This window comes from Adelges cooleyi, unplaced genomic scaffold (genome assembly GCF_023614345.1).
Source record: "Adelges cooleyi isolate 19-005CV unplaced genomic scaffold, UGA_ACOO_1.1 ACOO_flye_CR_arks_rails_tigmint_CR_PRNA_528, whole genome shotgun sequence".
Classification (NCBI taxonomy): Eukaryota; Metazoa; Arthropoda; class Insecta; order Hemiptera; family Adelgidae; genus Adelges; species Adelges cooleyi.
This window is the reverse complement of record NW_026096217.1, coordinates 7,142-79,230: the sequence shown is the minus strand read 5'-3', so window position 1 is coordinate 79,230 and position 72,089 is coordinate 7,142. Positions and strand designations below refer to the sequence as shown.

General features: G+C 30.1%; 5 protein-coding genes across 8 annotated transcripts in view; 2 read left to right on the top strand and 3 right to left on the bottom strand.

Moving 5' to 3' along the window:
• Window positions 1-16,647: 16,647 nt before the first annotated feature.
• Window positions 16,648-28,638, top strand: LOC126842495 (uncharacterized). The gene is made up of 10 exons (XM_050579509.1): window positions 16,648-16,704; window positions 16,768-17,160; window positions 17,227-17,616; window positions 25,278-25,670; window positions 25,729-26,118; window positions 26,182-26,463; window positions 27,184-27,321; window positions 27,384-27,776; window positions 27,832-28,224; window positions 28,285-28,638. Exons 1-10 carry the CDS (start codon window positions 16,648-16,650, stop codon window positions 28,636-28,638), a joined length of 3,183 nt encoding a protein of 1,060 aa, XP_050435466.1.
• A 7,978-nt stretch (window positions 28,639-36,616) lies between these two features.
• On the top strand, window positions 36,617-42,919 carry LOC126842493 (E3 ubiquitin-protein ligase NRDP1-like). Its single transcript, XM_050579508.1, has 3 exons — window positions 36,617-36,895; window positions 37,412-37,693; window positions 42,794-42,919. Exons 1-3 carry the CDS (start codon window positions 36,731-36,733, stop codon window positions 42,917-42,919), a joined length of 573 nt encoding a protein of 190 aa, XP_050435465.1. The 5' UTR covers window positions 36,617-36,730.
• Window positions 42,920-50,486: 7,567 nt separating this feature from the next.
• On the bottom strand, window positions 50,487-53,827 carry LOC126842491 (uncharacterized). 3 transcript variants are annotated; one of them, XM_050579506.1, is made up of 10 exons: window positions 53,653-53,827; window positions 53,450-53,576; window positions 53,185-53,261; window positions 52,892-53,105; window positions 52,762-52,817; window positions 52,418-52,580; window positions 51,983-52,053; window positions 51,269-51,437; window positions 50,700-50,815; window positions 50,487-50,635 (listed from the first exon to the last, which is right to left on the bottom strand). In XM_050579506.1, exons 1-10 carry the CDS (start codon window positions 53,707-53,709, stop codon window positions 50,630-50,632), a joined length of 1,056 nt encoding a protein of 351 aa, XP_050435463.1. In that variant the 5' UTR covers window positions 53,710-53,827; the 3' UTR covers window positions 50,487-50,629. The 3 variants fall into 3 exon arrangements, with proteins under 3 accessions (XP_050435463.1, XP_050435461.1, XP_050435462.1); XM_050579504.1 differs by lacking the exon at window positions 50,487-50,635 and having other exon boundaries at window positions 50,658-50,815; window positions 53,653-53,826; XM_050579505.1 differs by lacking the exon at window positions 50,487-50,635 and having other exon boundaries at window positions 50,658-50,815; window positions 53,647-53,690.
• Window positions 53,828-56,046: 2,219 nt separating this feature from the next.
• Window positions 56,047-65,032, bottom strand: LOC126842492 (uncharacterized). Its single transcript, XM_050579507.1, has 9 exons — window positions 64,629-65,032; window positions 59,037-59,190; window positions 58,834-58,960; window positions 58,580-58,656; window positions 58,277-58,499; window positions 58,147-58,202; window positions 57,819-57,980; window positions 56,754-56,922; window positions 56,047-56,301 (listed from the first exon to the last, which is right to left on the bottom strand). Exons 1-9 carry the CDS (start codon window positions 65,030-65,032, stop codon window positions 56,144-56,146), a joined length of 1,530 nt encoding a protein of 509 aa, XP_050435464.1. The 3' UTR covers window positions 56,047-56,143.
• A 2,967-nt stretch (window positions 65,033-67,999) lies between these two features.
• The window catches only part of LOC126842490 (uncharacterized), a 7,374-nt gene continuing 3,284 nt past the window's right edge, over window positions 68,000-72,089 (bottom strand). Inside the window, exons 1-2 of one of the 2 annotated variants that reach the window (XM_050579503.1) lie at window positions 71,926-72,034; window positions 68,000-69,503 (exon numbers count right to left, since the gene is read on the bottom strand). In XM_050579503.1, the coding sequence (XP_050435460.1) occupies window positions 68,083-69,503; window positions 71,926-71,947 (1,443 nt within the window). In that variant the 5' untranslated portion in view covers window positions 71,948-72,034 and the 3' untranslated portion in view covers window positions 68,000-68,082. Of the gene's footprint in view, window positions 69,504-71,925; window positions 72,035-72,089 lie in introns of those variants that run through there. The other variant, XM_050579502.1, reaches the window with a different exon arrangement.

Genomic DNA, 72,089 nt, shown 5'->3' with positions numbered 1-72,089 from the left:
GTTGTCTTATTATTTCCGAAAACAAGTCATGCGTCCTGCTTTGTTCTCCTACCCCATTTTTTCCAAACTCTCTTCTCTTATTCTCTTCGTTAAATTTCTAATCTATAGCCTATTTCTGGATAGTAAAAAAGTTCAACTTCTCTGGGTGCCCAGACATTCAGGTATCTTTGGTGATGAAGTTGCAGATAAGCTAGCGTTCTCTACCAGCCTCTACACCTATCCTTCCTCCATTCGAATTCCACACACAAGTGTCGGAAAAATAATTATCTTTATTTGTTTTTTTAACCGTAGTTTTTTAATTTTAGTCTAATTCTATTACATGTAAAATTGTTTTTTTTCATTCTAACAGAAAAATCATTTTCAGTGACCAAAAATACTGCGAAACCATGAAAACAATAATAAGTAAAATATTATAAAAGAAAATAGTAGTATACCGACTTATACTGAACAAAAAACTATATTTCTTTTTATATTTTCTTATTTGCGACATTTGTATAAATAAAAACTATTACAACAACAACAGCAAAAAACACAAAAACAATTTCGTTTACCGGCAAATTAATAGATTTTCAATTCAAATCTACGCTTTGATACAATATCTGTTTATATTTTTACTTTATAATGCAAATTGAGAAAAATTTACAAAAATTATTCATTTTGATTAGGATTACATAAGCGTGTAGAAGATAGTGAAATTCAGAATTTTAGATTTAATGCTAACTATAATTGATTAGTTCTTCAAAAAAGTATTTTAAAATAAGCATCAAAGCGTTAATTTGGAAGTGATTTGATCCGAGAGGACTAGTACAGTAGAGTATAGGCATAATACTTGCTCGTCTATCCAATCGTATATACCAAAAAATCTTTTGGAAAGGGTTTTGTTGACTATCTTGGGCCAACATTTTTCAACCTAATGCCAACCTATCATAAGAAAAATATTAAGTGTGTGGTGGTTAATGTAAAAAAATGAGTTTATAGGTGACTTTTCTCTGAGTTATTGAGCTCACAATGATAATCATAACCGCATTGAATGTTTGTCACTCATTATCATTATATTAGTATATTTATTATTTTATTTCTATATAGTTTTCATTAATTTTATTTGAATGCCAACTCTCAACTCCAACACAAGCTTAGGCTTAAAGGAGTAGAATATTTAAATTTTTTTTGCTTATAACATTTTTTTATGTGTATGTATGTATATGTATTAAATATAAAAATTTCAAAGGGAAAGAGAAAATGGAGTCCAAGCATAGAGGGAACGCAGGGGTTACAGGTTACAGGAATTATTATAAATAAAAGTGATAAAATTGAATAAAATCACTTTCAAATTAATGTTTTGATGCTTATATTTTGTAAATACAGCACCTCAATTTAATACTTTCTAACTTTGCTGGTTTACACTACGCTTGAAAATACTAACTACTTATAATTTGCATCGAAGCGTTTTTTCAAAAGTGATTCCATCACTTTCAGATTTAAAAATTCCTGTAAACCTGTGATCTACCCGTCCCCACCGTGCTCCGACCTCACTGTACTAGGTTTTTATTAAAGTATTGTTGATCGGATTCTTACCGAGGCGTTAAGGCCCCTGGACACCGACCATTTTTGAGAAGTTTTGTATAGGCAATATTTAAGAAAAATGGGGTTTTAATCAATTTCGAATATGTCAATTAATTTCTCGGTTAATTTGTATAAGCTTGATGGTATTATTTTTAATTTAAATAATTTTGTTTATGAGTAAAAGCCATTTTAGTTAATATAATAGTACATTTTTTGTCCATCACACAGGCTGAACCAGTGATCCAATAAGTAATCCCAAAACAGATTTGAATTTTTCATGAAGTTTACTTGAGATCGGTCAGCGTACTTTTTTTATATCTTATTCCTTGTACAATTTTTTAACACGCTTAAAAGACTGTAAATATTTTTTTGATACCAATATTGAGCTTGCGTTAAAATTAAATTATAAAAAACAACCAATGTGAATCATTTTTGGTTTTCATCATACAATGGCATTGGTCGTTGTAATTTGTTAGGTTTTATTTTATAATAGGAATTTTCGTTGTGAAAACCACACACAGTTGGTAAATTTATGTCTTATCTACCTGAAACTTTTACTTCACAGTTACATGACAAGGTGATTCCGACCTGAATTCCTAAAAAACAAAATAAAGAAAAACTCAGCTAAAACTAACAATTGTTTTAATTGTAAGAATCGAATTAATTTATTTTTAATTCATATTTTGGTTGTTCTTGGCAATTCTTTTTTAATGAGCATAGAGTCCAACATACTATAATATTTAGTTTAAGAAAAAAATCAAAACTCGTTGTTTTAATAACATATAACACATAATTGTAAGCACTTCGTCTTCATGAAGCTAAATGGTTTTTCATTCCAACTATCGTACTTGACTCATTTTTTTTAAAATTCAAGATAGTCTTACTGTACTAAAATACATTTTATTTGAGTTTAAATAATATGGCGTTTTGCATAGGCAATTCTGGTATGTTTGTGTAATCGGGTATTTTGCTAAAATACATAAGTGTTTTTTTATTATTGTTATTATAGCTGCTGAATGCCAATTTTATCAACCACTGAATATAACTTATGCTAATTAAATTATGTTCATTAAATAATTTAATTTTAGTCATGTGGTCACATATCATTCTCTTAAACTCACCCGATTACTAGATCATCTTTGATATATTTTTATTGTACTTTGAAGACTAACGGTGTGATTTGCTCTGCTTAGAGATAAGTAATAAACAAAGGCGTACCTTAGGTGACCTTACAACTTAAATAGGTAATCAATGTTGTTATGGAGTTATCACGCATCAATTTCTTACTTGTGACCACAGAACTGTATTCGTAGATTATCTACTATGAAGAATATTGCAATATTTTTTCAAGTATTCAAGTTATAAACGTTTCTTATGCTACGTTTTTTGGTGTATAAGCATTATAGTAGTTCAGTCATAGAAATACACGTAAAGAAATTAGCAAAATCGAAGATGCAACATTTAAATTGGTAAAATATTTTCAGAAAAAAGCATTCAACCTAAATTAAAAGATTTAATTGATTTTTTATCGTATTAGATTACTTATTAAACTCTAACACATGTTTAGCCTAACAACGAAACGTTAACAATAAAATGTGGACAGAAAAATTATTATCAACCTATATATAACATATGTATGTCTATTATTAAAAATAAAATTGTACATCAAAGTTATGATATAATTACAATATGTATACTGAAAAAAATAAGAATTAATATCAGTGCAAATTCAGTACTAATTTGAATATTTATAAAAATGTATAGTGTTCCACAAATGTATTTGAAATGATAAATGCATATAAAAAGTATGTATTTTTACTTTATATATGATTGGAAGTTGACTTAAGAGTTTAAGACCATAAAATATACAGTATTTAGTAAATTGTTTAACCGTTAGAAATTGTATTATTAAAACGTAAGATTTCTAAAAGGTGATGGCAAAATATTTTCAACACAATTGTCGATAGATTACTTTACCGGATTCAATATTATCAAAAATCCTGGCTCAACAATCATATCAGCAGGCATATGGGTATTATCAGAAGCGAACACGATGAATGCTTCTTCTTGATTATCACTGAGAACACCTGGAATTCGCCTGCATACATATTTATTTAAAAGCATCTTCTTTTCTTCATTATATTGCAGTTGTGTGCCCGATATACCAGATGGCCAGCTTTTTACATTATATCTTTCTAAAATAGCCCTCGTAAGTCGATACGGAAAATCTATTTTCCATAGTAGATAATCAACGCGGTCCTTAAACGAAAACAACAATTAATTTTTTTAATTCGTTTTTTTTTTTTAATGCAAAAATTACCCATAAATACTCCTTAGGCGAAGTTATCAACAAATCCCATCTAATATCTTCTACTAGTTCCAAGGTATCTGGCACACTTTTAAACTCATCATAATCTAAAGAATACAATGCTCCCGGTTTGAATGCCATCAAAAATCCTGGGTGAGCGATCATATCAGCAGGCATATGCGTATTATCAGAAGCGAACACGATTACTGCTTCTTCTTGATTGCCACTGAGAACACTCGGAATACGTCTACAAATGTAATTTTTTAAAAGACTCCTCTTTGCGCCATCATTTAATTGTGTGCCCGATGTACCAGATGGCCAGCTACATTGACCATATCTTCCAGTAATAGCGTCCACATGTCTACGGGGCCAATTTTTCCGTAGCAGTTGACGATCAGTGCTTTCCTTTGAACGAAAACAATGGGTAATTTTTGATTTTTAATATTTTTATAATGCAACAATTACCATAAGGGAATCGTCAGGAGAAGATATCAATAAATCCCATCTCAGAACTTCAACTATATCAAAACAGTTTTCTACACCTCTAAATTCATCATCATTATTATAATACAATGCTCCCGGCTTTAAGAACATTAGAAATCCTGGTTTAGCGATGGTATCAGCAGGCATATGTAGATTATCAGCAGCTAACACGATTACTGCTTCTTCACGATTGCCTTTGAGAAAACCCGGAATACGTCTACAATTGTAATTTTGAATACGTCTTTCCTTTTCGTCATTACATATTTCCTCGCTCGATATACCAGATGGCCAGGTACTCAGATTATATTTTCCAACTAGTTCGTCCACAAGCTGAGATGACCACTTTCTTTTAACCAATACATTCTTAACTTGATGCTTGAAATTAAACAAAACGGTTAATATTTTATTTTTAAAATTATATTTTATACTAATATTACCGGGAAAGAATCATCAGCCGACGTTAGCAAATAACCACAATTTTGAATTTTAACTGTTTCGAAAAAATATACCCAATTCATTAGGTCATGTATTGAATAATCGGAAAACTGCGGTCTGTCTATTTCAATTTCAATTGCCTAAAAATATCAATTTTACGTTAATAATTATCAAAAATGAATAATGAGTAAATACCAATTTTTAGTATACAAATGAAAAAAAAATACTATTTATTCTCTCAAAAAATTTGATTTTGATATAGTATACAAAGTGTTTAATGTATCACGGAATATTTCAAACATACAAATAAAATAATTAATCAGTAATATTACTTCTATTTGTGTCAAATATGTAAATTCTTAATTTTTGGGTGAAAGAGTTTAATTTTTTTTTTTCATTGGGGTTTGTTAACGTATATTGTTAGTACTAATTTTAAAGCATATTCCGTGCAAATGTATTACTTATTTGAATGAATGCGATTTCATTTAAAACGAAAAATGTATAAAGAAAATTTTTTTTTTAATTTATATGCGATTGTAAGTTGAATTAAAACCATAAAATATACAGTATTATATGAAACTTTATTTAAATTTTAGAAACTTTCAAGATGTTTAAACGTTAAAAGTTTATTATTTTTTTTTTAATTCAAGATAGTAATACTGTACTAAAATAAATTTTATTAGGATTTAAGTAACACGGTGTTTTGCATAGGCAATTCTGGTACGTTCGTGTATTCTGCCAAAATACATAATTATTTTGTTATTATTGTTATTATAGCTACTAAATGCCAATTTTATCAACCACTGAATATAACTTATGCTAATTAAATTATGTTCATTAAATACTTTAATTTTAGTCATGTGGTCACATATCATTCTCTTAAACTTACCCGATTACTAGATCATCTTTGATATATTTTTATTGTACTTTGAAGACTAACGGTGTGATTTGCTCTGCTTAGAGATAAGTAATAAACAAAGGCGTACCTTAGGTGACCTTTCAACTTAAATAGGTAATCAATGTTGTTATGGAGTTATCACGCATAAATTTCTTACTTGTGACCACAGAACTGTATTCGTAGATTATCTACTATGAAGAATATTGCAATATTTTTTCAAGTATTCAAGTTATAAACGTTTCTTATGCTACGTTTTTTGGTGTATAAGCATTATAGTAGTTCAGTCATAGAAATACACGTAAAGAAATTAGCAAAATCGAAGATGCAACATTTAAATTAGTAAAATATTTTCAGAAAAAAGCATTCAACCTAAATTAAAAGATTTAATTGATTTTTTATCTTATTAGATTACTTATTAAACTCTAACACATGTTTAGCCTAACAACGAAACGTTAACAATAAAAAGTGGACAGAAAAATTATTATCAACCTATATATAACATATGTATGACTATTATTAAAAATAAAATTGTACATCAAAGTTATGATATAATTACAATATGTATACTGAAAAAAATAAGAATTAATATCGGTGCAAATTCAGTACTAATTTGAATATTTATAAAAATGTATAGTGTTCCACAAATGTATTTAAAATGATAAATGCATATAAAAAGTATGTATTTTTACTTTATATATGTTTGGAAGTTGACTGAAGAGTTTAAGACCATAAAATATACAGTATTTAGTAAATTGTTTGACCGTTAGAAATTGTATTATTAAAACGTAAGATTTCTAAAAGGTGATAGCAAAATATTTTCAACACAATTGTCGATAGATTATTTTACCGGATTCAATATCATCAAAAATCCTGGCTCAACAATCATATCAGCAGGCATATGGGTATTATCAGAAGCGAACACGATGAATGCTTCTTCTTGGTTATCACTGAGAACACCTGGAATTCGCCTGCATACATATTTATTTAAAAGCATCTTCTTTTCTTCGTCATATTGTAATAGTGCACTCAATGTACCAAGTGGCCAGTTTTTTTTACTATATCTTTCTAAAATAGCCCTCGTAAGTCGATATGGAATTTTTCTTTTAAATAATAGAGAATTGACGCGGTCCTTAAAACAATAACAGTGGTTAATTTTTTTTTTTTAATCAAATTCGTTTTTAATGTAAAAATTACCCATAAATAATTGTCAGGCGTCGTTAGCAGCAAATCCCATCTACTAATTTGTACTGATTCCAAGGTGTCTGGCACACTTTTAAATTCATCAAAACCTAAAGAATACAATGCTCCCGGTTTGAATGCCATCAACATTCCTGGATGAGCGATCATATCCGCAGGCATATGCTTATTATCAGAAGCGAACACGATTACTGCTTCTTCTTGATTGCCACTGAGAACACTCGGAATACGTCTACAAATGTAATTTTTTAAGAGACTCATCTTTTCACCATCTTGTAATTGTGTGCCCGATATACCAGATGGCCAGCTATTTTGACTACATTTTTCAGTAATAGAATACACATGTCTAAGATGCCAATTTTCCCGTATCAATTGTTGATCAGCGCTGTCCTTTCAAATGAAAACCACGGTTAATTTTAATTTTTTTAAATTTTTATTATGCATTAATTACCCGAAGGGAATCTTCAGGTGACGTTATCAATAAATCCCATCTAAGAACTTCTACAATATCGAAGCATTTTTCTAAACCTCTGAGTTCATCATCATTAGTATAATACAATGCTCCCGGATTTAAAAACATCAAAAACCCTGGTTCAGCGATCGTATCAGCAGGCATATGCGGGTTATCAGCAGCTAATACGATTACTGCTTCTTCTTGATTGTCTTCGAGGAAACCCGGAATACGTCTACAGATGTAGTTTTTTATAAGCCTCTCTTTTTCGTCATTACATATTTCCTCGTCTGATATACCAGGGGCCAGTTGCTTTGATTATATTTTTTAACAAGATCGTCAACAAGCTTAGGTGACCACTCTCTTTCCATCAATAATTTCTTAACTTGATGCTTGAAATTAAACAAAACGGTTTATAATTATATTTTTAAAATGATATTTTATACTAATATTACCGGAAAAGAATCATCAGCTGACTTTAGCAAATAGCCACAATTTTGAATTTTAACCATTTTAAAAAAATATGCCCAATTCATTAGGTTATAATATGAGTATTCCGAATTGTCCGGTCTGTTTATTTCCATTTCAATGGCCTAAAAACAATTATTATACGTTAATAGCTATTAAAAATAAATACTAAGTAAATACCAATTTTAAGTATACAAACGAATAGGAAATATTCTTCCTTTTCTCTCAAAAAATCTGTGTTTTTTGAATACTATAGTTTGCGTTTAAAGTAACACGGAATATTTCAAACGGATGACCATTACCTTCAATAATGGTAAACAACAAATAATATTTTAAATAAATATTCTACTTTTTAAAGTGTCAAATATGTAAATTCATTACTTTTGATAGAAAGAATTTTTTTTGGAGGATTTGTCAACGTATATTGTTAGTATTAAATCTAAAGAATATTCCGTTCAAATGTAGTACTAATTTAAAATGTATAAACAAGTTAAAGTGTTCTGTAATTTCATTTAAAATGAAAAATCATATAAAAGAATTTTGTTTGTGGTCAATAATTGATATTTATTTATTTTTTGACAAAAAATAAATTATTTTTTTATAGTTTAACTTTTTTTTTAAATTTTAAATACAAAGTATGATATTATATTCACTACAGAGCTTTAATGTTTTTTAAATATTGTTATTATAATAATGTTTTTAAATACATATCGAAAACTTCAAAATCAACAGACTCTACTTGCCAAACCCATTTTTTAAACGTCGTAATAACAAGTGTTCAGATAACGGCTGCGGGCTGATTCTATTTTTTTTCACCTTGTATTTAACCTTAAATGTGTGTTAGTACTTTATGTATAACTTAATAAAATCAAAACAAATAAAACACTTATTTGTTTTTTTATTATAAACAACTAACATTGGTTCCATTCCGTCGTCATATTATACAACATGCGTTAATCGATACTATGTATTTTTATTTGTCATCTATAAGAAGCCCGAGTGTTGGTATTTATGAGAAAATATAATGAACCTAGTATTTCAATGTCCAGTACTTGAAACGAAACACACAAAAAAAAAATACATTACCTCATCACCAGTGTTATGTCGAGTATACTTTGGCGCGTAATGGAATTGTTTAGCAAGTGCTGTTTAATCGATATGTGGTCGACGATTTGATATAGTGTTGGAATAAATGTCGTATAAGAGCATTATACACGACACAGTAAAACCACATTAAGGCCATACTCACATTGAAGTTGTCAATAGTCGTATCGTCGTTCACCTCATCAAATTGTGCTGTTGATTTTTGGGCGTTGAGTTTGGTTTTAATTGTAAAATCTACTTTTTTTCTAAGTTTGTCGTTTACTACCAGTCCACCGCAACCTGGTGCTCGACACTCACCGAGTGTCACGTTTGATATAGCCACTGACGGTTGAAAATTGCCCAATCTGGAATAGTCGTTTCCGCCGTGTCGTCCTGAAGGAATCGCTGGATTAAGCGATACCATGTTTGTAGATACAGGTGGATGGGCATTGACCAAATTCCAACACAGGTAAAATGTGACAATTGACCGATGTACGACAGCGTGCATTGTTGCGCTGTAGTAAAAAACGAAACAGAATAAAAAATGATCAACTTAACAGAAGTTTCAACTTTACTGGATCTCTACAAAACGTTTAACGCTATAACGCTAAGTATGGTAATGTACGAAACTCCGTTTTAACATTGAATAATATTTAGCCATTAAACACTATTATGTGTACAATAGGTATGTTAGTTTAAAAAAATATATGGTATTCGGTGTAAATAGTTTTGTGAAACAGTTTGAAAACTACTTAAGAACTGATAGCCTAGTAGGTGTATACTATGTAAACATAAAAAACCACTTGTTATCGATTAAAAAAATAAAATATATTTTTTGCTTTTGAAGAAATATGAAGAAAATATGTTATTTGTAAATTTTGTGTAACGTGAAGTAGATTTATCATAAATAATGTAATATAGAGCTGTAAAAATTGTTTTTGTAAAATATTACTGTTGTTATAATGTTAAAATTTAAAAGTACATGATAATATCAACAAGTATTTGTCATTTGTTTAGGTACGTTACAGCAGATGTGGGAAAAGACTGCTTGTTTTTGTACAGTACAGAAATTGCAACAAAAAGAACATTTATTAAACATAAATCCAAATTGCTATAATTTTTTTTTAAAAAATTACTAGAATAGAATAAAATTTTATAATTCATTCGTAATGATTGCATCATTGTAACAAAGTTCTGTACTCTGTATTTTCACACAGTTTAATTGTCTTAACGTTCCTTTGTTAACATAAGAAATCCCCAAAGCCGAAAAATCCAAAAAAATGTCCTCGGGATTATCAACCTTCAATTATAATAATAATAAATACCTTCAAGTATGACTCGGCTAAAACCTAACCTTTCTAATCCTTGATTGAACGGTCAACGGTCTTGTTGTCTTGTCTTGGACAATCTTCTCCATTTTCTTGATGATAGTGATCCAATGTTATCTTGGTTCACTTCCTACCTTACTGAAAGACTACAGCAAGTCAAAGTTGGCAACTCTACATCTTCAGTTATAAAAGTAGTATCTGGAGTACCCCAAGGTAGCCATTTGTCACCACTGCTTTTTACCATATTTATGAATGATCTTATTAAAGTAATCCGGTATTCCCGGGGCATTCTCTTTGCGGATGATGGCGGTAAAAGGTGGTTTCAATATAATACCACTATGACTCAAAGGGTTAACTATTTTTAAAATTATTGAAGTTTCAGGTTTAGGGCAGGAGGAACGCTGGAAGGTGGAGTATTATTTTTAGCCCCACGCACTTCCTCTCCCGCCCTTATTTTTAAACTCTTATAATTTTAAAAATAGTTGTCCGAAACTGGTTATCAAACTAGTCAAAATTGCAAGTACATTATTCTCAGCTTAAAAAGCTAATAAAAAATATGCTATAAGAAAAACTAAGCCGGGGAGGAGGTAAAAAAACGGATGGAAAATTGGGATCACACTATATAAAAACAATATAAAACAATAAAAAAAAAATGTAATTTATTTTTCAACCCTATTGAATATTAGGTGGCTCATGATACAATAATAATCCTGTATATTTTTGTTTTAACGGTGTTATTAAAATAAAAGACAAACTTAAAAGTGAGAAAACATGTATTTTTTTTGTATGACACATCTAACACAAGATATATGCATACGGTTTTATTATCGTGGACATCATATGTTGTTTCATAATATTGTACCTATAGCACCTATAGTATCTAGTGTTAAATCTCTCTTCATATATTTGTGATTTTAATTTTGTTCGGATAAGTTTTTCTTCACCAGTACAGAGATAATAGTATATGAAGTTCGTATAATCTGAAAAGAAAACATTTAAAAATGTTAAATTCTAAAACGGAAACACAATAGATGGTACCACGTATTATAAAATGTCATCGATGTAGTTTCCTATGCGTATTATGTAGCAAAATACAGCGGTATTCGTTTTGATAATATTTTAAGATTTTAAACACTACAAGTAATAATAAATAACATAATTATTATTTCTTTATAATAAGGTACCACGTCCATTATAAAATGTCATCAATATACAGGGTGATCAACTTATCGTGGACCACTCAATATCTCACTGGTTTTAATAAGAAATTTAATTTTTTCTTTGCATAATAACACTATGTCAAGAAAAAATGTAATTTCTAATTAAAACCAGTGAGATATTGAGTGGTTCGCGATAATTTGATTATATTGTAGTTTCCTAATAGGGGTAAATAATTATTGGAAGTTCGTCCCGTTTGATTACCCTGACGGTCCAGGAAATTTGGGAACTTATGTTTTGCGCTGTCGGAATTGAGTTTGCCCACTAAATTATATAAAAATATTGTTATATACATACACTTGCAAAAATCATTAAATCAACGTTTTTGTTCGGCGTTATCGTTAACGTCTTCATATTAGCACTGTTCGTCGCCATAGTCAACAATAGCAACTTTTGGAAAGATAAATCTTGATCCAACCAATTGCAACTGTATAACGAGAAATTCATCGAGTTTACCTGTAACCAAACGAGATAGGTATTTTATGTCATACTAAAATATGTATTTTATAAATTTGACATTTTCGTTTTTACATATCGCAAAGGAACGATAGGCAAAAAACAAATCATTATGATACTATAGTGTCCAAGAAAATTGTATTATAGGTGTGATATTGTAAAATAAATTAAAATTAACCTGATGGTCCACAAGTCCGCAAAACTTAGTTAAGATGAACAACCTTAGTACGCCGTACATCGCGGTACAAAAATATTTCATAGACAGTACCGACATAATCGGCATGCCGTCAAAATAATTCTGTTAAATGTTTATTACATATCAGCGTACTAATACAAAGACAATAATTAAGTATAACAATATTTAAGTATATTACCGCTACATAGGCATATGTAAAACAAATGAATATGCAAGCAGAAGTTCCAAGCTGACATACTATTATGGGCCGAATAGTATCGAACAACTCTCTCATTACACTGAAAAAACCAACGAGAAAAATGTATAATAAATAAAGCGAGACCCCTTCCATCTTAGCTGATATCAAATGTGGTATAGTAATAACTTAACTCACGATATGACTTTGGCGTGATCCGAAATAATCATTTTGAATTGTTTGATTAACATTGCCGATTTGTCTGAATTACAAGTGAACGCTGTTGATGAAAATTATCGGTTTAGGAAGTATAGAAAAACAATACTCTGGTGTGTAGATATTTAATTAATGCGGGCACATACTTTCAGTTGTTTCCAATCCCAACGAGCTATACGCCAAAGCGATCGTTTTCAGATGCGCTACAATTGACCAGCAAAAAATAACGAGCACCGAGTCGAATAGCACATAGCAAAAAGAACATTGCGTTAATACAATGGCTTCGATAATGTAAACAATCGGAGACAATTTGTTGTACGTGCCGACGTTCAACGGATATAGCAAAATGTTGAGAACGCTGCTTTTGTAAGTCACCGTGTCGCCCTGTAGATTTCGTACCGTATAATCAATGCTAAACGCCGGGTAGATAAAAAAAATCAAAAGTATCGCGAAACTCAGTGTCGCGTATATGTCTGTGATAGTCATCGACTTGTTTTTGTAATACTTCGCTGTGCTCGTCTTGTAATGGCGGTAGGACGAGAAATCGTCGCGCATTATGTCGAAACATTTCCAAATGACTTGCGATCTCTGACCTACTCGGATGACGTTCAAAAACGTGTTGAAACCGCCAACGAACAGCATCCAACAGTTCAGCCACTGGTTAAAGTCGTTGGTCCAACCGACGAGTCCGGTCACGCAGAAAATCAAAAATGTCCCGTTGAATATTGCCGCTAAAATATGAGCCAATCGATAAAGATTACACCCCCCCAACGTAATCGCACCGTCTGTTTCAATTGGATTCAGCACTTGATACAGTCCGGTTAACTTTAACAATCTCACGTTTGTGATAAACGATTTGTCTTCGTTTTTGCGGGTAGCCATTTTTTTTTTATTCGGTGATATCTAAAGAAAAATTTGGTATAGAATTCATGCAGCAAACTAACCGATAATATTTTCACTGTAATTTTTAACAATTTTTGTCCTATTCACACGTGACTGGTCGATAACCAGTTTTAGGTAACCATTTTTTAAGTTATTGCAGATTCGAGTTTAAAGGCTGGAGAAAGATTGTGAATAGTATAATTTTTATCTGTGCGCACTACCCGCCTGTACTTCCCCTTCCTGCTTAACTTTTGAACTCATAAAACTGTAAAAATAGTTGTTCAAAATTATAACTGGTTGTTCATCAGTCAAAATGTTTAGTACATTATTCTCAATGTAATAAGTTAATGAAATGTATGCGTCACCATTTAAGTATCAAAATAAAGAAAACGAAATAAAAATTATGGTTAATTGAGATCACGTTGTATAAAAACAATACAAAAAAAATGTAATTTCTTTTTAAACCCTATGAGATATTAAGCGGTTTTGGATAAAAATGATCACCTGTACAACTACAAATGTATAAAACATATTCTATATCACATGAACATATTTTGTTTGTTAGAAATACGTTACTTTCACGAGATCAGGAGATAATTCCAGAATTACTCGAGCTTGAACTTTGAGAGCGAACTTGCAACGAGTAACAATGTATCTATGTGGCCGACAAGCATAGAATGCATAAAGCAAAGATTGACAAACGGCCAACCCAACATAACGAGCAGGAGTAAAAATAGTAATTAATCGTTATCGTGTATGATGAATAAGAAATGTGGTAAAAAAAGTGGAAAAGTGCATTGTTACTCGTCGATAGACGGTAATTACAAGTTTTAATATTTAGTTTCATGCATGTACAATAATAATATATTGAAATAAAGCTGGCGTGGTGGGTGCATATTTTAGCATTAGGCAAGCGGCACTTGCCTTCATTTTTTAATATATAATTTTTTAATTATAGTTTTCTGTAAGGCCATATAAAATATTCATCTTAATTAACCCTTGGGAAATTTTTTCCGATAATTTTAGATGCGGTGTATTTATTATTTAGGCATTTCCTGTCGGTCGGTAAATCGATGAACTAGAAAAAACCAAAATCAAAAATTGATAACTGACCTGGCTGTTATAGTTTAGCAATGATCGACAAACCCAACAATACGAATAGGAGCAATAAAGGCCAGATTAGCTTGCTCGTGTTTGATTAATACAAAATATGGCAAAAATGAACTTGAAAAAGTGGAGTTAAATTATTTTGAGTTCCAAACTTGTATTAACTATTCAGTGATGGACGATAATTATAGGATTAATATTTATTTTATTTTCACGATAAGTATTCTAAATAAAATGTTGTGAATAACTTAATAAAACATTACATTTAACTTTTTTATAACCAACACAGCGAGGATAGAACATAGGCCTTAGAAGGAATGAGGAGATTAGACAGCTATTTGCTTTATAGGAATTGATAGTCTAACTGTTAGTGATATAATTTGAATAATTTTTAAAATGATAGTTTTTAACTGAACGCTAATTATTAGACACTAAAAAAAGTAAATATTTTTAGTGATTATAGGTCAATCTCCATTTGTATCTACGGGGAATCACTACGGTTACCAAATAATGTATATGCATTTATTCAACTTGCAAGATAATTCACATGAGTAAATATCTTTTAAGCAAAACAACTCCAATGAAAAACTACATTTTCATGGGTACATTTTGTGTTGTTTTAGTTTGGTTTATTTACTATAAATCAACAAATGTTATAAACGGTAATAAACATTATTACAACCGCGAACACACGCAGCCCCTCGTGTGCGCCAGAACTTTTCAGGTATAATAATTTAACTAAGAAACATATTTTCTTTGTTTATATTGTTTTCTAGATAACTATTGAACAATTTAATGCATTTTGTAATAGTAACATTTTCAGGTTATTTAATGTAAAATTACTTCTCTAATTATGACTCTAGCCTTGCTCTTCACAAATGTCTGTTTTATGACATTCACATTGGGAAGAACCAATGAATTGGATCCATTAAAGGTAATATTTATTTACTGATATAATTCCCAATATACTCGCTCAGTGAGAAATTCAGAAGTTTCAGAAGCTAAAAAATTGTTCTTCTTTTCTCGTGTCTTGTTAAAAGCAAAAGCTTCATATACTTAATTTTGTTAAACCTGTAATCACTACATAAATATTAACATTTTTAAAACATTATTTTCATTATACTTGCTATTATATTTAAACAACATCACTTTGTGGCACCAATCGTATCTCGTGCTTAACGTGGCATCCAAGTACTTACAGTCTTTAATTATTTTTTACTGTTTGCTCTTCTCATCATCGTGGTCATTAAAAATGATTTCTTTTTTTTTTAAATTACCTCAGTTTTATTTCGTTACGTTGTCCATCCTCGAGCTATATTTGTTGTGTCCACTTAAAATTCTACTGATGTATCTAGATCACCTGCGTGTCCTGGAAACTATTCTGGATTATTATAGCACCAATAATTATTTCATCTGTCTATAGTTCTACAACTACTATTTCTTTAAGGCAAGGATAAACAATACCGGGGACAGGGCAATCTAATCTCAACTACATATTACTTACCTAATATCCACATTAACAATGTTCATCACATTTCCAAACCTATTAAAACTATAAGGGTAGATAATTTTAAAGGAACCCGAATTCAGGCAATTTGTAAGCAGTAAATTAATTTGTTACGTACAATCATTTTTAGTATGAGAGAATGTGAATGACTGTCCCTATTTGTTTGTATTAGTATAAGTTAAATAAGAAAATAAGAGGAACATTGTAAAGGTAAGAGGAGCATTTGACATCTAAACGATTTGATACCCGGTGATTACACTCACCATAAAGTTGAGTCTTGAGATTACTTTCTAATGTACATATTGTAATTTTAGACAGCTACAGTTTGTAACTAAGATCCTAATTTAAGTGCATTTTTTTTCTTTAGTTACAGACAAGTACGGATTGGGTGTCCAGTGAAATCATTTACGACAAAGATTTCCTTGATGTTATTAATGAATTCACCGTAGTTTTCCATTTCAGTAGCGCCTTAACCGTTTCTTCCTCATTTCTACGCTTTACGTGACCAATATATTGTATCCGCTAGCCACGTATAAACCTACTGGCTGGTGCTAGTCCCAACTCTTCTAGCTATTAACTTATATTAATTTTTTAGGCCATTGAAATGGAAATAAACAGACCAGACGATTCGGAATATTCATATTTTGACCTAATGAATTGGTTATATTTTTTTGAAATGGTTAAAATTAAAAATTGTGGTTATTTGCTAAAGTCGGCTGATGATACTTTTCCGGTAATATTAGTATAAAATATAATTTAAAAAGCATAAATATTAACCGTTTTGTTTAATTTCAAGCATCAAGTTAAGAAAGTATTGATGGAAAGAGAGTGGTCACCTAAGCTTGTTGATGATCTTGTTAAAAAATATAATCTAAGCAACTGGCCCCCTGGTATATCAGACGAGGAAATATGTAATAAGGAAAAGGAGAGGCTTATAAAGAACTACATTTGTAGACGTATTCCGGGTTTCCTCGAAGACAATCAAGAAGAAGCAGTAATCGTGTTAGCTGCTGATAACCCGCATATGCCTGCTGATACGATCGCTGAACCTGGATTTTTGATGTTTTTAAAAAAGGGAGCGTTGTATTATACTAATGATGATAAACTTAAAGGTTTAGAAAAATGCTTCGATTTTGTAGAAGTTCTTAGATGGGATTTATTGATAACATCACCTGATAACTCCCTTATGGTAATTTTTTAATAAAAAAAAAAAATAATAAAATAAAATAATAACCGTTGTTTTCATTTAAAGGAGAGCGCTCATCATCAATTGATACGGGAAAATTGGCTCCGTAGGCATGTGGACGCTATTACTGGAAGATATAGTCAAAGTAGCTGGCCGTCTGGTATATCAGGAACACAACTAAATGATTACGCAAAGAGGAGTCTTATAAAACATTATATTTGTAGACGTATTCCGAGTGTTCTCAGTGGCAATCAAGAAGAAGCAGTAATCGTGTTCGCTTCTGATAATAAGCATATGCGTGCTGATATGATCGCTCATCCTGGATTTTTGATGACATTCAAACCGGGAGCATTGGATTCTTTAGGTTATGATGAATTCAAAAGTGTGCCAGATACCTTAGAATCAGTACAAATTAGTAAATGGGATTTGTTGCTAACGTCGCCTGACAATTGTTTATGGGTAATTTTTGCATAAAAAACGTATTTGATTAAAAAAAAAATTAACCTCTGTTATCATTTTAAGGACCGCGTGAATTCACTATTATTTAAAAGAAAAATTCCATATCGACTTACGAGGGCTATTTTAGAAAGATATAGTAAAAAAAACTGGCCACTTGGTACATTAAGTGCACTATTACAACATGACAAAGAAAAGAAGATGCTTTTAAATAAATATGTATGTAGGCGTGTTCCGGGTATTCTTAGTGATAATAAAGAAGAAGCAGTAATCGTGTTCTCATCTGATAATACCCATATGCCTGCTGATATGATTGTTAAGCCAGGATTTTTGATGATATTCAATCCGGTAGCGTCATCAGTCCAGCAATCTTTTAAAAACATTTTGCTATCACCTTTTACGAGTCGTACTTTAAAATAATTAAATTTATAATGCTTTAAATAATTTAAAAGTTTACTAATACTGTATACTGTATAGTTTTATGTAATCTTCCATTAAATATAAATTAAAATCACATACATAATTTAGAAATCATTACTTTTTTGCATGTTAAAAAAAAAAACAAAGCCTTATTCGTTGTAAAGAAATACTTTATCAGATATCCGAATTTCAAACAACAGGTTTTTTAATAAAAACAATTATTCGCGGTCTTTTAACCTACTCAATGTTAAGAGGTAGGGATATGTTTTTTCATTATTATTTTTATTGTTTAATTTTTTATCGTTGTGTAAAATTAATATTTAATAATATATTCCGATAAAACATCCAACTGTTATTCTAAATATTTGTTTTATAAAAATGAATACTTCAATACAATATTTTTAATATTAAATGAATATAAAGCTTATTATTTTGTAATGTGTAATAAATTATAACATAGTAGTAAATTCTGCTGATAATGACGTAATTATACTTTTTTGATAATTACATTTGAATAGTTCTAAATCAATAGTTTTATTATTATTATTAAATTTAAGTAACTCTAAATATTATAAGGTTATATACTAAGTAAACAAAGTATATACTTATTATGGTATAAAACAAACCATGATGTTTGAGGCAAAAAACAGTTAAACTACTAAAAAGCGCTAATTTTATATTCCGATTTCAGAATATTTGTTTCGCTAATATCTTATTCAATTAGAATTTATAAAATAATGACTTTTTCACAAAAATAATAATAATTTATTATATGATGATTATATTTTGAATATAATTTGCTAGAATGAGTTTAGGTTAACACATGAACAGAAACTATTTATTAAGCGTCAGTTTGCAAAATTAGCTAAGAAACAATACAATATAAATGTACATATAATGACCAATTAAATGTGTATAAAATAACATGCAATACCTACACAATTAATTAACGTGTAATATAATTGACTTGTGCTAGCTTAGGTAAAGAAGTCTCTTTTGCATGTCAGATCCAATTTAAATAAACTCTTTAGCTCACTTCTTACAATTTTATACTATGTAATTAAACGTTACCTTGCAGAAGCTGAGGTTTCCACTGAGCCACACCATGCCTCCAAAATAAAATCGTTTAACTTGTTATTTCCAAGAAAATCAAATACTAAATAGCAATTTTGACGTAACTAAGTTATCAACTTTTTGAGCGTGAGAAATCAATTGGGCCCACCCCTAAAACAAAATCCTGGCTACAACAGTTGTTTTAATTAAGGTGAAATTAAGCCAAGGGTTACTGAGCTTATATTATACCAATAGATTGCTTCACATCATCATTGTCAATGATAAATAATTGTTTTTGGGAGTTTAGAATTTTAGCAGTAGTAACATATGTGTTATCTACAGACTGTATGTATCCAGGTACTAAGATCGTCTATTTTTAAATATCATACAGTAACCTTTTTTGAAAAAAAGACTAGTGTATTATAAATGTTAAGTACAAAATCATATATCTGCAACATAGCTTCAAATACAAATAATACCATACGATATTTTACGGTGTTTTGTTTATCAAAAACAAGTATTTTTTTTATCATATTTTGTTTTGTTATATTTGTGTGGGTACCTGTTTAATGTTTGAACAAAAGTTTGCCTAAAGTTAAAATATAAATTCTGAGGGGGGAAAAAAGGAACCACCAAGTTTTGAAAACGACCAAGTTATTAAAAATTCATCCGTTATAACGGAAACTAAAACTACAGTGCCTTTTGAATACAATAAAACCGATTATCTGACACATAAATTTATAAAATACACTAACGTTCTCTATTCCAAATTAAAGCCCCTCGATGTATGCTATGTTAATTTTTTTTATAAAGGAAACGAAGAATTAAACGTGACGTTTTTCCCTAGCACAGAAATACGGCTCCCGAGTACAAGGGACTAATCCAAGACCAGAAGGAACCCCGAACTCATGTTTCAATTGTTTGAAGTTATTCAAAGCTTATAATATTTGATTATATTATTAATTTAATAATAAATTCTTATGTACTAGTACTAGTTAGTTGTATACTATGTAAGCATTAAAAAAAACACAAACCACAAAACCGACGAATACAATTCAAAAAACAACTTGTTATCGAAAAAAAAGACCATATAATATTATGTTATATTATTTGTAAATTTTGGATAACGCGAAATAGATTTATTATAAATATTGTATTTTAGAGCTATAAAAATTGTTTTTGTACAACATTACAGTTATTATCGACAACAAGTATTTGTCATTTGTTTACGTTACAACAGACATTCTAGAAAACTACTAGGTTTTTGTTTTTAATATAATACAGAAATGTCAACAAAATAATACATATTAAAAATGTATTATTTTTTGTTTTAAATAACTTACAGGTGCAATTCTTTTACATTTTGTATTGTATAGTTTTTACACTAAATTAAAAAATAAAATAATTTGACAAAAAACTGAGTAAACCCAATTAAGAGTATCCACACTTCGTGTAGATACATCAATACACGGATTTGACCTAATAATTATATGATTATTTCAGATCTACAACCTCCTTGTCATATATGATGATAATATAGTTGTTCTTGGATTAAAGTGGTATCCACAAGTCGATTCTCTCAGCTACAAGTACCGACCAAATTCGGTAAAATTCAGTAAACGAGCCATACTATCCGAAATCGCGAGAATATACGATCCACTCGGACTCCTCTCGCCAGTTTCTACGGATCTGAAAAGATTAATAAAATATCTTTTCTGGATTTTCAGTGTCAACTCGTAGATACACTGCGGCTGCATACGCTGCTTCCGAGGCGTCACTGAATCCATGTAATCCGTACTTAGCGTTTGGACGAGTTACCATGCGGGGAATTTGTAAGGAAGCTAACAAAGGTAGTTCTTGGTGATACTGCTTCCAAGCTGTTGCCGCATCTTCGGGTATCGGTTCGTCCCAGTCTACTTTTACTAACCAAAGATATTTTGTTAATCTTTTCAGATCCGTAGAAACTGGCGAGAGGAGTCCAAGTGGATCGTATATTCTCGCGATTTCGGATAGTATGGCTCGTTTACTGAATTTTACCGAATTTTGTTGGTACTTGTAGCTGAGAGAATCAACTTGTGGGTCCCACTTTAATCCAAGAACATGTGTATATTCTGATTCGTGTTCTTTGAATGTAACTGGTGTGGGTAGTGGCAGCCCAAGTAATTCCCGAACAATAGTCTTAATTGTAAAATGTTCTGGCCAAACGTTTTTTAGTAGTATTAAAATATCTGGCCTTAATCGACTTACTGGCTCTCATAATTAAATTTCCGTGGTTTGCCAGTAAGTAAGTAAGTAAGTGTCTACCTAACAAATTAATTTGACTATCCTTATATCCTAATATATCCTTATATATGTATCCTGCAACTTGATGTATCTACATGAAAAACAAAACTTTTTTTTTGATTCATAATCATTTCATCATTCTAGTTAATATGTAGCAAACTTCTGTACTATCTATTCTCGCACAATTACTTTTTATTGACTTCGTATTATTCATTTTGAATTACGAAAAAATTTGATTTTAAATAGTATTTATATGTTTTTCAATTTAAGTATTGATACATTTTTCAAAAATGTTTGTGTTTTCTTAATGTATCATACATTCATAGATCGTTGTAATTTATATAAATTAATTGAGTTATGTATTATTTATTTTTGTGTTTATCAAATAAACAATTTTATTTTTGCCTCACATTTGATTCCAATAGTCCTATCATATACACCCACCAAATTTAAAAAATATTTACTTAGCACTATGTATGAAATATTTAAAGATTAAAAATATAAAATACAGAAATGAATATGTTAGAATTATTTTAAATAGAAATCGTCAGAAATTGAAATGCTCCTGGGGAACGAGTCCTCTTAAATGACTTATAAGTACATGAGCAGAAAGATATTTTGCACGTGTATTATTCAAATAACATGTTTTCGTATTAGACTAAAAAAATATGAAGGCGAACTAAATACGAATTTTATCGATTTGAATAAACATACAAATCAACAGATATATTGTTACTAGTACAAATTTTATTAAAGCGATACCAAATAGTCTGATTTAATATACTATAGGAATGCTTGTTGATAAGATACTTACGAATAAACAAGTTTATACTTAACAGCAAAAATATATTTCAAACCTTGTGAACCATATAAATCGTATAATAATAGTGTTCCAGGAACAAATTCTAAATATCGTACCAAATGACATAACTTAACATCAACATGTTCTTAATTAACCTATGTTACAAGTTTAAACTTACAATTAGTGAAGCTATCGGGGTATTTATTTTTTAATTTGACATTTTCATGTCTTAGCTCTGGCAAGTGACCGAAAAAAGTGTTACCAAAAAAGCGTTCTTTACAAAAACGTTACCAAAAATAATAAAACAATTTTCAGCCGAGCCTGCAACCAAGATAGAATATTTTAATGTCTCCTTGAAGTACCGAATAAATTCCGGATAAATACGTTAGGTTAGGTTAGCGAATCACACAAGTCGAAAGGTTACAAAAAGGTATAATTGACGAAAGTTACTCAGCATTACTACTCCTAGTATCTATGGTGGCTAGTATATAATACATATCAAGTTTTTGGCTAATATTGTAGTGTTTAATATCTGGCTTAAAGCACATCCTAGAGAATTTGGGCCCTTAAACTATTTTGAATTTATCATTTAGTTCTAATTTGAACGTTGAACGTACAAAATATCCCCTATCTTCCACCGCAACTGAAAAATAAATTCAATGTAATTTAACAGGCCTTATTTCCTATGAATTGTTTAAGGCCAGATAATATGAAATCATTAAAATATGAGCCAGAAACTTGATATGTTTACTAGCCACCTTAGATACTAGCTCACTAATATACTATTCCATTATCTATAATTCCACCACTACTCTAAATTTATTCGGTACTTCAACGAGACAAGAAAATGCTCTTTCGCGGTTGCAGACTCGGCTGAAAAACATTTATTAATAAATTCTTACAGACAATGTCCAATTTAAAATTGAACTAACCTAACCTAAGGCAATTAAACTACGGTAGAACATGACACACTAGCATGACATGCTAGTGTAGAACTTTTCTACATTAATAACAACTGCAATGATGCAATCATTATGAATCATAAATAAAGTTTTTTTCTGTTCTAAACATAATACAGATACATCAAGATGCAGGATATAAGGATTTTTGTATAATATTGGTAATAATGTTCTTTTTGTTTCAATTTCTGTTTATACAAAAATAAGCATTCGTTATTCACAATGTGTGGTGTAACGTAAACAAATGACTAATACGTGTTGTTATTATTATATACTTTTAAGTTTAAACATTATAAGAACTGTAATGTTTTACAAAAACAATTTTCATAGCTCTAAAATACATTATTTATGATAAATCTATTAATTCTGTCCTGTGTTTTTGAAATGTATGCTTAGTATAGACCTCTAAGGCCATCAGGTTTTAAGTCATTTTCAAACTTTTCTATAAAACCGTTTACACTGAAATCTGAAAACCATACATTTATTTAAGCTGACATACTTATTTTACACACGTAAATGTGTTAAATGACTATATATTGTTAATGTTTGGTTAATAAATGCCTATATGAGCATTCATACTAATTCAATAGCAAAACAGTTTTATCGTACATTACCATATTTAGCGTTATAGCATAAAACGTTTTGTAGAGATTGAGTAAAGTTGAAACTTCTGTTTAGTTAATAATAGTTTTTAGAGTTTTGTTTTTTACAACAGCACAACAATGCACGCTGTCATACATCGGTCAATTGTGACATTTTACCTGTGTTGGAATTTGGTTAATTCCCATCCATCTACATCTACAAGCAAGGTAAAACTAAAGTAACAATTTTTAAAAACTCCAAACCGAGTGATTTATTTTTCAACTTACTTACTACAGCGTTAGATACATATTTGACACCCTTAATAGTAGAATAATGGCTTAGTTTTTTAATTTTAAGAGAACATCCATCAATTGTCACATTATCCCTGTGTTGAACTTAGGATAAGGCCAATTTTTTTAAATTTTCAAACGAAGTAAATTTTTTTCCTACTTATTTACAATACCATTAAATCATCTTACTTTGCGCTGAACCCACTGTAATAGCTTTTAAGAGGGAGGGGTAAAATAAAAAATAAATCACTTCTAGACAATTTAAATTTGGGGCATTGTTCAAGTAAATGGTCATCTGTTTAAAATATTCCTTGTTAAACACAATGTACAGAGTGTCTAAAAAAAAATGGTGGGGTTTAAAACAGCTGTAGGTTGTGAAGTATTCGATCTACATTGTTCTGGTAGGGCTTGAATGAAAAAGAGAGTTGTCAAGTTTCCAATGATTAGTACTCGATCTTTCACAGTCGTAACTGAATAACGCTTTGCGAACTCGATAACTTCTGTTGTACGGGTGCTATCTTAACAAACTGAACATTGAAGGCTGGCGACTCAAACGGGAACGTGGAGAGACATTAAGTGACAGTCATTCGAAATTTGACAATATATTCTTTCATTCTAGCCCTACCAGAGCGCTGTAGGTCTAATACTTCACAACCTACAGCCGTTTGGAATCTCACCATTCTTAACCCAACCATTATTTTTAAAACACCCTGTATAGCATACAAAAATTGAAATTTTCCAAAGAACAGGACGACTTTTTCATCTTCTTCTGCTCGCATTTATTACTCTTTAAGAGTTTTCGCTGCCATCACGATCTGCCTCCATTATGAATGTTATGAGTGTTATCGTTATCCACTCTAGTACTCCTAGTTTCTTAAAAATTCCTTCCATCTCTTACTAGGCCACCCGCAAAGTCTCTTCCTTGTAATTTTCCATTTCAGTACCGCTTTAACCGTTTTTTCCTCATTTCTACGCTTTACGTGACCAATCTATTGTATTCACTGGCCACGTATAAAGCTACTGACTGGTGCTATTTCCAACTCTTTTAGCTATTAACTTTTATTGATTATTTAGGCCACTGAAATGGAAATAAACACACCGGATGGTCCGGAATATTCATATAATGACCTAATGAATTGGGCATATTTTTTTGAAATGGTTAAAATTCAAAATTGTGGTGATTTGCTTAAGTCGGCTGATGATACTTTTCCGGTAATATTAGTATAAAATATCATTTTAAAAATATAATTATAAACCGTTTTGTTTAATTTCAAGCATCAAGTTAAGAAATTATTGATGGAAAGAGAGTGGTCACCTAAGCTTGTTGACGATCTTGTTAAAAAATATAATCAAAGCAACTGGCCCCCTGGTATATCAGACGAGGAAATATGTAATGACGAAAAGGAGAGACGTATAAAAAATTACAATTGTAGGCGTATTCCGGGTTTTCTCAAAGGCAATCGAGAAGAAGCAGTAATCGTGTTAGCTATTGATAACGTGCATATGCCTGCTGATACGATCGCTGAACCAGGGTTTTTGATGTTTTTAAATCAGGGAGCGTTGTATTATACTAATGATGATAAACTTAGAGGTTTAGAAAAATGCTTTGATATTGTAGAAGTTCTTAGATGGGATTTATTGATAACATCACCTGACAATTCCCTTATGGTAATTTTATAATAAAATGAAATTGTAAAAAACTAACCGTTGTTTTCATTTAAAGGAGAGCGCTCATCATCAATTGACACGGCAAAATTGGCTCCCTAGAAATGTGTATTCTATTATTGGAAAATACAGTCAAAATAACTGGCCATCTGGTATATCGGGCACACAATTACATGATGGCGAAAAGATGAGTCTCTTAAAAAATTACATTTGTAGACGTATTCCGAGTGTTCTCAGTGGCAATCAAGAAGAAGCAGTAATCGTGTTCGCTTCTGATAATATGCATATGCCTGCCGATATGATCGCTCATCCTGGATTTTTGATGGCATTTAAACAGGGAGCATTGTATTCTTTAGGTTATGATGAATTCAAAAGTGTGCCAGATACCTTAGAATCAGTACAAATTAGTAGATGGGGTTTGTTGCTAACGTCGCCTGATAATTATTTATGGGTAATTTTTGCATAAAAAACAAATTTGATTGAAAAAAATAGTAACCACTGTTATCGTTTTAAGGACCGCGTTAATTCTCTATTATTTAAAAGAAAAATTCCATATCGACTTACAAGGGCTATTTTAGAAAGATATAGTAAAACAAACTGGCCACTTGGTACATTGAGTGCACTTTTACAATATGACGAAGAAAAGAAGATGCTTTTAAATAAATATGTATGTAGGCGTATTCCGGGTGTTCTCAGCGATAATCAAGAAGAAGCAGTAATCGTGTTCGCTTCTGATAATACGCATATGCCTCTTGACATGATTGTTGAGCCAGGATTCTTGATGATGTTCAATCCGGTAATGTTATCAATCAGCAATGTTGTTGACAATTTTTTCTATCACCTTTTTAGAAATCTAACGTTTTAATAATATAATTTATAACGTTTAAACAATTTGAAAGTTTCATAATACTGTATATTGTATGGTGTTCAGATAACTTGCAATCAAATATAAAGTAAAAACACTTTTCTATTATTTTGAATTTTTTTATGAAATCGAGGAACACTATTAATATGTTTAAAAATATGCAAATGAGTAATAAATTTGCACGGAAAATTCTTTAAAATTAGTAAATTGTTAGTAAACAATTTACGTAAAACAAAAAAATGTAATTCTTTCACCCAAAAAGAATAAGAAGTTACATACTTGACACTCTTATAAGAAGGAAACTAGTTTATTATTTTATTTATTGTTTACCAATGATTATATTAATGGTCATCTGTTTAAATTATTCCGTGGTACATTAAACACAATGCATAGTGTATTAAAATCTAATTTTATGAGAGAACATGAAGAATATATAGTATTTTTTTTTTCTTTTCTATATTGGAAATTCTCCATACACATTTTGGTTAGACCTATCAACTTCATTGAGATACCATACTCCATCCATTATACAGAATCTCCGATGCACAAAAACAGAACGACTATTTAGTATTTTTCCGTCCGTTAACTTAAAATAGATTTTTATTCAGTATTCCTTTTTGATAATTATTAACGTAAGATCGATAATTTTAGGCAATTAATATGGAAATTGACAGACCGCACTTTTCCGATTATTCAATACATGACCTAATGAAATGGGTATATTATTTTGAAAAAGTTAAAATTCAAAATTGTGGTTATTTGCTAACGTCGGCTGATGATTCTTTTACGGTAATATTAGTACAATACATCATTTTAAAAATATAAATATTAACCGTTGTTTTAATTTCAAGCATCAAGTTAAGAATGTATTGATTAAAAGAATGTGGTCAACTCAGCTTGTGGACGAACTTGTTGAAAAATATAATCTAAGTACCTGGCCATCTGGTATATCGAGCGAGGAAATATGTAATGATGAAAAGGAGAGACGTATAAAAAATTACAATTGTAGGCGTATTCCGGGTTTTCTCAAAGGCAATCGTGAAGAAGCAGTAATCGTGTTAGCTATTGATAATCCGCATATGCCTGCTGATACAATCACTAAACCAGGATTTATGATGTTTTTAAATCCGGGAGCAATGTATTATAGTAATGATGATGAATTTGAATGTGCAGAAAATTGCTTTGATATAGTTGAAGTTCTTAGATGGGATTTATTGATAACATCACCTGACAATTCCCTTATGGTAATTTTATAATAAATTGAAATTGTAAAAAATTAACCGTTGTTTTCGTTTAAAGGACAGCGTTGATCATCAATTGCTACGGCAAAATTGGCCCCGTAGTAATGTAGACGCTATTACTGGAAGATATAGTCAATGTAGCTGGCCATCTGGTATATCGGGCACACAACTACATGATGGCGAAAAGATAAGTCTATTAAAAAAATACATATGTAGACGTATTCCTAGTGTTCTCAGTTGTAATCAAGAAGAAGCAGTAATCGTGTTCGCTTTTGATAATACGCATATGCCTGCCGATATGATCGCTCATCCTGGATTTTTGATGGCATTCAAACCGGGAGCATTGTATTCTTTAGACTTTGATGAATTTAAAAGTGTGCCAGATACCTTGGAGCAAGTAGAAGTTCTTAGATGGGATTTGTTGATAATGTCGCCTGACAATGATTTATGGGTAATTATTGCATAAAATAACGAATTATAAAAAAAATTTAACCGTCGTTTTCGTTTAAAGGACCGCGTTGATTATCTACTGGGGAAAATAGATTTTCCATATCGACTTACGAGGGCTATTTTAGAAAGATATAATATAAATAGCTGGCCATCTGGTATATCGGGTACACAATTGCAATATAATGAAGAAAAGAAGATACTTTTAAATAAATATATATGTAGGCGTATTCCGGGTGTTCTCAGTGATAATAAAGAAGAAGCGTTAATCGTGTTTGCTTCTGATAATACGCATATGCCTCCTGATATGATTGTTGAGCCAGGACTTTTGATGATATTCAATCCAGTAAAAATATGTTTAAGCAATGTTGTTGAGAACATTTTGCTATCACCATTTACGAGTCTTACTTTAAAATAATTTAATTTGTAATGCTTTAAATAATTTAAAAGTTTATTAATACTGTATACTATATGGTTTTATGTAATCTTCCATTAAATATAAATTAAAATCACATACATAATTTTAATATCATTACTTTTTTGCATGGTAAAAAAAAAACAAAGCCTTATTCGTTGTAAAACAAATACTTTATCAGATATCTATATTTAAAACAACAGGGTTTTAAATAAAAACAATTATTTGTGGTATTTTAATCTACTCAATGTAAAGAGGTAGGGATATGTTTTATTGTTTCAAATGTTTAAATTTGTATCATTGTGTAAAATTAAAATATAATAATATATTCCAATAAAACATCCAACTTAATTATTATTCCAAAGATTTGTTTTATAAAAATGAATACCGTAATACAATATGTTAAATATAAAATGAATATAAAGTTTATTATTTTATGATGTGTGATAAATTATAACATAGTAATAAATTCTGCTGATAATGATGTAATTATACTTTTTTGATAATTACATTTGAATAGTTCCAAATCAATAGTGTTATTATTATTATTAAATTTAAGTAACTCTAAATATTATAAGGTAATATACTAAGTAAACAAAGTGTATACCTATTATGGTGTAAAACAAACCATGATGTTAACCGTTGTTTTCATTTTAAGGAAAGCGCTGATCATCAATTGATACGGAAAAGTTGGTCCCGCGGAAGTGTGGACGCTATTACTGGAAGATATAGTAAAAGTAGTTGGCCATCTGGTATTTACCACGAGGTAATATGTAATTGGGAAAATGAGAGACCTATCAATAATAACAATTTTAGAGGTATTTTGGGGTTTCTCACTTGCAATCGAGACGCAATGGGAAGTCTATTAAAAAAATACATATGTAGGCGTATTCCGGGTGTTCTCAGTGATAATCAAGAAGAAGCATTAATCGTGTTCGCTTCTGATAATACTCATATGCCAGCTAATATGATTACTGAGCCAGGAATTGTGATGATATTCAATCCAGTAACAGTATATTTCAACAATTCTGTTGAGAACATTTTGCTATCACCTTTTACAAGTCTTACCTTAAAATAATTTAATTTCTTATACTTTAATTAATTTAAAAATTTCTTAATTCTGTACACTGTATAGTTTTAAATTAACTTCCATGAAATATAAAGTAAAATCACATACATAATTTTAAAATCATTACTTCTTTGCATAGTAAAAAAAAAAAAAAAAAACATAGCCTCATTCGTTGTAAAATAAATACTTTATCAGATATCCGAATAAAACAACAATTTTTTAAATAAAAACAATTATTCGTAATCTTTTAACCTACTCAATGTAAAGAGGTAGGGATATGTTTTTTCATAATTGTTTTAAATGTTTAATTTTTTTAAATATAAATTTTATATAATACAAATAATAATGTATTTCGATAAAACAATCAACTAAACTGTTATTCTAAAGATTTTTTTTATAAAAATAAATACCGTAATACAATATAAAAAATAGTTAAATATAAAATGAATATAAAGTTTTTTATTTTATTATGTGTGATAAATTATAACACAGTAGTTAATTCTACTAATAATGATTTAATTATACGTTTTTGATAATTGCATTTGAATAGTTCCAAATCAATAGTATTATTATTATTAAATTTAAGTAACTCTAAAAATTATAAGGTTATATACTAAGTAAACATAGTGTATACCTAATATGGTGTAAAACAAACCATGATGTTTGGGAAAAAGCCGTTAAACTTCTTAAAAGCGAGAATTTTATATTTTTCCGATTTCTGAATATTTGTTTCACTAATATTTTATTCAATTAGAATTTATAAAATTATGACTTTTTCACAAAATAATAATAATTTTTTATATAATGATTCTATTTTTAATATTATTTGCTAGATTGAGTTTGGATTTACATTTGAAGAGAAACTATTTATTTTTAATACCCAATTAAATTTGTATAAAATAACATACAATACCTACACAATTAATTGTGTATAGATTAACGTGCAATATAATTGACTTGTGCTAGCTTAGGTAAAAAAGTCTCTATTGCCTGTCGGCTCCGATTTAAATAAACTCTATAGCTCACTTCTTACAATATACTATGTAATTAAATGTTGCTACGCGAAAGCTGTGGTTTCCACTGAACCACACCATGCCTTCAAAATAAAATCGTTTAACTTGTTATTTCCAAGAAAATCAAATACTAAATAGCAATTTTGACGTAACTAAGTTATCAACTTTTTGAGCGTGAGATATCAATTGGGCCCACCCCTAAAACAAAATCCTGGCTACAACAGTTGTTTTAATTAAGGTGAAATTAAGCCGAGGGTTACTGAGCTTATATTATACCAATAGATTGCTTCACATCATCATTGTCAATGACGAATAGTTGTTTTTGGGAGTTTAGAATTTTGACAGTAGCAACATATGGGTTATCTACAGATTGTATGTATCTAGGTACTAAAGTTATCTATTTTAAAATATCATAAAGTAACCTTTTTTGAAAAATAGACTTGTGTGTTATAAAATAATACGTACAAAATAATATATCTGCAACATAGCTTCATTTACAAATAATACCATACGATATTTCACGGTGTTTTGTTTATCAAAAACAACTGTTTTTTTTTTTTATCATATTTTGTTTTGTTATATTTGTGTGGGTACCTGTTTAATGTTTGAACAACAGTTCGCTTAAAGTTAAAACATAAATTTTGAAGGGAATAACAAGGAACCACTAAGTTTTGAAAACGACCAAGTTATTACAAATTCATCCGTTATAACGCAAACTGAATTTACAGTGCCTTTTGAATACAATAAAACCGATTATCTGACGCATAGATTCCTAAAATACACTAACGTTCTCTATTCCAAATTAAAGCCACTCGATATATGCTATGTTACTTTTTATTATAAAGGGAACGATGAATTAAACGTGACGTTTTTCCCTAGCACAGGAATACGACTCCCGAGTACAAGGGACTAATCCAAGACAAGAACGAACCCCCTACTCATGTTTCAATTGTTTGAAATTATTCAAAACTTATAATATTTGATTAAATTATTAATTTAATAATAAATTCTTACAGACAATGTCCAATTTACAATTTACCTAACCTAACCTAAGTCAATTAAACTACGCTAGAATATGACACATGCTAGTACAGAACTTTTCTACATTAATAACAGCTACAATGAAGCAATCATTATAAATGAAAAATAAAGTTTTGTTCTGTTCTAAACTTAACACAGATACATCAAGTTACAGGATATAAGGACTTTTGTATAATAATGGTAATATAGTTCTTTTTGATTCAATTACTGTTTATACAAAAATAAGCATTCGTTTTCCACAATGTGTGGTGTAACGTAAACAAATGAAAAATACAAGTTGTTATTAATATATACTTTTAAGTTTAAACATTATAAGAACTGTAATGTTTTACAAAAACAATCTTCATAGCTCTAAAATTATTATTTTAGAGTTTAACATTATTTTAGATAAATCTATAAATTCTGTTTGTGCTGATGTTTGTATTTTTGAAATGTATGCTTAGTACAGACCTCTTAGGCTATCAGGTTTTAAGTCGTTTTCAAACTTTTTCATAAAACCGTTTACACTGAAATCTGAATACCATATATTTATTTAAGCTGACATACTTATTGTACACGCAAATGTGTTAAATGGTTATATATTGTTAATGTTTGGTTAATAAATGCCTATATGAGCATTCATACTAATTCAATAGCAAAACAGTTTTTCGTACATTACCATATTTAGCGTTATAGCGTTAAACGTTTTGTAGAGATTGAGTAAAGTTAAAACTTCTGTTTAGTTAATAACTGTTTATTGAGTTTTGTTTTTTACAACAGCACAACAATGCACGCTGTCATACATCGGTCAATTGTGACATTTTACCTGTGTTGGAATTTGGTTAATTCCCATCCACCTGTATTTACGAACAAGGTAAAAAAAAGCAACAGTTTTTAAAAATTCCAAACCGAGTAATTTATTTTTCAACTTACTAACTACACCATTACATACATATTTGACACCCTTAATAGTAGAATAATGGCTTAGTTTTTTAATTTTAAGAGAACATCCATCAATTGTCACATTATCCCTGTGTTGAACTTAGGATAAGGCCAATTTTTTAAAATTTTCAAACGAAGTGAATTTTTTTCCTACTTATTTACAATACCATTAAATCATCTTACTTTGCGCTGAACCCACTGTAATAGCTTTTAAGAGGGAGGGGTAAAATAAAAAATAAATCACTTCTAGACAATTTAAATTTGGGGCATTGTTCAAGTAAATGGTCATCTGTTTAAAATATTCCTTGTTAAACACAATGTACAGAGTGTCTAAAAAAAAATGGTGGGGTTTAAAACCGCTGAAGGTTGTGAAGTATTCGATCTACATTGTTCTGGTAGGGCTTGAATGAAAAAGAGAGTTGTCAAGTTTCCAATGATTAGTACTCGATCTTTCACAGTCGTAACTGAATAACGCTTTGCGAACTCGATAACTTCTGTTGTACGGGTGCTATCTTAACAAACTGAACATTGAAGGCTGGCGACACAAACGGGAACGTGGAGAGACATTAAGTGACAGTCATTCGAAACTTGACAACACCTTCTTTCATTCAAGCCCTACCAGAGCGCTGTAGGTCCAATACTTCACAACCTACAGCCGTTTGGAACCTCACCATTCTTAACCCAACCATTATTTTTAAAACACCCTGTATAGCATACAAAAATTGAAATTTTCCAAAGAACAGGACGACTTTTTCATCTTCTTCTGCTCGCATTTATTACTCTTTAAGAGTTTTCGCTGCCATCACGATCTGCCTCCATTATGAATGTTATGAGTGTTATCGTTATCCACTCTAGTACTCCTAGTTTCTTAAAAATTCCTTCCATCTCTTTCTAGGCCACCCGCAAAGTCTCTTCCTTGTAATTTTCCATTTCAGTACCGCTTTAACTGTTTCTTCCTCATTTCTACGCTTTACGTGACCAATCTATTGTATTCACTGGCCACGTATAAAGCTACTGACTGGTGCTATTTCCAACTCTTCTAGCTATTAACTTTTATTGATTATTTAGGCCACTGAAATGGAAATAAACACACCGGATGGTCCGGAATATTCATATTATAAACTAATGAATTGGGCATATTTTTTTGAAATGGTTAAAATTCAAAATTGTGGTGATTTGCTTAAGTCGGCTGATGATTCTTTTCCGGTAATATTAGTATAAAATATAATTTTAAATATATAATTATAAACCGTTTTGTTTAATTTCAAGCATCAAGTTAAGAAATTATTGATGGAAAGAGAGTGGTCACCTAAGCTTGTTGACGATCTTGTTAAAAAATATAATCAAAGCAACTGGCCCCCTGGTATATCAGACGAGGAAATATGTAATGACGAAAAGGAGAGGCTTATAAAGAACTACATTTGTAGACGTATTCCGGGTTTCCTCGAAGACAATCAAGAAGAAGCAGTAATCGTATTAGCTGCTGATAACCCGCATATGCCTGCTGATACGATCGCTGAACCTGGATTTTTGATGTTTTTAAAAAAGGGAGCGTTGTATTATACTAATGATGATAAACTTAGAGGTTTAGAAAAATGCTTTGATATTGTAGAAGTTCTTAGATGGGATTTATTGATAACATCACCTGACAATTCCCTTATGGTAATTTTATAATAAAATGAAATTGTAAAAAACTAACCGTTGTTTTCATTTAAAGGAGAGCGCTCATCATCAATTGATACGGCAAAATTGGCTTCTTAGACATGTGTATTCTATTATTGGAAAAAACAGTCAAAATAACTGGCCATCTGGTATATCGGGCACACAATTACATGATGGCGAAAAGATGAGTCTCTTAAAAAATTATATTTGTAGACGTATTCCGAGTGTTCTCAGTGGCAATCAAGAAGAAGCAGTAATCGTGTTCGCTTCTGATAATATGCATATGCCTGCCGATATGATCGCTCATCCTGGATTTTTGATGGCATTTAAACAGGGAGCATTGTATTCTTTTGGTTATGATGAATTCAAAAGTGTGCCAGATACCTTAGAATCAGTACAAATTAGTAGATGGGGTTTGTTGCTAACGTCGCCTGATAATTATTTATGGGTAATTTTTGCATAAAAAACAAATTTGATTGAAAAAAATAGTAACCACTATTATCGTTTTAAGGACCGCGTTAATTCTCTATTATTTAAAAGAAAAATTCCATATCGTCTTACAAGGGCTATTTTAGAAAGATATAGTAAAACAAACTGGCCACTTGGTACATTGAGTGCAATTTTACAATATGACGAAGAAAAGAAGATGCTTTTAAATAAATATGTATGTAGGCGTATTCCGGGTGTTCTCAGCGATAATCAAGAAGAAGCAGTAATCGTGTTCGCTTCTGATAATACGCATATGCCTCTTGACATGATTGTTGAGCCAGGATTCTTGATGATGTTCAATCCGGTAATGTTATCAATCAGCAATGTTGTTGAGAATTTTTTCTATCACCTTTTTAGAAATCTAACGTTTTAATAATATAATTTATAACGTTTAAACAATTTGAAAGTTTCTTAATACTGTATATTGTATGATGTTAAGATAACTTGCAATCAAATATAAAGTAAAAACACTTTTCTATTATTTTGAATTTTTTTATGAAATCGAGGAACACTATTAATATGTTTAAAAATATGCAAATGAGTAATAAATTTGCACGGAAAATTCTTTAAAATTAGTAAATTGTTAGTAAACAATTTACGTAAAACAAAAAAATGTAATTCTTTCACCCAAAAAGAATAAGAAGTTACATACTTGACACTCTTATAAGAAGGAAACTAGTTTATTATTTTATTTATTGTTTACCAATGATTATATTAATGGTCATCTGTTTAAATTATTCCGTGGTACATTAAACACAATGCATAGTGTATTAAAATCTAATTTTATGAGAGAACATGAAGAATATATAGTATTTTTTTTTTCTTTTCTATATTGGAAATTCTCCATACACATTTTGGTTAGACCTATCAACTTCATTGAGATACCATACTCCATCCATTATACAGAATCTCCGATGCACAAAAACAGAACGACTATTTAGTATTTTTCCGTCCGTTAACTTAAAATAGATTTTTATTCAGTATTCCTTTTTGATAATTATTAACGTAAGATCGATAATTTTAGGCAATTAATATGGAAATTGACAGACCGCACTTTTCCGATTATTCAATACATGACCTAATGAAATGGGTATATTATTTTGAAAAAGTTAAAATTCAAAATTGTGGTTATTTGCTAACGTCGGCTGATGATTCTTTTACGGTAATATTAGTACAATACATCATTTTAAAAATATAAATATTAACCGTTGTTTTAATTTCAAGCATCAAGTTAAGAATGTATTGATTAAAAGAATGTGGTCAACTCAGCTTGTGGACGAACTTGTTGAAAAATATAATCTAAGTACCTGGCCATCTGGTATATCGAGCGAGGAAATATGTAATGATGAAAAGGAGAGACGTATAAAAAATTACAATTGTAGACGTATTCCGGGTTTCCTCAAAGGCAATCGAGAAGAAGCAGTAATCGTGTTAGCTGCTGATAATCTACATATGCCTGCTGATACGATCACTGAACCAGGATTTATGATGTTTTTAAATCCGGGAGCAATGTATTATAGTAATGATGATGAATTTAAATGTGCAAAAAATTGCTTTGATATAGTTGAAGTTCTTAGATGGGATTTATTGATAACATCACCTGACAATTCCCTTATGGTAATTTTATAATAAATTGAAATTATAAAAAATTAACCGTTGTTTTCGTTTAAAGGACAGCGTTGATCATCAATTGCTACGGCAAAATTGGCCCCGTAGTCATGTGGACGCAATCACTGGAAGATATAGTCAAAATAGCTGGCCATCTGGTATATCGGGCACACAACTACATGATGGCGAAAAGATAAGTCTATTAAAAAAATACATATGTAGACGTATTCCTAGTGTTCTCAGTTGTAATCAAGAAGAAGCAGTAATCGTGTTCGCTTTTGATAATACGCATATGCCTGCCGATATGATCGCTCATCCTGGATTTTTGATGGCATTCAAACCGGGAGCATTGTATTCTTTAGACTTTGATGAATTTAAAAGTGTGCCAGATACCTTGGAGCAAGTAGAAGTTCTTAGATGGGATTTGTTGATAATGTCGCCTGACAATGATTTATGGGTAATTATTGCATAAAATAACGAATTATAAAAAAAATTTAACCGTCGTTTTCGTTTAAAGGACCGCGTTGATTATCTACTGGGGAAAATAGATTTTCCATATCGACTTACGAGGGCTATTTTAGAAAGATATAATATAAATAGCTGGCCATCTGGTATATCGGGTACACAATTGCAATATACTGAAGAAAAGAAGATACTTTTAAAAAAATACATATGTAGACGTATTCCTAGTGTTCTCAGTTGTAATCAAGAAGAAGCAGTAATCGTGTTCGCTTTTGATAATACGCATATGCCTGCCGATATGATCGCTCATCCTGGATTTTTGGTGGCATTCAAACCGGGAGCATTGTATTCTTTAGACTTTGATGAATTTAAAAGTGTGCCAGATACCTTGGAGCAAGTAAAAGTTCTTAGATGGGATTTGTTGATAATGTCGCCTGACAATGATTTATGGGTAATTATTGCATAAAATAACGAATTATAAAAAAAATTTAACCGTCGTTTTCGTTTAAAGGACCGCGTTAATTATCTACTGGGGAAAATAGATTTTCCATATCGACTTACGAGGGCTATTTTAGAAAGATATAATATAAATAGCTGGCCATCTGGTATATCGGGTACACAATTGCAATATAATGAAGAAAAGAAGATACTTTTAAATAAATATATATGTAGGCGTATTCCGGGTGTTCTCAGTGATAATAAAGAAGAAGCGTTAATCGTGTTTGCTTCTGATAATACGCATATGCCTCCTGATATGATTGTTGAGCCAGGACTTTTGATGATATTCATTCCAGTAAAAATATGTTTAAGCAATGTTGTTGAGAACATTTTGCTATCACCATTTACGAGTCTTACTTTAAAATAATTTAATTTGTAATGCTTTAAATAATTTAAAAGTTTATTAATACTGTATACTATATGGTTTTATGTAATCTTCCATTAAATATAAATTAAAATCACATACATAATTTTAATATCACTATAAACAAATACTTTATCAGATATCTATATTTAAAACAACAGGTTTTTAAATAAAAACAATTATTTGTGGTATTTTAATCTACTCAATGTAAAGAGATAGGGATATGTTTTATTGTTTCAAATGTGTAAAATTAAATTATAATAATATATTCCGATAAAACACCCAACTTAATTATTATTCCAAAGATTTGTTTTATAAAAATGAATACCGTAATACAATATGTTAAATATAAAATGAATATAAAGTTTATTATTTTATGATATGTGATAAATTATAACATAGTAGTAAATTCTGCTGATAATGATGTAATTACCCTTTTTTGATAATTACATTTGAATAGTTCCAAATCAATAGTATTATTATTATTAAATTTAAGTAACTCTAAATATTATAAGGTAATATACTAAGTAAACAAAGTGTATACCTATTATGGTGTAAAACAAACCATGATGTTTGAGGCAAAAAACCGTTTAACTTCTAAAAAGCGATAATTTTATACTCCGATTTCTGAATATTTGTTTCACTAATATTTTCAGAATTTATAAAATTATGACTTTTTCACAATAATAATAATTTATTTTATAATGGTTCTATTTTGAATATTATTTGCTAAATTGAGTTTGGATTTACATCTGAACAGAAACTAATTAAGCGTCAGTTTGCAAAATTAGCTAAAAAACAATAAATATAAATTAATACAAAATATCCATTTATATGTGTATAAATAACATTATAATACCTACACAATTAAACGAGTATAGAGTAACATGCAATATAATTGACTAATGATAGCTTAGGTAAAGAAGTCTTTATTGCCTGTCGGATCCGATTTAAATAAAAACAAACAATTTTTTAGTTTTGAATCATAATTTAAAAAAAAAAATATATATCATTTCATTTGAAAATCAAAAGTTGATATCTATATTATCGATCTGGGAGGGGGGTACTGTACAATAAAATAATGGAAAATTGAGATCACTTAGAATAATAAAAATTCAAAAAAATAAAATTCAATTATTAATTAAACCCAATAAGATATTGAGGGGTTCAAGATAAGTGGATCACCCTGTATAATGTAAAGATGAAATTAAAAAGGAGGAATTTTACGAGGACCTAACGGAAATCTATAATAGTGCGCCTAGAAGTACGGTGAGGATTGTCATTGGTGAATTCAAAACTAAAATAGGGAGAGAGGTCTTGTTTATACCTACAATCGGCCTACATAACGTTCACGAGCAAAGCAATGATAATGGTCAGAGGGTAGAAGATTTCGCAAAATCAAAAATGATAACCATAAGTAGTGCATCTATCCCTCATAAAGATGTACACAAATATGAACGGACGTTTCCCGATGGCAACACTTACAACCAAATTGAGCACGTACATTAACATTGACAAAAGATTCAGATCTAGTATTTCCTACCGAAGAACGCAAGAGGTGCAAACAAGTTATATAGAGAAAAAAATGAAGTATCTGAATGACTTACTACGAAACACATAGCAAGATCACACACAAGAGTTCGATTTTTTTGTAATATTTAAAAGGTACCATAAGTTTAACTAACTAAGGAAACCATTGGATTTTATTTGATTTTTTACTACTCATACATAAAAATTGCACTTGAAATGTAATGTCAAAGATCACCTGGCATTTTTATGTACTAAAAAGGGTAAGAATGATAAACCAAAATATTATAAGTCTTCCCAAAATAAATTCATATCACAGAATTTGAATGAAAATGTAGATTAAAATGACATTATGTATAATTTTTCTGATACCTTTTTTTGTATAAGAAAACAACATAGTTCTCAAAATATATTTAAATCTTATACAATTAACCTATCAATTGAAAATACAAATTTTAGTTTTGAAATAGATACGGGGTCTAAGTACAGTGTTATATCAAAATATATATACAATTCTAACTTAAGTAATATAGTTTTATAAGACAATGATATTTCATTGTACGATTATTTAGGAAATTGGTAAATAGGTAGGTTTGACTTATTAATACTAAACACCAACGAAGTAGTTATTAATAATCAAGTAACCTAAATAAAAAACGAGAGTAAAAGAGACTTAAATTTAGATGGTGTGTTAGTTAAAGATTATACAAAAACATGTGAAAATTGGCTGAAAGATAAAATTGCTGATAATATTAGTCATAACACTCATAAAGTAGTTTTAAATGATAGTTCTGAATGGATAAGGCACAATAATCAGATATGGCCACAAGGTCAAAAAGAAAATGGGTTATCTCCCGCTTCTAATTATTCAGACACGCCTTGTGTTGACCAAACAAACTCGGATTCTTTTGAAACTAATGTACCAATAAATACTACAAGCAAAAATCTCCAAGATCCGTTAGGATTAAAAAACCTATTCAGTGCTTTTTTCCTTGTGAGTATAAATAAGTATGTTACTGTTCCACACATCACCATTGTGCATTTTCTAACAGACAGTGCTACAACCCAATACCGGAACAAAACAATATTTTATCTGACTGCCAATGCCCTTCAGCATTCAATTGACGTTTCATTATGTACCTGGAATTAAACGGAAGCGTGTCATGGAAAAGGTGTTCCAGATGGTATTGGAGGTTGCCTAAAGAGGACAGCTGATCGAGTTGTCACTCAAGGTGAAGACAATGATTGTTTTGAAAGCTTTGTAAAGGTCTTAAAAGAGAATGTCAGGAAAGTAGAAATAATTTTGGTTCATGAGCATAACATTCGACCAATGAAAAATAGTTTACCTTCAGAAATTCCTTCTTTTAAAGGTACTTTTAAAGTACATCAGGCTGTTACATAAAAGAGTACGCCAATAATTTAATAATGAGAAAACTGAAACAACTTAGATTTATCTTTTCTCAATCTTTATATTTGTGACAATTTTTTTTTGGGACACCATACTGTTTCCTAGTTAAAAATAATTAATAATAATACTAATTTATGTTCTTAAACCTTAAGTCAGTATTAAATAGCGTATAAGTTAATTCAGATAAATTTAAGATAAAATAATTCATTTAATTTGTAATCGTTAGTATTCATGTTTTTTAAATTTAAGTCATTGTTAAAATAATTTGATAAAGTAACTTTGTTATCTTGTGAATAAATGAATAAGCCCTCAAGAATTTTTGCTATATAGTTTTAAGTTACAACTGTTGTTGATGTTAATTTGTTTGACAAAATGCATATAAATGTGGTCATATGCATATTTTTTTCATTATTTCTCTTTCCCTACATCAACCCTTACGTCCTAAATTTTGAAAATTTCAATAAAATTTAAAATTTAATATCTTCAAAAATATTAATGATTATGTGTGCACACTTCATGAGGCTACAAAAGGTCTGTACAGATAAGTAATTGACAAAAAAAAAACGAAAATTCAGTTTTTATTGTTGGAAAAAAGCGAAGCTTGAAATAACCAACAAATATATATGGTGGAATTGTCCTCCATACGCGAGTGCTACACCGGCACAATTTTTAATTCGTCTAATTTTGGGTATTACAATAAACGTCAGCGAATATTATTATTTATATTAATCTAATTGTGTTTTACTTTCATACTTAAGTATAACAATGGGAATTATATAAAATACTTTATTTATATATGAAATATCATACGATATAACTATTATAGTAAAAAACGAAATATAGTAAAATAGGTCGAAATAAAAATAATATATCAAATATTGAGAAGCAGTTAACCTGCATGTGTAGATACATATTTTTTTTAAATAAAATCTAATAAAGTAAATTATCAAGGTTGACATCATGTATAAGCTACACATGTTTTCCGTTGTTGTATTGTTTGTTACAAAACAAAAGCAACTCATGTTAAGCCAACTGTAAAATAACACGTATCGAATAACACCCATAGAATCTAGAAAACAATATTATTGCACAAAGATTGAAATGAGCATTTTTTATTACCAACAAAGTATTATATACCAACTACACGTTAACGAAAATTGAATGTAAAACGTTTTGTGAAGTATAAGTGCGTCGTCTCCTGTTCAAGTGAAAATACTAAACGTTTAATAAGATTGCGCCATAAAGCTAAGAAGCCACTTTTATAGTAGAAATGTATTTGCGCCCAGTATGGCTGGTCTTAACGATTGCGATGCTTATGATTCAAAAAGGGTGTTGCTGGTTTGTATGCAAGCGTCAAATATATGCTCATAATACTTCGTTCGTACATTATAGTAAGTTGATGAAATTAGATACGGGATACTCTATCGCAGAAAAACCAAACATATCAAAAGATGAGGCTGATGAATACCCAGGAAAAGTTCGGCACGCGATAGACGAATTATACCATCAAATATTCTGTTGTTACATGTTCGACATACTTTCTTATATGGATTTACTTGGGCAGCTTTTTTCAGAAAACGGTAAAAACGAGTTGGCTGAACTAATAAAACTCAAACAGCACAAAGTTGTTTTTCTCAGCGATAATATCGTTAAAATGATGAACGTTCTGTACAATTTCGGTAGGTTGGACGATATAAGTCTCATATGGATGGTTTGTACGTTTGTGACATATTTAAGATCGATGAAGGAGAATGAAATATTAGGCAGGCGGCAAAATATTCTAAATGAACACCATACTGTTCATCAGCGACATGCGCACATACTCAAGAACCAAAAATGCAAGACGCAGAATGAGTCTTATAATGCTCAAATTGGCACATCACAGTTTTACCATCCTTTTGAATCACTCAGTTTGAATCGAAAACATAATATAGTTGACCTTATAAAAACCCTAGAAAAATCATTTGAGAATAAATACCAAAATGTTCAAAAACTCATAGAAATCGACGAAACTTGTCGTGTTTACTTTAGAACCGGTCACTTACATTTGGGTCAGGTTTTGGAATTTGAGGAAATTACGAGACGTTTGTTTGTAGACTTTGCAGAGGTACCTGAATGGGAAAGCATGTTGTCTGGTATGCGAAATGTTTTTGAAAAAGAACATTATGACTCGCTTCAGGATTTCATCGAAACCGCGGCAAAATCCCAAAGACTGTTTATGAATTTAGTAAAATTCATATTGTTGAAGAACGTTTGGAATTACCTAACATTGTATAATTTGTCGGTGCCTCCATCTGACGACAAAAAAAAACCACTCCAACTATCGCTGCCGTGGAACAATCGAGAGCATAAGGCGATAGCAGTACATATTGAAGCAGTTATTGGTTTTTTTAACTTAAAAGACGATTTCATATTGATATTCCTCAAATATCTGCTTACAATGCCAGTAAAGTTTTTCACTAATGTGCAATTCAATAAAACAGTAAAAGAACGCCTCTTCAGATATATGGATGAAATTTATTCACAAGTATTCGGTTGTGAAACAAAACTTGCAAGGCCCTCCGAACTCATCTCCACGCAATACATAATTGATCTACATACGATTATCTACATAACAGGAAGAACTGATAGTATGATAAACTTAATGCCTTCCAATGATAACCTAAAAGGATACAGTATTTATAAAAGTAATTTGAGCATTTATATGTTTTATTACATGACGGCTCACTACTATTTTCAATTGCGTTGTGAAATAGATTTTAATGTCATTCAATCGTTTAACAATTTCTCAGATGATTTTTTGGGAGGTGCAAGTTATTGAATTCTTATGTAAACTGTCGTGTGTTTTTTTGTTTATGTAAGCAATGTTTGATATTGTATTGTTTTACACTCTAAATTTATTCTAAAACTTTATTATCTATAAATCCACTCACTTGACTTTTAAATGTCGATATTTATGCATGTTAAATATGTGACTTTGAAATATAACAACTATTATGCATTTTTAGTTTTAATCCATTTACCAATATCCTTTCTATATCTGCCTATCTGCCATATATAATATGTATTCTACTGGAACGTACCTACTGTCGAAAAAGTAGTCTGATGAATAGCAAGTTATTCAGTCCAAATTAACAAATATGTATAATTAGGTTACAAGAGCAAATACAGTTGCTAGTAGTCAAACTTTACGAACCAAAACATCCATTAAAATAATCATGGGCATTAACTACATAGATAATTTGATGTATAAAGAAAAACACATTTCCCAAATTAAAATAATGGAAGAGTTATGTTTCGGAAAATTTAAAAACCAATTACGCAAAGAAGTAACTTAAATTAAACAACTATTATCAATGTTCATATCTCTAAAGCTATGCTAATAGAATGCATATACTAACAGATTACTACTACAACCTTATGTTAAGCCAAAAGAAAAAAAAACCATATTCAAACCATATTATTATGTTGCAAGAGACATAAAAAACTTCAATTTAATCAAATTGGCTCACAAACTTATATTATGTACCTATTTATTTATTAAATAGGTACATAATATTATAACATTAAGTATTTTGTTTTGATGCTTATGTCGGTACCTATTCAAATGTTTGAACTATTTTCTTGCATAGCCATAGTTGCCTGATATTTAAACAATTAGCAATTTGTATTTTTGTTTACATTTAGATACCGTGTTATTCTATTAAATTGTCCTAATGTAAACATTTATAATTATTACTTAATATTATAATTTATATTTAATTTGATAGTATAGAAAATGTAAAAAGAATACTAATTTCTTAACAGCGACAAATTAAAGAATGAAGACGAATTAAATAAATATTTTAAGACATTGGAAAGTATGTACACAATAATTAAAATATGTCCACAAAAATACAAGACATCCGTTGTCAAAAAACATTTGCTTAAGTATAATTATTGGATTTTATACACAATTTGTATTTGCTATAATATGTGTAATAACATGGTAGTTGGTACAATCTTGCACTGAATTTAAAAAATACAAAAACACCAATAATAAATCAACACATGGCGAACAAAACAACTTGTTTTCCATAAAAAAAAGTAGAACTATAAAAATTGTATTTGTAAAACCCATCCTTGCCCTTTACTTAAAAATCTAAAAAATGTACTACGCTAACAGCTATTTGTCTTTTGTCAATATTATCAGAACGCATATAACACAAGTTTTATTTAAAATTAATAATGTTAAAACCTTAATTAAAACTATTAGTGTCCTTATATAATATGTAATATGTATAGATAAAATCACTTTTAGATAAACACTTCGAAGCGTATCTGTAGATACATATAAAATCACTGTCAATAATAAATTCAGAAGTTTCAGAAGCTAAAAAATTGTTATTCTTTTCCTGTGTCTGCCGAGGAGTCTCTTTTCTTGTGATTGGCATTTGAATGTTTCTCTTAACGGTATTGTCTTCTTCATTTATCATTATGTAGCCTTATGTTCCAAACATATTATAACTATTAGGATAGTCAATTTCTAAGAAGCCCGGATTCATGAAATTTTAGCTTCGATGCAGAGCAAAAAATACACATAGCAGGCAATCCCATAGTGGAAATTAAAGGCGAAACGAAAGGAATATTGTTATTACCATAAATACAGGGGATGACAGACCGCATCTCAAGAGTTATGAACAAATTAAAAATAAAAACTATTTTTAAACCAAACATGATAGTTGGATCTCTATTCCGAAGCCCAAAAGACAAAATCCCGGAAATGTTAACACGGGGGGTGTATGAAATACCATGGTCATGCGGCAAATCGTACATTGGGCAAACACTGGAAGGGCAATAGTGGTGCGAATAAAGCAGCAAGAAAAATATGTTGATTTTAATAGGAAGTGAAAATCTGCAGTAGCCGAACACGCAGCGAATAAAGGGCATTCCATTCAGTTTGACCAAGTTAAAATACTAGATAAAGAGTGTAACTTTGGAAAAAGAATGTTCAATGAGGCTATAGAGATCGAAAAGTGCCCACATAACTTCAACAGAGAATACGGTTGGAAAATTGACCCAGATATATCGGAAAATCATTCAAGTGAAATCTATGAATTCTGTACTGTTGTTTGTGTTTTTGAAATGAATGCTTAGTATAGACCTCTTAGGCCATCAGGTTTTAAGTCGTTTTCAAACTTTTCCATAAAACCGTTTACACTGAAATCTGAATACCATATATTTATTTAAGCTGACATACTTATTATACACACGTAAATGTGTTAAACGGCTATATATTGTTACTGTTTGGTTAATAAATGCATATATGAGCATTCGTACTAGTTCAATACTAAAACAGTTTTTCGTACATTACCATATTTAGCGTTATAGCGTTAAACATTTTGTGGAGATCGAGTAAAGTTGAAACATCTGTTTAGTTAATAAGTTTTTTAATCGGTTTGGTTTTTCACTACTGCATAACAATGCACGTTGTCATACATCGGTCAATTGTGACATTTTACCTGTGTTGGAATTTGGTGAATTCCCATCCACCTGTATCTACAAACAAGGTAAAAATAAAGTAACAATTTTTAAAAACTCCAAACCGTGTGATTTGTTTGTTCTACTTATTTACTACACCGTTACATATGTATTCGACACCCTTAAAAGTAAAATAATGGCTTAGTTTTTTAATTTTAAGAGAACATCCATCAATTTTCACATTATCCCTGTGTTGAAATTAGGATAACGCCAATTTTTTTAAATTTTCAAACGAAGTGAATTTTTTTCCTACTTATTTACAATACCATTAAATCATCTTACTTTGCGCTGAACCCACTGTAATGGCTTTTAAGAGGGAGGGGTAAAATAAAAAATAAATCACTTCTAGACAATTTAAATTTGGGGCATTGTTCAAGTAAATGGTCATCTGTTTAAAATATTCCTTGTTAAACACAATGTACAGAGTGTCTCAAAAAAAAATGGTGGGGTTTAAAACAGCTGTAGTTTGTGAAGTATTCGATCTACATTGTTCTGGTAGGGCTTGAATGAAAAAGAGAGTTGTCCAGTTTTGTATTGCTGGTGGTCGTCCAGGTTTCGCATCCATAAAGTGTGCATCTCCCTGTTTCAGACATGTCTTTACATAAAATGCTTCGGACACTGTATTCTCTATTCTTACATGATACTTGGTATTCTCTATACACATTTTGGTTGGACCTAACAATTACTTTGGGATCCTAACTACATCCATTATACAGAATCGCCCGATGCACAAGAACAGGACGACTAATTAAAATATTTTTTTTTCGTCTGTTAACTTAAAATTGGTATTTACTCAGTATTTATTTTTGATAATTATATACGTACACTTATTATTTTTAGACCATTGAAATAAAAAAAGACAGACTGGACAGTTCCGATTATTCAAGACATGACCTATTGCATTGGGTATTATTTTTTGAAGGAGTTGAAATTCAAAATTGTGGTTATTTGTTAAAGTCGGCTGACGTTTCCTTTCCGGTAATTTGTTGTATAAAGTTCTTTAAAAAAAAAACAATACTTACCGTTGTTATAATTTTAAGCAACAAGTTAAGGATTTATTGATTAAAAGAATGTGGTCAACTCAGCTTGTAGACGAACTTGTTGAAAAATATAACCTGGCCATCTGGTATATCGAGCGAGGAAATATGTAATGATGAAAAGGAGAGACGTATAAAAAATTACAATTGTAGGCGTATTCCGGGTTTTCTCAAAGGCAATCGTGAAGAAGCAGTAATCGTGTTAGCTATTGATAATCCGCATATGCCTGCTGATACGATCGCTGAACCGGGATTTTTGATGTTTCTAAATCCGGGAGCATTGCACTACAATGTTGATAATCAATTTTTCGGTGTAGAAAGATGCTTCGATATAGTAGAAGTTCTTAGATGGGATTTATTGATAACATCACCTGACAATTCCCTTATGGTAATTTTTTAATAAAATAAAATTGTACAAAATTAACCGTTGTTTTCATTTGAAAGGAAAGCGCTGATCATCAATTGTTACGGAAAAGTTGGTCCCGCGGAAGTGTGGACGCTATTACTGGAAGATATAGTAAAAGTAGTTGGCCATCTGGTATTTACCACGAGGTAATATGTAATTGGGAAAATGAGAGACCTGTCAATAATGACAATTTTAGAGGTATTCTGGGGTTTCTCACTTGCAATCGAGACGCAATGGGAAGTCTATTAAAAAAATACATATGTAGACGTATTCCGAGTGTTCTCAGTGGTAATCAAGAAGAAGCAGTAATCGTGTTCGCTGCTGATAATACGCATATGCCTGCTGATATGATCGCTTATCCAGGATTTTTGATGGTATTCAAACCGGGAGCATTGTATTCTAAAGATTTTAATGAATTTCAAAGTGTGCCGGATACCTTGGAACTGGTAGAAGTTGTTAGATGGGATTTATTGCTAATGTCGCCTAACAAATATTTATGGGTAATTATTGCATAAAATAACGAATTATAAAAAAAAAATTAACCGTCGTTTTCGTTTAAAGGACCGCGTTGATTATCTACTGGGGGAAATAGATTTTTCATATCGACTTACGAGGGCTATTTTAGAAAGATATAATATAAATAGCTGGCCATCTGGCATATCGGGTACACAATTGCAATATATTGAAGAAAAGAAGATACTTTAAAGTAAATATATATGTAGGCGTATAATAATACGCATATGCCTCCTGATATGATTGTTGAGCCAGGATTTTTGATGATATTCAATCCAGTAAAAATATATTCAAGCAATGTTGTTGAGAACATTTTGGTATCACCTCTTACGAGTCTTACTTTAAAATAATTTGATTTATAATGCTTTAAATAATTTAAAAGGTTATTATAACTGTATACTGTATCGTTTTAAGTAATCTTCCATTTAATATAAAGTAAAATCACATACATAATTTTAAAATCATTATTTTTTCTTATTAAAAAAAAAAAAAAACTTACCTCATTCGTTGTAAAATAAATACTTTATCATATACCCGAATTTAAAACAACAAGTTTTTAAATAAAAACAATTATTCGTGGTTTTTAACCTACTCAATGTAAAGAGGTAGGGATATGTATTTTCATTATTGTTTTAAATGTGTAATTTTTTATCATTGTGTAAAATTAAAATATATTAATATATTCCGATAAAACATCCAACTAAATTACTTTTTTGTTACTTATATATGAATAGTTTCAAATCAATTGTATTATTACTATTAAATTTAAGTAACCCTAAATATTTTAAGGTAATATACTATTTAACCAAAGTGTTGGTACTTTATTATGGTATAAAACAAACCAGTATGTTTGGGACAAAAACAGTTAAACTACTAAAAGGCGCTAATTTTATATCCTGATTTCTGAATATTGGTTTTTTTACTAATATCTTATTCAATTAGAATTTATAAAGCTATTTATTTTTCACAAAAATAATCATAATTAATTATATAATGATTCTATTATTTATATGATTTGCTAGAAAGGGTTTGGATTTACATCTGAAGAGAAACTATTTATTAAGCGTCAGTTTGCAAAATTAGCTAAAAAACAATACAATATAGATTAACATAAAATATCCATTTATATGTGTATAAAATAACATTATAATACCTACACAATTAAACGAGTTTAGAGTAACGTGCAATATAATTGACTTGTGATAGCTTAGGTAAAGAAGTCTCTATTGCCTGTTGGGTCCGATTTAAATAAACTCTTTAGCTCACTTCTTATAATGTTATACCATGTAATTAAATATTGCCTTGCGGCAGCTGAGGTTTCCACTGAGCCTCGCCATGCCTCCAAAATAATATCTTTTAACTTGTTATTTCCAAGAAGATCAAAGACGGCGTCTGTAATAGACAGTTTTCTTTTTTTCCATTGAGGTCAGATTCTAATGATTTTACAATGACGCTAGTAATTACAAATCATAACCGATGTAATTTATTTAACCAATAATTAAAATAAACTGGCCAGTTTTTTTGATTATATCATTCTAAAATAGCCCCACTAAAGTCTATATGGACATTTTCTTACAAGTAATAGAAAATCAACGCGTCCAACGCGGTTCAACGCTAGTAAGTTATCCAATTAAAAAGAATTTATGCATCAAAAATTATAGTTTTAAAAATAATTTATATTATACTATCTATTATTCGGTAAATGTGTTAAAAGTAACTGATGAGTTCAATTGTCTCACAGTATACTTGAAAACTCGTCTATTACAAAGTAAACTTGGTTAACCTCTCCCAGAATTGTCGTTTATTTGGGGACGGATACACGAGAAATTAGAATATATTGAAAACTATTATCATGTATGTATATGTATTTGTGGCCACTGGCCTCGTTTAAGTTTGCATTAGGAATACAAAATAATGCATAAGGAATGCATTGGAAATTTATGGATTATGATGTTTTCTTTAATTTTAATTGGTGGATATTTGTTTTGCTTTTAGTTTATTTTGTGGGTAAAAATGTATACTTTATTGATTATGATAATAACAGTTATTATAATTTTGGAAGTTTATATTCATGGTGTTACTATTCCTAAAATATTGTAATATAAATTCTAAATTTTAGTACCCATATTTTTATACCGTTTTCGAAAAACATATTAACTGTTTTTATTTTGCTTGCCTAGGATAGAAAATTATAGTAATTACGAAAAAAAATATCATTTTTACGGTATTACATTATATTATGATTAATTATTATTTCATGAATTGACAAAAAAAAAATAACATCTTATATTAATATGAGTTGATATCGCTGTCTATTCGTTTAAAGAATAAACTAAAATATATATGTAAAATTATACAGCTTTGAAAATAATCTTAAAACATCAAATTTGAAACTGATTACCCATAATTAAAGCACTCTTAAAAAATATTCGTATGTAATACAATTAATATAACATTTAATTCTGTAAAAACATTTAATTTTGTTCAGCGTTCTTTTTTTACAATCCTCTTTCTCAGCGTTTTTACCTCATGCTCCTCTTTTTTAGAGTCCATTCGCTCATGCTCTGTCTTTTCAGCGTTCATTCGCTCATGCTGCGTAAATTCCATCCTACAGTACTCTGCAATGTTCAAATGTTGGTCTCCTAAAAATTGCAATATTTTTAGTATAGTATTTTTATAAGTAAAGTTTTTTATTTGGTGTCTGCTCCAACATTTTGATTACTATAATATCATAATTATTGTTGAAACATCTTTCAACTTTGTATAACTGTGAAATCACTACTTTTCCACCGCGTCTAAATCTTGAAAATGACTAAAAATGTGTTTTTTTTAATGAAGATACGCCTTTTTTTCTTTTAAAAATCGTTAGTATGATATTTTTGTTTATCGTGATAAAATCTTCGATTCAATAACCTTTGCTTATGTAGATATTAACCACGGCGGTTTCTCGGGATTTATTTTATTAATACCAACTGTTAAAATATCTTCACATGTAAAAACGGTCTGAACCTACTCTATGCTCATTCCCCACTACGTATGGTAGTAATTTAATAAAGTTAACCACATTTTGTTAACGCTATAATTTGCAATATTACTATCGATATCGAAGTCTTCAAAAATAGTGTCAACGTCTTCGTCCTGGTAGTGACGTTCTTCAATTCCTTTTAGTTCTCCCTTATCGATTAAACCGTTTTTGTTGACGTCATATTTAGAGAAACTCCATAAAACATCTCTAACTGAATCGGTTGAATATACGGGTCCATTCTGAAAAATTTAAAAAGTACCTTTTTCGATTATGTGTTGCACAAGAGAATGGTACCCATTGATTATATTTTGAAGTGTGATAACATGGTTTGTGCGAATGAAATATACCCTATAGGGGCAAGTGCTATGATGTATTGAGTTTACCGAATTTTCATAGAAAAATAGCATATTATCTGTGGCAATTTTTCGGTAGATTTAATATTAGTTTATGTATACATCTTTATTGTTTATATTGTTTTGATATTTTTTAAATAAATTATTAAAAATTAGTTGAATTCATCGACCCTAGCTTTCATTCGAGGAAAACAATACAACTGATAAAATGTGTGATGTTTTTCTATAGAAATAACTGAGGCAGTTTAACAACAAAAAACTAAAACCAATAAATAATCCTCATTGATCGATTATTGAGTGTACATCATTTAAGCTCAAAATTTGAACTTAATGGAAAAATTTCCTATAATTTACTTCTTTAATAAATGGGTGAGTGCGTCTTCAAAATAGCATATTAAAGAAAATAGTTAAAAAAAAAAAAACAATAATACTTCTTGGTTGGCCTCTTTGTTGTATTCTGCTGAAACAAGCAACAGCTCTTTCAGTTGAAAAGGAGCCGTTCCTGTAATCAAATTAGAGTTACATTTTTCTTTAATTAAAAAATATTCATAGAATCAGTCGGGAAATATTTTTTTCAACAAAAATAAAAAATAGAAAATATTTTGATTAAATTGCAATCATTTCGTTAATAATGAGTGAAAAATCACAAATGAAAACAGTAACATTAAAACTCTATAAATAAAAATGTAATTTGTTTGTTATTCATAGATGACAAATTATCTTAATTGATTTCAAAATTGATAAATCACATATTGAAAATAATATTGATAACGAATAATTCGAATCAAAAAACTAGTGTTCATAAATTTGTTCATTAAAAATAGGATAAGAATAAGTAAATAATAATATCAAAAATGTGTTCTTACGTATGGAATCAAAAACCAAAAGGCCTTCGTGTTCTTGTTTAACTATAGATAAGTTTTTGAAGAATTTTGCTATTTCAACAGGGTCAATGTAATCGCCAGCTATTTTGTGACTCTTATATAAATTGATGAGTTCCAGAATTCGTTTTTTGTTCAGACCTTTGCCCTATGTACAAGTATTTAAATCATGTAGATATTAAGTTTACTAATAGAGTTACTTTTTTTTTAAACGCTACAATGCGCTAAAATTATAAGACATATTTTTCTTAGACATGTTCAAACACCATGTCAGGCAAAATCATAGTTTTGTGTATTTTTTCGAGCCTTTAACGAAATCATATTCTTACTTTTGGTTTTACTTTCAAAAAGACCTCTAAGAATTTTGGGGCATTAGTTGTTTCACCTGTTAAAATTAATTTAAATTATCAACCTAAGAAAAATAATTAAAAGTTTCCTTAACTCAATTTAATACGGTACTCAATATATGTAGAACCGAGACTGCAATTGAATCTTGTATCAAAATAATAAAAATGTTATCTATTTCTTCAACTAATTTTTTTTCGACTTCTTGTTCTAGATTTAAAGCGCCAATGACGTTTTTTACTTCGTTGTAGTTAAGTAGTCCGCTGTGATCGTATTTTTTAAGCAAGCCCACGTAAAGTTTTACTTCGTATGTCGATAAACTTTGTAGCTATGTAAAAAAACATGTATGGAAATAAGAAAATCCGATTAATTTAAAATTGTTCAGTTATTTTTTTTTTCGTTATTACCTTCGGGTTATCATTAATCTTATCGTTACTGGCCAGAAATACCAAAAGATCTTGTACTTTTTCAGCTCCATTCCTATCTATAGTTAAAAAGAAAAACGTTATAAGCAATTTTCAATCGAGCCAGCCAAGACGAGAGTGTAAAATTGAAAAATTGTTAAATACTGGAGGATATTGTTTTACAGTTTTTGTGTTTAAGGGGGAGGGTAGGGGTAACACTTGATTACAACCGACACGTTTAAAACCTGTTCAAAAGGTACTTCATTACCTCTTTTGTGTTCAAAATCTAAATTATATTCCCTGCATAGTGCTGAGGTAATTAAGTCTATGCGGTTATTGTGTCTTTTGAATGTGTTTACAATGTTTTTGACTTGATCTTCATTGAGTCCCATGCTCTATAAAGTATTATAAGTACAATCATAATATTAAATAGTATTAACTATAGACATTTTTAGTATTATGTACTTTTACCTGTGTGGCGGTCATGAAGTATAATGTGCAGAGAATAACAGCACATTTGAAATGCATAATGGTTGTTTTTTTTTTCAAACCCCTTGTTGAACCAGAAGAAAATCTTTGATACAGAAGCCGGATGAACACTGAAATGCGATTCGACTCGAGGTAACTACGATGCGATTGATTAAAACAATATGAGTACAGATTTGAACAATTTGGTAGGTAATCGTTTTTCGTTTAATTTTATTTACATAATTTATACTTAACGATTGGTTTTACAGTTGTAAAAACAGGTGTAATCAACAAAAAGTACTGCTTATTTACTTATGTAAAATAAAACCGCAATATGGTGGTTCTATGTGGCAATATGTGGTATAACAAAAATAATTTTTATACACTATATTATTATTATGCAATTAAGTACATTTATTCAAAGATGAAAAAAGCCTTTTATAATTTGTATAGTCACCCAACTTGTACATACAAGTATTGTTATTTTTTGAATATTTAAAACGACAATAAAAAATATGTAAATTGAAATATCTGTGTACACATATTATAAAAAAGTATGTTTATTGCGAGAATATTGTCAACCTGTGATTTATAAAAAATTATATTTGAAGGCAATGTCATAACAAAGTAGTGCAAATTGCAAATTTAAAAATGCCAGTACAGTGGGGATCGAGGTACGGTGCATAGAAATATTTAAGGGTCGCGGATTTATAAGAATTACTACAACTGAAAGTGATACAAATGTCTAAATTACCGTTTTGATAAAAAAGGAAATGGTAGAAATACAAGTGTCGATTAAAAACATTCTCCTAATAACAATAATGTCGTTGAAAATGGATTTTTATCATTAGGGTGAATAAGATTACCGTTGATCGTCCGTCTATAGCAAATTATTGCCATCATAATTAACTATAAAATGAAAATATTTCCAATTATCGGCTGACTGTTGGATCGTGTCACACAAAGCAACCTAGAAATTGACTATGGTCAAAATGGACAACTTTAGCAAAAAAGTCTAAATAAAGAAAAAGATATTTTAACTAGTTGGTACTCTTGTTAGCTAGTTGTTACCATTGTTTAAAATAATGGTCATTTGTTTGAAGTATTTCGTGTTGCTTAAAACACACTATATAGTATACATATTGTAATAAGTGTTTCAATTGTAAACAAAACACCATTTTGTATGTAGGCAGCCGCCGTTTGGACTTACACGTGTACACATGTTGTTATGAAACTATTTTTTGTTGAAATTATTCGTAGCTTTTATTACTTGGTACGCTTATGAAAAAAACTTGTTATTCTAACAATATGCCTTGGATCTTATCTCATCCCAACCTATCTTAAGGAAAGAAAATGTTATTTTAAATAATCGTATAAAATAACACATAACCTAAAATATGTACTAGTTTTTAATTTCTTTCATATTATGCTTTGAATATAATCATATTACAATTTGAAATAGTAAATTCTTTAAAAATAATACAATGAGTATAGGCTAAAAAATACAACTGCACATCATTGTAAAACCAATAAGTATACAGTACACATTACAGAAACAATAGGTTGATCTAGAAGCCTAACTAGATGACCCAGATGTAAACTATAGGTTTTATTAAATACCGACTGGCAAATAATCACACAATTTTTTTTAAGTAAAATATACTATTTAATAAAAACAGATTTTTCTTATTTTTTCCTAATTCAGTATTATGGACAACTATTTTACTTTTTCAAACATTTTTTACACGATTTAAGGTGAGGAAAAATACCGTGAAACTATAAAACGATACCAAGAAGTCATTCCTTAAAACGAACAAAGTATTATTTTATATACTGTTATTGTATACTTTATACTTACAAATAATTGTATTCTTGAGATTTGTAACTAATAATCTAACTAATTCCTTAGGTAAGAATTAAATTATTATTAATATTAAAAACACAATTTATTTACATATGAGTTAGGAATGCACTGGAAAAGTATACATTTGATGTTTTGTTTAAGTTTAATTGGTGGATAATTTTTTTGCTTTTAGTTTATTTTGTTTGTTAAAATTTATTTTAAAATTTATATTTTATTGATTATGATAACAACAGTTATTATAATTTTGACAGTTTATATTCATAGTGTTACTTTTTTTTTAAATATTGTAAGATTGTTTTTAATTTTTAGTACCCATATTCTTATACCGTTTTCGAAAAACATGTTAACTTTTCGTTTTTTGTTTTTTAGGAACTGTATGGCTTGCAGGGCCCAGGATATATAATTATAATAATTTCGAAATAAAAATATCATTTTTACTATATTTAATAAAATGTTTAATTATTGTTTTATGAAATGATATAACATATTTGTAAAATTATACAGCTGCGAAAAAAATCTTAAAACGACAAATTTAAAGCTTATTACCCATAATTAAAGCACTCCCAAAATATATTCAAATGTATAACAATTATTATATTATTTAATTCAGAAAAAAACACTTAATTTTTTTCAGGGTTCTGTCATTGCTATCCTCCTTTTCAGCGTTGTATCTTCACGCTCCGCTATTTCAGCATCTATTAACTCGTGCTCTGCCTTTTCAGCGTTCATTCGCTCATGCTCCGCAAATTCCATCCTGCAGTACTCTGCAATGTTCAAATGTTGGTCTCCTAAAAATTGCAATATTTTTAGTATAGTATTTTTATAAGTTACTTATATTTGGTGTCTGCTCCAACATTTTGATTACTATAATATCATAATTATTGTTGAAACATCTTTCAACTTTGTATAATTGTAAAATCACTACTTTCCCACCGCGTCTAAATCTTGAAAATTACTAAAAATGTGTTTTTTTTTAATGAAGATACGCCTTTTTTTCTTTTAAAAATCTTTAGTATAATATTTTTGTTTATCGTGAAAAAATCTTCGATTTAATAACCTTTGTTTTATGTAGATATTAACCACGGCGGTTTCTCGGGATTTATTTTATTAATACCTACTGTTAAAATATCTTTACATGTAAAAACGGTCTGAACCTACTCTATGCTCATTCCCCACTACGTATGGTAGTAACTTAATAAAGTTAACCACATTTTGTTAACGCTAAAATTTGCAATATTACTATCGATATCGAAGTCTTCAAAGATAAAGTCAATGTCTTCGTCCTGGTAGTGACGTTCTTCAATTCCTTTTAGTTCTCCCTTATCGATTAAACCGTTTTTGTTGACGTCATATTTAGAGAAACTCCATAAAACATCTCTAACTGAATCGGTAGAGTATAAGGGTCCATTCTAAACAATTAAAAAAGTACCTCTTTCGATTATGTGTTGCACAAGAGAACGATATCCATTCGTCATATTTTGAAGTAGCATGGGCATATTATCTATGACAGAATTTTGGTAGATCCAATAATATTTTGTCTATGCATCTTTATTGTTTCGGTTTTTTTGGTATTTTTTAAATAAGTTATTAAAAATCAGTTGAATCCATCGACACTCTAGCATTGATTCGAGGAAAACATTACAATTGATAACAAATGTGATGTTTATCTATAGAACTTACTGAGATAGGCTGACAACGAAAAACCTCTAACCAATTAACAATAATCATTGCTCGATTAATGTGTGTATACTATAGTTTAAGCTCTAAATTATAATTTTTCGACTAAATGTGCTAAACTTTACTTCTAAAAAACGGATGGGTGCGTCTTCAAAATAGTATATTAAAGACAACAGTAAAAGAAAAAAAATAATATTACTTCTTGGTTGGCCTCTTTGTTGTATTCTGCTGAAACAAGCAACAGCTCTTTCAGTTGAAAAGGAGCGGTTCCTATAATCAAATAAGACTTACATTTTTCTTTAATTAAAAAATATTCATAGAATCAGTCGGGAAACATTTTTTTCAGTTAAAACAAAACATAGAAAATATTTTAATTAAATTACAATCATTTCGTTAATAATGAATAAAAAATCATAAATGAAAACAGTAACATTAAAACTCTATAAATAAAAATGTAATTTGTTTGTTATTCATAGATGACAAATTATCTTAATTGATTTCAAAATTGATAAATCACATATTGAAAATAATATTGATAACGAATAATTCGAATCAAAAAACTAGTGTTGATAAATTTGTTCATTTAAAATAAAATAAGTAAATAATAATATCAAAAATGTGTTCTTACGTATGGAATCAAAAACCAAAGGCCTTCGTGTTCTTGTTTAACTATAGATAAGTTTTTGAAGAATTTTGCTATTTCAACAGGGTCAATGTAATCGCCAGCTATTTTGTGACCCTTATATAAATTGATGAGTTCCAGAATTCGTTTTTTGTCCAGACCTTTGCCCTATGTACAAGTATTTAAATCATGTAGATATTAGGTTCACTAATAGTTACTTTTTTTTTAAACGCTACAATACGCTAAAATTATAAAACATATTTTTCTTAGACATGTTCAAACACCATGTCAGGCCAAATCATAGTTATGTGCCTTAACGAAACCATATCCTTACTTTTGGTTTTACTTCCAAAAAGGCCTCCAAGAATTTCGGGGCGTTAATTGTTTCACCTATAAAGATTAATTTAAATTATCAACCTAAAAAAAATAATTCGAAAAGCTTCGTTAAGTCAATAATACGGTACTCGATATTAATAGAATTGAGTCAACTGAATCTCTGATTAAGGCATTAAATATGTATTTTATTTTGTCTACTAAGTTTTTTTCGACGTCATCTTCTAGATTTAAAGCGTTAACAACTTTTTTTACTTCGTCGTAGTCAAGTAGTCCGCTATGGTCGAACCATTGGTCGTATTTGTTAAACAAGCCCACGAAAATTTTTACTTCGTATGACGATAAACTTTGAATCTTTGTAAAAAAACGCGTATGGAAAATAAGAAAATCAGATTAATTTGAAATTGTTCAATTTTTTTTTTTATCTGTCTTACCTTCGGGTTGTCATTAATCTTATCGTTACTGGCCAGAAATACCAAAAGGTCTTGTACTTTTCGAGCGGGACTCCTACCTATATTTAAAAATAAAATAGACAAAAATTATAAAGAATGTTCAATCGAGCTGGCCAAAACGAGAGCGTTAAATTGAAAAATTGTTATACAGCATTATTTTACAGTTCTTGTGTATAAGTAAGGGGGGGGGGGTTACGCTTGATTACAACCGAAACGTTTAAAAAATACTTCATTACCTCTTTTGTGTTCAAAAACTAAATTATATTCCCTGCATAGTGCTGAAGTGCTTAAGTCTGTACCGTTTTTGAACGTTTTGAATATTTTAACAATTTTTTTGACTTGATCTTTATTGAGTCCCATGCTCTATAAAGTATTATAAGTACAATGATAATGCTAAATAGTATTAACTACGGACATTTTTATTATTATGTAGTTTTACCTGTGTCGCGGTCACGAAGTACAACGCGAACAGAATAACAGCACATTTTAAATGCATAATGGCTGTTTTTGTTTTCAAACACTTTGTTGAACCAGAAGTAAGTCTTCGATGCCAAAGTCGGACGAACACTGAAATGCTATTCGACTCGAGGTAACTATGATGCGATTGATTAAAAAACAAGTAACAAACAAGTACAAAAACATAAGTGTAAAAATGAAAAATGTTGGTAGGTAGCCGTTTTTCGTCCTATTTTATTTACATAACGTATACTTAACGAGTGGTTTTCGGTACAACGGCACAGTTGTAAAAACAGTGTAATCAACAAAAAGTACTGCTTATTTACTTATTTAGCTTAAACCGCTATATAATTTTATTTACCAGAAATCGTCATAAAACCACTTAGCGAACGATGAGTGTTAGTAAATTTTGATATTATAATATTTTTTGTATACAAAAAAAAAAAAAAAATTGTATACCTACACTGTATTATTATGCAATTGGGTATGTTTATTCAAGGGGTGAGAAAAGTCTTCTATAATTTGTATAGTCACCAAACTTATCCACACAAGTATTGTAATTTTTTTAATATTCAAAACGACAGTAAAAAAAAATTCTAAAATGTGATTTAAAAAAAATAATATTTGAAGGCAATGTCATAAAAGTGTAGTGCAAATTGCAAATATAAAAATGCCAGTACAGCAGGGTTGAGGTACATAGAAATATTATAGGGTCATGGATTTATATGAATTTTTACAACTGAATGTGATATCACTTTCAAAACGAACGTTTTGATGCGAAACTGTAATGGTGGAAATGCAAGTGTCGATTAAAACATTATCCTAATAACAATAATGTTATTCAACATTTATTTTTGTCGTTTGGGTGAATACGATTAGGGTTGATCGTCCGTCTATAGCAAGTTATTGCCATCATAATTAACTTTATAATGAAAATAATTTCATTTATCGGTTGACTGTTGATCGTGTCACACAAAGCAACCTAGAAATTGACTACGGTCAAAATAGACGACTTTAGCAAAAAAATCTAAATAAAGAAAAAGATATTTTAACTAGTTGGTACTCTTGTTAGCTAGTTGCTACCATTGTTTAAGTTAATGGTCATTTATTTGAAGTATTTCGTGTTGCTTAAAACACACTATATAGTATACATATTGTAATAAGTGTTTCAATTGTAAACAAAACACCATTTTGTATGTAGGCAGCCGCCGTTTCGACTTACACGTGTACACATGTTGTTATGAAACTATTTTTTTGTTGAAATTATTCGTAGCTTTTATTACTTGGTACGCTTATGAAAAAAACTTGTTATTCTAACAATATGCCTTGGATCTTATCTCATCCCAACCTATCTTAAGGAAAGAAAATGTTATTTTAAATAATCGTAAAAAATAACACATAACCTAAAATATGTATTAGTTTTTAATTTCTTTCATATTATACTTTGTATTATTCATAAATGAGTATTTTATAGTTGCGTTATATAGTGTTGAAATAATAAAAAAATATATACAAAATGTTCAGAAATTCAAATAAAATATATTTGTTGTATTGAATTTATAGCATTGTGTAATATGCCTCAGTTCATGTCAACAAGTTATGTATTTTAATTAGTTATATTATAACTATAGAGAATATTTTCTTAGCTAATAAATTTAAAAAAACGGTTGGCAAATTACAACATGAAAAATAGTAAATTCTTTTAAAACAATACAGTGAGTATAATAAATAAAATCGCACACCAATATATAACCAATAAATACACATTACACATTACACAAACAATGGGTTCAGATCTAGTAGTCTAACCAGATGACCCAGATGTAAACTATAGGTTTTATTTCATACCGACTGCTAAATAAACTTACAATTTTTTTTGGTAAAATATATTATTTGACAAAAACAGATTTTTCTTATTTTTTCCAAATTCAGTATTATGGACAACTATTTTACTTTTTCAAACATTTTTTACACGATATATGTTGAGGAAAAATACCCTGAAACTACAAAACAATACCAATAAGTCATTACTTAAAACGAACAAAAATTAATTTGTACTGAATTAATTTACCTGTTAAATTACAATACACTTAACTATTAAATTAATGCTTACGTTTGTTTTACTCGTGTTACGAGTTTAGTCCAAAAACATAATGTCAGAAATATAGTAAACGAAAAATATACCTACCGATGAGTTAACCGATCAATATACATATTATTATGTATGTATATATTTAAAAATATATATATATATAAAATAATAAGTTATGACATGACTACAATATTAATGCTATTCATACTTAAAAAGTAAATTAAACGAATAGTATGATATGGAAAATTAATATATGTATATAATTATGATATGAAATTAAGAAATTCGTCAATCATAATATAAATAATTGAAATTATTCTACTTGAAGATAGAAAAAAAATCAGAGATTAAAATTACCCACAAATAAATTTTGTTTAAAAACAAAGACCTATTACAAAAAAAAACTACCAATTTGTCTTCTGTAGAGTATCTAATAATAATACAAAAAAAAAAAAAAATGGTTGATAATTAATAAGTTCCCAAAAAAATATAGCTTAATTTTCTCTATAAATCTGGCCATATAAATGTGCTATTATCTAGTTAACTAAAAAAAAATAAAAATGTTTTGCAATATTGATTTTGTCTAAAAATCCTCTACGCGATAATACGACGACGGTATGAAACAAATGTTAATGGTTTATACTAAAAAAACAAGTGTGTTTTATTTGTTTTATTATTCAATGCGTTGTACTTAAATTTCAAACGCACATTCGTGGGTCGTGTACACGTTTAATAAAATATAGATTCAGCTGTCTATTGAGCATTTGTTAAAATGTCTTTTAAAAAATGCTTGCCAAGATGAGGTTGGCAAGTAGACTTTTTGATTTTAAAGTTTAGGAAAATCCATAAAAACAAATTTTTATAGACAATGTTTAAGATATATGTATCAAATTTTTATTTGTTTGTCTATTATCAAATGTTAAAGCCAAGCTATCTTCTCATTCTTAGTGTGTAGCATTTTGTGTTTTTCCTATTCACAACAAGCTCTTAAATTTTCAGATACTCAATTTGTTTTAATTCAATTATCATACTTACTTGATTTTTTTTTTAAATCATCAAGGTGATATATTTTGAAGTATAAAAACCAAAAGGCCATAGTTGTTCACATTATAACTTTCAGCTTCGATGCGTAGCAGTGATGCTATTCGTTTTACAACGATGTGGGCTTTTTTGTGTCTGTGTAGTGTGTACACTGTAATTTTTTTTACACTGGACCAATTCCTTCGAGAAGCATTTCTATACATCACAAATTTCATCTAGTTGGTACTTTGAGTGGGTACAAGTTGAAAAAGTTCACTTCTTCACAGTAAAAATTTGAAAAAACAAAATAAAAAACCATAAGAGTTTAAAAGTTTAACTTAAAATGGCTATGACATCGAGAAAAAGGGTCGGCTCCAGTTGAAGTTAATAAGGAATATATTCCACCCCCTCCCTCAGGGGGCGTGCAAGTTTTTTTTGTTTTTTAGACGTAAATTTAATACCTTTTAGTTGAAAACGGGTCAGATGTTAGAACTCGTATGTATGCATAACATATTAAACGAAGGACCAACTTGGGACGACAGTTTTTTTTTAATTGCTGGAAAACTATATTTTTCGCAGATTTTCTATACTTAAACATAAACACGTTATATTAAAAAAAAAAATCATCAAATTATAATAGTAGAGGTAATACTAATGGTAATATAATAGTAATACTATAATAGTAATGGGCATCTCTTTAGAGTGATTCAAGTATGTTTTGAGTACAAAAGCAGAATTTTTAGGTTTTATTTTTTTTTTTGGCCGAGTGAAATTGAAAGCTGTTAGAAAATTCGCAATCAGCGACCCCAAAAACATATATAATTTTTTATTACTTTTATTTATAATAATTCCTGTAGACCTGTGACTTCTCCGTCCCTCTATGCTTTGATCCCATTATGCCTCGAACTCACTGTACTGGCTTACCCGGGTAAAAGTGATAATAACACTTTCAAATAAGCAACTTTTATTACTGCTTTTAATAGTTCTGTTAGTACTTAGTACAGCTTTTAATATTATTTCACGCCATTTATATTCCTCCTTAACAATTCTCGACAGGATATGTAAATAAAACAGTGGCTCGTAGACATTCAGCTGCTAATACTAACCATAACGGTTTTAACTTGTCTGTATTTTTTGACATTTTCATGTATTAGCTCTGGCACATAACTGAAAAAAGTGTTACCAAAAAAGCGTTACGCTGTTATAACTAAATAATAAATTCAAAATAGTTTAAGGGGCAAAATCCTCTGTGAATTGTTTAAGGCCAGATATTATGAAAACACTAAAATATTAGCCAGAACTTTGATATGTTTACTAGCCACCTTAGATATTAGCTTGACTATAACTAGTATTTTTAAGACAGTACAGACCAAATCAAGCAAAGTAAGAAAGTAGTTTTTTCGAAAGTGATTTTATCTGTGTATCTACTGTAATCAGATACACGATTTAGTCGCCTGTGATTGCATGTAATAAACACAATATTATAATACCGACCGTTTCGGTTCGATTAAACTTTATCTCTCACACCACACACGGGTCAACGTTACCAACAGTTATTAGCGTCTATTCGTTTCTCACGTCTGGTACACCGTGTTTGTACTTAAAAATTAAATTAAAACCAAGTAAAGAAATTAAGTTAAACTTATAAACTCGTATGGTTTTTTTTTGTTTTTTCAAATTTTAACTGTGAAGAAGGAAATTTTTTCAATTTTTATGCTCCAAAGTAACAACTAGATAAAATTTGTGATTTATAGAGTTGCTACTCGAAGGAATTGGAAAAGTTACAGTGTATACAGACACAAAAAAAGCCTACGCCAGAGTAAAACCAATACCTTCGCTGCTCTGCATCGAAGCTAAAACTATTTCTATTATTTTTGACGTAATGAAATGTAATTTAACATAATAGCGTTACATACGTTTTCTACATAGTAACGTTAAATTATATAAATTCACATTAAATATTTAATCGAATACATAATAATAATCAATACATCAATTATTTGTTGAATCAATGAATAGTAGTACAATTATAAGTAATCCTAGGAGGGTGTAGCTGTTGCACTTGATTAGCCGACGAACACGTTAGATTCAAAATAATAATTGACCGTTCTCCGTATAAAGTGTAGATGGCTAGTCAAAAACTGTGAAATGGTAGTATTCGGGTTAATGCTGTTCATGCTATCGTCCTCCCGTATGTGTACGAAACGCGTTATGTAACGATACTTCTCCATAAACATATCACACGCGTTTTGAAAAAGATATTTAATTTGATCTCTTGAAAATCCACTGCGATTGACATTATTAGCTAAGTAATTGTAAAAACGGACGATTTGTCTCAGGTGTCGGATCGGCGTACGAGGAATGTTGAGTTGTCTAAATTTGTATTCGATTTTATTCAAACAGGGCACAATGGCGGACAGCACCCGGGGTATTGGCAACAAGGCCACAATGTGATGGGCAAACATTGCCATTTTGGTGATGAGGAACACGCCGACGCTCTCCACGACGTTTATTATTCTCAACGATATTTCTAAGAACAAAGGGCGATACGCCGCGTTCGCCCATACGTCCAACAAAGTCTTATCCGCCACCGGTATGCCGTAGTCCACAAACTTAGCGGTGCCCTTGTAGATCATTTCCGTGCTGGCGATGTTATCGGTTAACGGAAGTCGCCGTTCGTCCGTCGCGGTGTAAATAGTTCCAGTGCGCATTTTCAAGTCCATAAACTTGTAGCACAACATGAGCAGCTCGCCCACCTCGTTGGCCTGTATGTTTTCAATTTGCACCGGTATTGCTAGACCGTCAAACGGCTTTGGCGCCGCGCACAGACAAAACGCCGTCACGGTTATCCTGATGAAAACGCACATATTGACAATTAGATAGCGAAACCGGACGACCGACGGACAAAGAGCGTGGTGACGATTATAGGTTTGGCCGGTCGCAATATGCCCAAGTATTCGCTCGAACAGTCGAAATTACACACATTTTTTTTATTTACGAAAATATTCAAAACACATTTTCACACGTTCACATAAAACATATGTATTTTGTGTTCCACATTTCTGACCCGCCCCCCTCTCTTCCTCCAGATAACATAGCGTCACCCTTTTACCCGTTTGTATAATCTTTATAATTATTATAATCTTTTAAAATCATGCTTTTCTAAAAAAAAGAATAAAAAAGTAAGCTAAAAAAATAATTTTACTACAAGAACAAATTACCAATAGATTGCAGCACGTTCTTTTTTTTTTAATTATCAATTACTTTGAAACAACGGAAAATTAACTGAAACTTTAAATAGTTTCAATCATCTTTAATTTTTTACTAAAAAGCAATAGCGTGGACCCTATTCAACGAAGTGCAAATTCATTGAGTTGAGTATTATGAAATTATATATAATTATGTGTCACACGCTAAAATTGAACCAAATTTAAATTACAAATTAACTTACAATATCAATATTTTATTAATGTTATTGAAAATTGTAGTTAATTTTTAAAGTAATTGACATTTTAAAAAAAATGTGCAACAATTTATTGGTTATTTGCGTTCCTGTAGTAAAATCATTTTTTTTTTACTTTTTAGTTCACTGTTTTACTCTTTTTCAGATCTCATACGCATAGGTAGGCTGGCCAATTCCGCTTTTTCTACAAAATGTATTTCTTATTTTGGTCTAATCTTATCACCCCACAAATCCATCTGACATTATAAACTCAGCCATATTCTATATTGTATGATGTATACAACTTGTACGAAGGGGGTTCATTGCCTTTGATATATTTAAACTTTTCGTTCATTTCCTTTTGTGTGTTACGAATTTGAACTGTCCGGTGCTTGAAACGAAGATTTTTTTTTTAAACTAATTTATACTGATTTATGCTATTAACACCACTTGTATAGTGTAAGACAATCATTTTATTTTAAAATAATTTCAATTCCAAATCTGTTTTTCTCGTTGAAAACATTTTATACAAAACATACAATTATTATACAAACATTTTATGACCATTCGCATTAGGCGATTACTCCAGTCGTTGTCATTGCGCCTAAAAAGAATTTCAGTATATTATCTAAGTGGCTGTTTAGATTTGGAAAACAACAGATTTTCATCCTAATAGTCTTAGGATTGAGCATAAAAAATGTCAAAAAACAAAACATTTTCAATACCTTCATTCTCAGGCTAGAGCGGGGGTGGTCAAAATTTGGGCTTGAGACTGTATCTCATTAAAAATGTTAACTTGATCCATACATTTTTCGATATGTTTAGTTTGAAAATCGCAAAAACATATTTTTATTGTACACAAACCGACAGTATTTTTTACAATGTATGTTGAAATGTAAACAAATGACAAATACTTGTGTTTGTTATCTTATTTATTTAACTTTATACGTTATGAGAACAGTTATATTTTACAAAAACAATTTTCATAGCTCTACGTTACAATATTTATGAGCAAACTATTCAGTTCTCATTTACTCATAATTTACAAATATAATATATCACAATATGGGGTTCATACAATTATGGGTTTTTTTTGTTATAGAAAACAAGTGGTTTTTTTTTTAAAGTAATCGGTTATGTTGTTTGTGAATTTTTAATGTTTACACAGTTTCGCTTCTTAGTCTATCTGTTTTTAGGGTCTTTTCATACGGTTCCTTAAAACCTTTTTGAGCCATGAACTGAATAAACTGGGGTTTTTTTTTTTAAATTTATATTGGCCATGTTGTTTTTTATAGCAATTTGGTTTCCTATGTACAACTCTGCAGTTAAATAACGGGTTTTACCAAAGCTACTAAAACAAAGGGACATATAATACAATGACTGAATCCTGTATATATTTATTTTATAACAAATTATGCATAACATGTTTGATGATACATTTTATGAATAAATATACTATAATCGTCTAAACATTTTATAACCATTCGCAATAGGCGAATACGCCAATCGTCGTCGTTGCGCCTAAAAATAATTTATATTTAACGCATCATTTATAATGTTCATAATTAATGCATTTGAAATTTAAATTGTACTTAGGTTATGCTTTATTTATTCCGATTTTTCAATGTATCAGAATAAATACATAGACCATATTTACAGTAACCGAAAAAAATCCACCTCGATATAATTTAAGGGCCTCTACACATGTGTATATTCGATGAAAAACAATTTTTTTTTACTTTAAACGTACTATGAAACGCGTAAAATGGCAATAGTTATAAAAAAACGTATGAACATATTTAATACTTATTTGATGCATAATTCGAAGTAGAATTTTAATGGTCGTTTTAAATCTTATTGTGAAGATGAATACAATTTTTTAAAAATTACCAAGACCACGTCTGGTAAATAATTAGAATTCAATGGTTTTTTTGAAAACCAAAATGGGAGTATTATGAAACATAAGGTTGACTTATAACAGAGCACGAATGACTCATAAAAGTTTTAAAAAAATAATATAAACTCGGTATATAATTCCTCAATCAAAATAGACGCCCCTTTGATATGTTAATATATGAGTTTACACACTTCAGCTATTTGTTGCACACCGATAAACTAGTCATGTGTATTGACAATAATTCAATCTTATTGCATTCTTAGCCGTTATACTCTTATGTTGTTCAAATTTGCAGGGAGGGGTGTAGAAAATTATATCTGTTAGTTAACTCCGATCGTCAAGTACACTGAAAATAATGTCTTCGGAGATTGAATTGAATACCACAGTTCATTAGTAGAGCAGATTATAAAACTTTATTATTGGCTTCCAAAACGTTGGCTACAAACACATATATAACAATTAATATATCATTAAAGTTATACAAATTTAGAAATCTACATGTTAGTTTTGATATTATGTTTATGCAAATATAATTATTAAATGAATAATTGTCGATTAATTTAAATATGTATAATCATTTATATTATATAGTTATAAAATACATAGTCATACTGATCAGTATGAAGAATTTGATGAGCAAGTTTAGTAGCAGTTAAGAATTCATTTGGGTCCCGATACTTTATATTTGGCCAATCGGGATTTAAGTGTTTGACGCATAACGCGATAATTGCAAATGCTTTTTTTTTGTTTTCATCCATGGCTTCACTGATGTTGGCTGAGGTTCCTACAACTTCTTTGTTGACGCCATCAATCCATTCTTGTGGATCGTCCACCTTAAGGTCTATCAAGAGGGCCATAGCAAATTCAGTTATTAACTCATTTATATCGTTTACTGTTTTTTCAGGACTTAGTTCCATTTCTCTTACTGTATCTTCTGTGTCTGCACTGAACCAATCCATATAACTTATCAAAGCCGATAGCTTTGTTTGTGCTGTCAGTCGTTTCACGTAGTACAAATAACGGGGGACGAAAAATTGATTAAGAATTTCCAAGATTGCCCGAAGGCCTTTAGTTTGTTCTGTCACCAATGATATTGGAAACGTGTTAATCGGCTTTGATTTTGATATATTCGTATTGATTAATGCAGTCAATAATGCAAAATACTTATATACGTAATGCAACAACGTATTGTTAATACGCAATAACACCTCGTAGTTAAGCGGATCAAGATTGCCGATGTCTATTTCGTATCTATATCTCTCGGCGTAATGCAGCATTGTAATTTCGGACTTGTCAACCGTTATTTTCATTTGTTGGATTTTCACGGCATCTTCGTTTTCGGATTCCATCAACGCCGTCCATTTCAACAAGTCAATGCATACAAAATGTAGTGGAGTGCCTGGCAACAATGGACTGTTTATCTTAATTTTGAGAATAGCGGTTTTGGCTAGGACCAGAAGTCTACGTTCCGTTTTTTTCTTTAATTTTTGCAAACGATTAATGTGCAACTTTTTCGAAGTGACTTCATTGCCTATGATATCTTTGAATTTTTCTTTCATGTCCTTTTGTATGTAAACTATTTGTTTGCTGTACTCGCGATACATTACACCATTCTTCGAACAGTCTGGTAATTGGATCGGACCGCAAAAATATAAATACAACCTCATCAACGATGTAATGTCGATTTTACTTTGTTGGCGCAACAGACCAATGGAATTGTTTAATAAATTCTGGTCAATCGATATGAAGTCAACTATTTGATATAATGTGTAAGGTGTACGGCCGGTATTTGCTATCCGTAAACAATCGAATAAATGACTTTTCAGAATATCATAAACTGTATAATAAAACGTCATAGAGTGAATACTCACATCGTGGTTGTCAATAATCACATTTTCGTCGTTTTCATCAAATTCTGCCATTGATTTTTTGGCGTTGAGTTTGGTTTTTATTGTAACTTTTTTTCCAAATTCGTTGTTTAATAATATTCCACCATAACCTGTTCGATCTGGTCTGGTCATCACGATTGGTTTAGCCACTGACGGTTGAACATTGCCGAGTTTGGAAAAATTGTTTCCGTCGTATCGTCCGGAAGGAATCGCTACAAATGGCGGTACATTGTGCTTAGAAATTGTTGAGCTGCCATTAACTGAATTCCAACAAACGCACAGTGTGACAACTAATCCATATAAAAAAACGTGCATTTTTGTGCTGTAGCTATAAACTGAACTGTTTTCGTGATTAGAAGTCTCCAACTTCACTCGATAACTACAATAGTTTTAAACACTATAACGCTAACTATTGAAATGTACAGAAAAATGTTTCAGTATTGAATTCGCATGAATGCTTATTTTGGCATATTTTAACCAAACAGTAATAAAGAATTACCATTGAACACATTTAAGTGTACAACAGTTATGTTTGCTTAAATAAATATTCGGTATTTGTAGTATCAGATTTTTAGCCGAACCTATAATTTATGTAAGCGCATAAGGTTTTAATACGTATTTGAAAATTGTTAAATTCTTTAAATTATTTATAAAATAAAGTGTACAATAGGTATATGATTTTGTTCCGTCGTTACCTGTTACCAAAGTTTTAGTTTACAGTTATCACTCATATTAGAGATTTACTCATTTGTTTATAATTAAAACATTGTTTTTAATACTTTCTATTGGTATAATAATAAAACCAATAAAAAATACCGAAATAATTAAATTAAACTTTAATTGTTTTTTTTTAAATAATAAACAACACCGTATTTTTGGCATCACAAACTGCAATACTGAATTAACAACATCATTACAGTATAGATAAATTTGGGATGAAAATTAAAAAAAAACAACCTTTAGTAATAGAGTGGATCTCAAAACTTTATTATTGGCTTATAAAATGGTTGCTACATATATAATTATAACAATTATTACATCATTAAAATTATAACAGTTTAGAAATTACTTGTTAGTTTTGCTGTTATATTTACTACAAATAAATTTTAAATTATTATAAGTATATATTATCATCCTCACTGTCATATTCTTCAGTATGAGTTATACGATGAGCAAGTTTGGTAGCCGTTAAGAATTCATTTGGGTCCCGATACCTTAAATTTGGCCAATCCGGATTTAAGGGTTTGACACATAACGCGATAATTGCCAGTGCTTTTTTTTTGTTTAATTCTATGGCTAAACTGATGTTGACTGATTTTCCTACTTCTTTTTTGATGCCATCAATCCATTCTTGTGGATCGTCCACCTGAAGGTCTAGCAAGAGGGCCATGGCAAATTCAGTTATTAACTCATTTATATCGTTTACTGTTTTTTCAGGACTTAGTTCCAAATCTCGTATAGTATCCTCTACGTTTTCACTAAACCGATCCATATAACTTATCAGGGCCGTTAGCTTTGTTTGTGCTGTCAGTCGTTTCACGTAGTACAAATAACGAGTGACAAAAAATTGCTTAAGGATTTCCAAGAACGCCCGAAGCCCTTCGATTTGTGCTATCGCCAATGATATTGCAAACGCGTCTTTCCGCTTTAATTTTGATATATTCGTATTGATTAAGGCCATCGATAAAGCAAAATGCTTGTACAAATAACACAATAATATATTGTTAATACGCAATAACATCTGGTAGTTAAGCTGATCAAGATTGCCCATATCTATTTCATATCTATATCTCTCGGCGTACTGCAGCATTGTAATTTCTGTCTTGTCAACCGTTATTTTCATTTGTTGGATTTTCACCGCGTCTTCGTTGTCGGATTCCATCAACGCCGTCCATTTCAACAATTCAATGCATACAAAATGTAGTGGAGTACCTGGCAACAATTGGCCGTTTGGCTCTATTTTATCAATGGCGCTGGTCGCCAACGCCAAAAGCCGGCGTTCTGTGTTTTCCTTAAACTTTTGCATGTGATTAATGTGCAACATTTTCAAAGGGACTTCATTGCCTATGATATCTTTGAATTTTTCTTTCATGTCCATTTGTATGTAAACTATTTGTTTGCTGTAATCGCGATATATTACACCTTCCTTCGAACAGTCCGGTAATTGGAACGGACCGCAAAAATATAAATACAGCCTCATCAACGATGTCATGTCGATTTCACTTTGTTGGCGCAACAGACCAATGGAATTGTTTAGTAAATTCTGGTCAATCGATATCAAGTCGACAATTTGATATAATGTGTAAGGTGTATGATCGGTATTTGCTATCCGTAAACAATCGAATAAATGACTTTTCAGAATATCATAAACTGTATAATAAAACGTCATAGAGTTAATACTCACATCGTGGTTGTCAATAATCACATTGTCGTTCGCCTCATCAAATTCTGCAATTGATTTTTTGGCGTTGAGTTTGGTTTTTATTGTAACTTTTTTTCCAAAATCGTTGTTCAATAATCTTCCACCATAACCTGTTCGATCCGGTCTGGTCATCACGATTGGTTTAGCCACTGACGGTTGAACATTGCCGAGTTCGGAAAAATCGTTTCCGTCGTATCGTCCGGAAGGAATCGCTACAAATGGCGGTACCATGTGTTTAGAAACTGTTGGGCTGCCATTAATTGAATTCCAACAA

Bases quoted from the DNA above. Each gene is read 5' to 3' on its own strand.
- LOC126842493 (XM_050579508.1), top strand. From the start codon at position 36,731: ATGCCTGCCGATATGATCGCTCATCCTGGATTTTTGATGGCATTCAAA. The intron at 36,896-37,411 runs GTAATTATTGCA...TTTCGTTTAAAG, and splicing joins CGCCTGACAATGATTTATGG to GACCGCGTTAATTATCTACT. The intron at 37,694-42,793 runs GTAAAAATATGT...GTTTGTTTGTAG, and splicing joins TTTTGATGATATTCATTCCA to ACTTTGCAGAGGTACCTGAA.
- LOC126842495 (XM_050579509.1), top strand. From the start codon at position 16,648: ATGGTTAAAATTAAAAATTGTGGTTATTTGCTAAAGTCGGCTGATGAT. The intron at 27,777-27,831 runs GTAATTTTATAA...TTTCGTTTAAAG, and splicing joins CACCTGACAATTCCCTTATG to GACAGCGTTGATCATCAATT. The intron at 28,225-28,284 runs GTAATTATTGCA...TTTCGTTTAAAG, and splicing joins CGCCTGACAATGATTTATGG to GACCGCGTTGATTATCTACT.
- LOC126842491 (XM_050579504.1), bottom strand. From the start codon at position 53,709: ATGCATTTCAAATGTGCTGTTATTCTCTGCACATTATACTTCATGACC. The intron at 52,818-52,891 runs GTACCGTATTAA...TAATTTTAACAG, and splicing joins CTCGGTTCTACATATATTGA to GTGAAACAACTAATGCCCCA. The intron at 52,581-52,761 runs GTAAGAATATGA...ACTTGTACATAG, and splicing joins TTTTGAAAGTAAAACCAAAA to GGCAAAGGTCTGAACAAAAA.
- LOC126842492 (XM_050579507.1), bottom strand. From the start codon at position 65,032: ATGTGCGTTTTCATCAGGATAACCGTGACGGCGTTTTGTCTGTGCGCG. The intron at 58,961-59,036 runs GTAAAACTACAT...AATACTTTATAG, and splicing joins ACTTCGTGACCGCGACACAG to AGCATGGGACTCAATAAAGA. The intron at 57,981-58,146 runs GTAAGGATATGG...ACTTGTACATAG, and splicing joins TTTTGGAAGTAAAACCAAAA to GGCAAAGGTCTGGACAAAAA.